This window comes from Marmota flaviventris, chromosome 19 (assembly GCF_047511675.1).
Source record: "Marmota flaviventris isolate mMarFla1 chromosome 19, mMarFla1.hap1, whole genome shotgun sequence".
In the NCBI taxonomy this organism is placed as follows: domain Eukaryota; kingdom Metazoa; phylum Chordata; class Mammalia; order Rodentia; family Sciuridae; genus Marmota; species Marmota flaviventris.
Window position 1 is genome coordinate 26,893,841 of NC_092516.1, and position 68,696 is coordinate 26,962,536.

The 68,696-nt window shown below is 61.3% G+C and overlaps 2 protein-coding genes across 5 annotated transcripts in view; one reads left to right on the forward strand and one right to left on the reverse strand.

Annotated features, from left to right (window-relative positions):
• The first annotated feature begins 12,454 nt into the window (after positions 1-12,454).
• Castor2 (cytosolic arginine sensor for mTORC1 subunit 2) lies at positions 12,455-57,847 on the forward strand. 2 transcript variants are annotated; one of them, XM_027948643.2, is made up of 9 exons: positions 12,455-12,653; positions 39,377-39,447; positions 48,254-48,447; positions 48,650-48,782; positions 49,243-49,366; positions 49,771-49,881; positions 50,179-50,261; positions 52,977-53,071; positions 53,157-57,847. In XM_027948643.2, the coding sequence occupies exons 1-9, from the start codon at positions 12,541-12,543 to the stop codon at positions 53,220-53,222; spliced, it is 990 nt and encodes a 329-aa protein (XP_027804444.1). In that variant the 5' UTR covers positions 12,455-12,540; the 3' UTR covers positions 53,223-57,847. The 2 variants fall into 2 exon arrangements, with proteins under 2 accessions (XP_027804444.1, XP_071461901.1); XM_071605800.1 differs by lacking the exon at positions 12,455-12,653 and adding an exon at positions 32,654-32,896.
• Positions 57,848-63,584: 5,737 nt separating this feature from the next.
• The window catches only part of Rcc1l (RCC1 like), a 15,641-nt gene continuing 10,529 nt past the window's right edge, over positions 63,585-68,696 (reverse strand). For 2 of the 3 annotated variants that reach the window (XM_027948537.2, XM_027948536.2), the window contains exons 8-11: positions 68,440-68,527; positions 67,129-67,302; positions 65,408-65,493; positions 63,585-64,299 (exon numbers count right to left, since the gene is read on the reverse strand). In XM_027948537.2, coding sequence (XP_027804338.1) covers positions 64,222-64,299; positions 65,408-65,493; positions 67,129-67,302; positions 68,440-68,527 — 426 coding nt within the window. In that variant the 3' untranslated portion in view covers positions 63,585-64,221. The remainder of the gene's footprint in view (positions 64,300-65,407; positions 65,494-67,128; positions 67,303-68,439; positions 68,528-68,696) is intronic. The other variant, XM_071605824.1, reaches the window with a different exon arrangement.

The window sequence follows — 68,696 nt, forward strand, 5'->3', positions numbered from 1 at the left end:
TTTTATCAGAAATACCAAAGCATTTTCCAAATTGTCTGGGCCCTGTAGGAGAGTGCTACTTGGCTTTGCATGTTCCCGAGCACTTGATATTGTCAAGTTTGTTTTTTAAGTCACTGTAGAGGGTATCTAGTGGCATCTGACTGTGGTTTCCATTTGCATTTCTCTAATAATAAAGTCACGATGCTGAGCAACCTTTCCTGTGTTCATTTGCTCCTTCCATGTGTCTTCTTAGTTATAGAGTTCTTCGGTCCGTTGGCCATTTCTAATTTAGGATTATTTGTTGTCTTATTATTAAGTTTTCCAGATTCTTCTTTATATTTTGGATACAAATCCTTTATCACATATGTGTTTTGCAAATATTTTCTCCCAATCTGTGGCTTGTCTTTCTATTTTCACAAGATGTTTTTCATTTTGACAAAATCTGATTTAGCATATTTTTTGCATTTATAGCTCATGGATATAGATGATGCTATATATAAGAAACTTTTGCCAGATCTAAAGTCACAAAGATTTTTCTCCTTTCCTTCTGGAAGTATTTTAATTTTAGGGTTTGCACTTAAGTCTGGATCCATTTTGAGGTAATTGTTTGTATAAATCGTGAGGATTAGGAGATCAACATTCTTTTTTCCTTATTTATTTCTTTTTTCCCCCTTTTTTTATGTCAGTCATTCCAGCACCATTTATTGCAATGGCTACCTTTCTCTATTGAGTTGCTTTTGCACTTTTGACCATGTAGGTGTGAATCTGTTCCTGGTTCACAAAGTTCCAAACCCTAAGAACACGATAGGACTTTGACTGCTGGGGAGAAAAAGAAGGAGAATCTAGACAGATGAAATTATTCAAGTTTTTTAAAAATATTTCAGCCATTCTAAGTTGATGTGATTGTCATAAACGCCTGTCCCCATAAAGCAGGGAGTGAGATGGATTCAGCACAGAGTATTTACCAAGAAGTGAAGCGATCATCAGAATAAAGAGAAAATAGCAGAATGGGAGAAATTATTTGAAAGCTATTATTCAGACAAGAGATTAATATCTAGAATATAAAAGGAACCCAACAGCAAAAAAATAGAAATAATAATAATAATAATAATATGATTTTTTTAATGAATAAAGAGAGGCTGGGAATGCAGCTCAATGGTAGAACAATTGCCTAGAATGCCCAAGGCCTTGGGTTCAATCCCCAGCACTGATGATGATGATGATGATGATGATGATGATGATATAATAATAATAATAAATGGGCAAATGATCTGACTATAAATTTCTCAAAAGAAGACATACAAATAGCCAAGAAATATGTTAGAAAAAAGTGCTCAATATTATTAGCCAGGGAAAATGTCAGTCAAGACTACAATGAGTTATCATCTCATCCCAGTCTGAGAGGCTGAGGCACGAGGATCCCAAGTTCAAGGCCAGCCTCAACAACTTACCAAAGTCCTAAGCAACTTAGCAAGGCCCTTTCTCAAGATAAAAAGAGCTGAGGATGTGGCAAAATGTCCCTGGGTTCAACCCCGAGGACCGACAAGAAAGAAAGAGATCCCATCGTTGAGACAACACAGGTAGGATTTGAGGACATCAAGTGAAATAATCCCAGCAGAGAAAGACGTATACTTCCTGTTCTCACGTGGAAGCTGGAAGCATCGCTCTGTGGCAGGACACGTGGAATCGTGGTCACCAGAGGCTGGGAGGGGGCAGAGAGGGAGGTGGGAGGACGGGCACGAGATCCAACCAGACGGTAAAGGCCACAGGGCGACTGCAGCCCACGACAAGCTATCAGGCATTTTATAAAAAAACCTAGAAGAGAGGCGTTCAAAGGTCTCCAGCATGCGCGCGCGCACACACACACACGTACACACACGCACACACATGCATATGCACACACGCACATGCACACATATGCACATGCACACACACGCACACAATCGTTAAGCCGACGGAAGGCTGATGACCCCGTTTTATCGCCACACATCGTCCACACACAGTGCGTTATCACAGCGTCCCCCATAAATATTCACACACATGAATCAATTAAGATGTTTTTAATTAGAAAAGAAGAAACAGGAGGTGGTGAGCAGGAGGGGGAGCGGGGACAGGGACGTGCTCCTGGGAGCAGCAGGACAGGAAGCGGAGCGAGCAGGGAGGTGGGTCTCCACTGACCCCAGAAGCAGAACTAGGGTGGGGACAGTCCCTTCAGGTGTCCTGAGTGGGCCAGGAGGGTGGACCTCTCACCCCTGCCTCGTGCTGCTGTGGCGGCCTGAGGCGGGTGTGACCTTGGGGAAGGAGGGCTCTGCCCTTGAGACCATTCCCGTTGTGGGCACTCCCGCTCCTGGCAGGGGCCACCCGTCCTTCCTGCAGGATGACCAGCCCAAAGCCCGTCCTCTGGTCCCCAGCATGCCATCCTGCGGACCAGCTGCCACCTGGATTTTGAGGGGTGGGGGGAGAAGCCAGAGCTGTGTCCTTCCCCACAGCGGTGTTCCTTTAAGGCCACACGCACAGGGAGACCGGCCCCTGGGGAGTGTCCTGGGGCTGAGAGTGGCCCAGATCAAAGCCACCCGAGGCCCCTCTCGGCAGTCTCTGAAGAGGAGCCTGGCTCGGGCATCTTTGGACACTGAAGAGTCTCCCTTGCTCTCTCTGAAGGACTTTTGTCTTCCCACCTGCTCCAGGCCTCGGGGAGAATTGCGGGGACCGGGACTCGAGGTGAGGGGCAAAAAGGAAGGGAAGGAGGTGGCCCCCACGAGGTGCCCCCAGGGTCAGTTTGCAAGGGTGACGGGCGAGCCAGTCAGGACGACAGGGCCACCTGAGCCTGACCCAGCCTTCCGACCCCAGGGCCTGGGGCGAGCACGTCACCGACTGGCTCCCTCGGTCTGGAAGTGGAACAGTGATGTCACTGGGGAGTGGAATAAGGAGCTCTGGGACGCCCGTGGTACTGACCGCCATCCCGTCCTGGAATGTTCCCCGTGGCCCGGAGGAACATCCCTCTTCACCATGAGGTGGTTTATGTCCCCTGAGCGATCCCACTGCGCCAGGCAGAGGTTGCCCACCTCATCACAAAGGATTTTGAGAGACTAGAAAAAAAAATCACCTTTTCAACATCCAAAAGATGCCCTGAGTCACATTCCTCTGCAGAGACCACCCCCCCCCCAGAAGGTCCCCGAGACGCGTTGACCTGGGGTTGTCGGAGCCTCAGGAGACTGCCCAGTGGCCGGTCACCATGGAAAGTCCTTCCACAAGCCTCCAGTGAGTAGCCTATGGGCTGGGAATGAGACTCAGGGGTACAGCGCTAACCAAGGCCCTGGGGCCCATCCCCAACACCACAAAAAAACTAAAAAACTATCATTTGGGGGGGAACCACAGCTTTGGTTTGAATATTATGCCCCCCTCAAAAAAAAACTCACATTGCAGCCTCTCCCCAAATAACAGTGCTGGGAGGTACGGGGCCTTTGAGAGAAATCAATACTTTTCTTGAAAGAGTGAATCCTCTGGACTAATCCAGAGGAGGGGCTAGACTGGGAGCCTTCAAGGTGGTTGTTATGAAGTGGGGCCTCTCCACACTCTCCCCGGCGGCTCTCACAGGTGTCAGGGTGCAGCACGAGCCCTCGCCAGAGGAGGCGACCTGCCCCTGGACTCCTCAGCCTCCCAAACCATGAGCCAACAGAAACCTGTTTTCTTTATAAGGTGCCAGCCTCACGCATTTTACTATAGTGACACAAAATGGACGGAGACCGTCATACGTCACCCCGGTCCTGCTCTCCCTGGCTGACAAGCTCACGGGACTCCTTTCTGATTCTCCTGTCCTGATGATTTCAATGACCTGCATCTAACCATCTTCCTGGTAAGCAGACATGCAGAGACCTGCGTGGTACTGACCACAAAATCACTCCCTTGGAGTCTCGGCCCTGCCCTCTCCAGGATTGGAGTCAGCCTCTGCCACAGGCAAAATAACTACAACAGCAGTCACCGCTGTGGGGCTCTTCCCACTGGCCAGGCCTGTACTTGGCCTATCACCTCAAATCCTTACGACAACCCCAGGACTGAGGCACAGGGTCCCACAGAGTGGCGTGGAGGCCCCACAGCCCCTGTCATCCACCGTGTCAACATTTTGGTCCTTAGAAGTTTTGCATTCTGACCCTCGGTTATAGATGATGACCCAAAAGGAAGGGGACAGGGCAGAAGGTCACAGGCTGAGGTCACAGCATGAGGCAGGGAAAGCCACAGGCAGAGAGGGCAAGAGGGAGGAAGGGAACATGGTGGCCTCTTGTCCTGCCACAGCCCAGCCCAGGGATGGCCCAAGAAGGAGGCTGGGGCTCCGGCGCTCACTGCACAGTGCTCAGGTTGGGATTCCTCCCCGTGCTCCTTCAGTACGTCCACAGCGTGGCTCTGGAGCGGGCCTTTTGGGAGACCCAAGGACAGACCTGTGTGCACCAGCCCCTCTTCCTCTAGCCCCCAGCCCTGGTTTCCACATATGTAGAAAGGGTGTGTGAATCCCCACCCTCCAGGGGATCAGATGTGACGTTGCATAAGTGGGCACCAAGGAGAAGCCCCTGGACACGCCTCTCTGGTGTGGATTAGGCTGGGCCTGTTGACACGAATCCAGTCCACTGCACTTTGAGAACCAGTAATCCTTCCCCGAGGGGGAAGCAAAGGGGTGTCATCAGAGAAATGACCTCTTCCTGCAGCCTTGGAGAAAAGTGTGGGGAGGGGAGGTGGCTGAGGCCTGGGCTCCCTCCGAGGGGGCAGTGGGACATATGGTCAGCTGGTCTCTCCTCTGCTGAAGACCAGGACTCCCATGGTGCTCAGCATTGACCAAACTCAGGGAAGGAGCTCGTCGGCAGACTAGAGAAGGATCCATAAAAACTGAGCCCCAGAAAAAGACACCCCTTGGCCACACAGAGTCCTCCTGACCCTCCTCTCCTCTTCTGTGCCCACCTGATCAGCCGATGCCTCCTCACCCAGCACCCAGCCCTTCCCAGGAGCCCAGGAATCTGGGGATCTTCAATCCCAGGCAAAGCCCAAACTAGACCCTAGGGACACACAACTTGGCTCCATCCCCCAACTTGGCGAATCCCCCTCCCGCTGGAGACCCGCTCTGCTTGCTGGGCACCATTCAGCTTCCATGGCATCCTCCGGGCCACGGGGAGCTCACTACCTCAGAAGGGGGTCCGGGGCTCACCACTCTGTCTACCCGAAGACTCTTCTTCTAGACCTCTGCAGGGGGTCTCAGCTCCAATGTGCCCTCCTCCGCCCACCTGACCTCACAGCAACCTGTGGATGTCTTCAGAGCCCACATCTGTCTTTACGGGCTTCTGGACCATCCCCGGCCCCAGCTGAATGTCAATCTTGCTCTCCTAGAGCCCCAACGGGACCTCTCCGCTCCAGCCCTTCCTCCTGCCTCCCAGAGCGACCTTCTCACCCAGGACGGCAGACACCATCCAAAAGGTGTCCACCTACACTTGTGTTTCACCAGGATGGCCACACACCTCCGCCCTGACCTGGTGCCACATGCTAACGCAGTCCAGCTCTCCCACACCAGCAGAACTTACCGGCCTTTCTGTTCTGTCTCTCTGTTTTGTAAATTTGCACAAGAGGTGAATAAAAGTCAAAATAAAGTATTTCTGATTCCAAAGGCAAATCCCCAGAATGGAGCTCAGATTAGTTTTGAGCAATAGGGATGCGAAACTCTAGACCTGGAAGGAGGGTTCAAGGTCATTCAGGGGTGGAGAAAATGGGTCTCAGAGAGGAGAGTTGTAGAGATGGGCGTCCTCCCCCTGCTCCACCCCTGCCGGCTCCTTCTGCCACCTCCAATCATCTCTGCATTCCATAAGCGTTCACTGAGGCCATATCTGTGAACTAGGCTCTGGGCTCCAGCTCCCCAGGCAAGTCAGACAAACCCAGCACCTCCCAGGCAGGTGACCCGGCCAGTCACTCACATTACATCGCTCTTCTGTGGCCATTGTGAAATCCTTAATAACTTTCCAAAGAGGTCCCTCAAGTTTCCTTTTGCAGCCAGTCCCGAATGTCCGGCCAAACTGACTGGGGAGGAAATCAGGCCCAGAGGAGCAGACAACCTAGAGTTCACTCAGCTTGCAAGCAGCGAGCCAGGACGGACACCTAAGCGATGGCTCCAGACATCAGAGCCTTCCTGCAACCCCATGGGCTCAGAGAACAGACTCCTAGAGATGTGTTGTCCTAACTGTCCCCAAAGAGAAAACCTAGCCTCTGAGGAAGCAAAGCTTCCCCAGCATGGGACTCTAAAAGAAGACCCTCATGTGGACCCAGGTGGCAGGAACTTATGAGAGATGGCAAGGGTGATCCACTTAGGAGACTGGAGCCCACTTGGACCGTCGGGTCAACTTCGAGAACCCAGAGATCAAGAGGAGGTGGCTCTGCCCCCTCCCGGAGCAAACCAGCGAGTGGAGATGAAGGGGCACTGTGGCGTCCCCTGGAGTCAGGCAACTCCAACCCCACAGAGGACGGCAGGTAAGGCTCCGGCGCAAGGCGATGGGAAGGTCTCAGCTGACGTGCCTCGGGCCTACTCCGGGTCCTGCATGGCCTGCGTGATTCCCAGGGTTATGTGCAGTCCCGCTGACAACCCACGATCGAGGAACTCTCCTGATCCTACTTTGCACAGAGGGCAACGGGCACCCAGAGACACCCAACAACCTGCCCCAGACCACACGGCTGGAAGGAGACGGAGCCAGAGCTCAGAGACCGCATTCTTCACGAGCAGTCACACAGCCCTGGCTTGCAGAGCACGGTCATGCAGAGGAGGGGCGCGCACCCCCGTCTGCCAGGAAGGACACAGAAGGCTTCCCTGGGGACACAGTGAAGTGCAAACGGGTCTTCCAGCCTGTGCAGGGGGTGGGGGGGAGCGAGGCAGAGGAGGGAGGGAGACCTTCTGGCTGGAGGGTGGAGAACGAGGCTGGGGGAGGGGACGGCAGATGGACAGAGTGTAAACAGAGCCCAGGCCACAGGCAAGCTCTGAATGCCAAGTGCTTCCATTACGGACCTTAGTTACAAGCAACAGACTCCACTCTCTTCCGTTTACACAGAAAAGGAATTTCTTTTTAAAATATTGAATTAACCATCACGGCCAAAGAGAAGCCTGAGGAGATGTGACAACGAAATGACACCGGGTGTCATGGGTGGGATCTGGGGACAGCCAAAGGATGTTAGATAAAAACTAAGGGACACGGATAAAGCATGCACTTCAGTTAATAACAATGTATCGATTTTAGCTCCTCAAATGGAACCCATCATGGAATAATGTAGGATGTTAATTATAGGGAAAACTGAGGGCAGGGTCTCTGGGACTCTTCACAATCTCTCTGTAAATGGAAAACTTCTCGAATGAAGAGCATATTTTTAAAACAGTGGAGGTAAATGGAGAAGAACTAAGCACGTACGAACTCACAATTACAGAATTGACAAAAATATGAAAAAGCTCAGTGAATTGTAACCCAAGAAAACATGCAGGTTGCAAGGTTAGACTCTGGTCTTACAAGTGGTCACCCCAGGAAAACTGGGCGCAGGATCCAGGGCTGGCTGCCTGGGAGCCACAGTCATCTCAAGATGAAAAGCTTCCTTTAAAAAGACTAAGTGGAGAGCAAATGTTGGGGAAGGCTGGAGGAACGGGTCCTGGCTTACACTTCCAGACCCTCACCCAGCACAGGGCAGCTCTGGTCTGATGAGAAAAGGAAGTTCCTCGGCTTCAACAGGCCCCACCTTCTAAGGCCCGCACATGACTTCCAGAGCTGGCTACAAGAGTCACTGCTCCCAACAGCTCCCAACAGTTCCAAAGGGGACTTTGCCACGCCTCTGTCAAGGATGGAGGCCATGACCCCACTCCTTGACACAAGCTGGGCACGTGACCACTCCCACCAAGAGATTACCATGGAAGCCACGCCCTTGTGATTTCTGAGGTTAGGTCATAAAAGGCCCTGCGGCTCGCAGCTGGCCCTCTTGGAACCCTTGCTCCTGGACCCTCCCTTGCGGTGCCCGCTCTGGAATCCAGCCACTGTGCTCTGAGAAGCCCAGGCCACATGGAGAGGCACTCCAGTCCCAGTCCCAGCTCAGTCCTACCAGGCTCTAGTCACACAAGCAGAGAAGCCTCCAGATGATTCCAGTCCCGGTGTTCAAACCTCCCCCAACCTTCACCTCTCACCAGGCAAAGGCCAGCCACCACAGGGCAAAGACAAACTGTCCCCACAGGCCCTCTCTGAACCCACGACCTGCAGAATTCATGAGTGATTTTTTTTTTAAATGTCACTTGACTCCTCTATGTGTGGGCTGCGTGTTACTTGGCAATAGTCACCAGAGCGAATTCTTGCTGCCTCCTCTGGAAGCCCAACACTCTGGGGCCACAAACACCCTGTGTTCACTCTTGACCCTGAGTCCTGCATCTCAGCCCCAGGGGGGCTGAGGAAGCTACCACCTTACAAAGACAGGTCTCACGCATGGGAATCACCACTGCAAGTGCTGGGTAACCACTGCGGACAGGTGGGACCCTGTCGATCCCAGGAAAACCAGGACATTTGGTGGCTTTCTTCCAAACACACTTGGACATTTTCTGGTACCTGAATTTTATATCAGGTTCTAAACATAACTTAATAAAAATGAAGCAAAGTTTAAATGTCAGTTGCTCATGGCACTAGCTGTATTTGAAGCACTCAGCAGCCTTATTTGTGTAATGGCTACCATATTGGAGGGGGTGAGTCTAGGAGCCAGGAAGCCCCTTCTTTTGACACAACCAACCTGGGAGGATCTGGGCTTGGGGTTAGTTTTTGTTCGTGGTGCTGGGGATTGAACCCTGTGGCACTCCACCACTGAGGTACATACATCCCCGGCACTTTTTAAAATTTTGAGCAGACAGGGTCTCACTAAGAGAGAGAGACCCAGGCTGGCCTCAAACTTGAAATCCTCCTGCCCCAGCCTCCTGAGTCAACGGGATTTCAGGCACATGCCACTGTGCTGTGTTGAGCTTGGTTTTCTTGAGATGATGTTTTGTCTCCTGGGGAAACAGGCAGAGAGTTGTGGGTAGGGCCACAGTATTCAAGAGCTACCCTGGTGACACAGAGGAGAGGGAGCAGGCATTTGGAGACCACTGTAACCATCTAGGACAGGAGAACTAGGCCCTGATATGGGACCGTGGTGGTCAAGGTGGAGAGACAGACCAGAGATGTACAGTGTATAAGTCATCAAGGCCTAAAGACTGAATAGACTCGGGGGCCCAGGAAGCAAGAGGTAGCAGGGGACTCCGGATACCCTCACTGCCACCACCAAGCTGCTCTGAAGGTGCTCAGTTTATTGACTGCTACTTAACTAAACACCCCAGAATGTGGTAGCTTAACACAGCAATAATTATTATTCTTTCCTGGGGCTCTGAGGTCTGTGAGGCTCCGGTGTCTCTTGCTCAGTGTCTGTGGTGAGATGAGCATGTCCCCACTCCTCATCTGGCGCTGCTGGCTCCCAGTTGGCACCTCAGGTGGTGAAGCCGTGGTAGGACTTCTAAGAGGTGGCCTCTGCTGGGTGGTTAACTCATTGGGGGCATCACCCTGGAAAGGGATTGATATCATTCTCTCTGGACCTTGGTCAGCTCCTGCCAGACCGAGTTGTTATAAAAGAGCAAGATGGTTCCTCCCTGTCTCTGGCTTCCTGTCTCACCATCTGATCTCTTCTATACCTACCCCTTCCATTGCAATGCCATCCCCCAAGAGGCCCTCAGCAGAGGCCAAACCAAGGGAGCTGCTCAATCTTGGACTTTCACCTTCCAAAACTGTGAGCTAAGTAAACCTCTTTTCTCTATACGTGACCTAGCTTCAGGTATTTTGATACAGCAACAGAAAATGGCCTAAGACAGAAGAGTGCATTCATGCAGTTGCCAGCTGGAAAGTCTAAGATGGCTTCGCTCACATGTCTGACAGTTGGTGCTAGCTGTTGGCAGGGGCTGGGTCCAGCTGGGTCCCTTTGACCTACTTCACTTCTCTACATGGCCTTTCAACCAGACTGCTTGACAGCATATGGGTCTCAGGACAGCATTTCAAGAGGGCATGTTCCAAGTCACTGGACTTCCAAGCACATATTCTGATATTTCATTGGCCAAACCCATGAAAGCCACAAGGTCAAAAGCAGAATCAGTGTGGGAGGACCGACCTGGAGCCATAACTATATACCATGGGAAGGAACACCAGGTGGGCTTTCATTCATGTTGGAGTTTGGCAGAGAAGAAACCAGTTAGGAATCCAGAAACCAGAGAAGGACCAGAAGAGGGGACCAAGAGAGAAGGGAATTCTAGGATGTCAGCTACCCAGCACTCACAGGGCCCAGGGCACCCCACATGCCTCGCCTAATCCCAGCCTGAACCCACCCTCAGGACTTAGGAACCTGAAAGACAGTTCCTTTAACATCTGAATATTAATTTCAGTGAAACCTTAACCACCCAATACAACTCCATGAGTGCAATTCTGCAAGTCACAGTAGTAGGGTCTAAATTCGCAAACTCTCTGAGGCACTGAGTTGCTACATACTGATAAAGCCCACAGTGTTTTCAAATATTTTTGACCCAGACTCATGAAATACCTTTATATCACCGAGTTCAGACATACACCCACATGCATGCGCACTCACTCCCCCATGGTCCAAACAAAAGTCTCTTGAGACACAGAAAAGAGAATAGTCCCATTTCCTTATATGCAATGCTCTGTGCTTTTGGCATTTGTTTTACTGCTGGTCCATTCATGGGTTGTAGCCTGCAGTCTGGAAAGTACTGACTTGGGCAGAGGTCAGAAAACTGGCCACTTTTTGCCTGTAGCCTTGTTTTTTGTTTCGTCACCTGGGTTTGACTTCTTCTTCTCCTTCTCCTTCAGGCCTCAAATGCTGTGACTTCAGACGGGCTTCTTTTCTCCTATAATATTCTGACTGGCTGACACCCAACTGCTTCACACATCTGTCTGTGACTGGTCTGGAGTTTCTATTTGGTCCTTCCAGAATCTATAGATTCTAAAGCATGGATGAATGCATTCCCCGATTATTGAACAAGTGCCTCTCGTGGAGGGTGGCTATAGCTGATACGGAGAACACAGCAGAGGGCCAAAATCACTGTCTTTATGGAGTTGAGATTTGGGGTAAGGGGGGAGCCAGACAAGTCAATAAATAAATCAGTAAACGGACAAATAAATGAATTTTGTATTAGGGATTGATAAATTCCTTAGTGAAAATAGACATGCCCAGAGATCTACCCCAGACCACAGGCTTGGTTCATACTTTTTGTGGAGTAGAAACCACCCGATATGTTCCTATCTAGCAGAAGAGGCTTGGGAGTGTGGAAGAGAAAAGCTCAGATTTTCCTCAAAAAGCTCCCAGCCTGCCCCAGCAAGTGGACCTGACCCATCATGTCCCGAAATTACTGTGCCAAAGGGCAAAGCACCAGTAACTTTAACCTAGGAAATTTCAAAATCGGCCATGCCGCGGGGAATGTTGCGGGATAGGGTCCAGCACACTGGCCCTGGGGTTGGAAGCACTTCCGATGTGGTTCATGTTTTTTTCCCCCACTCAGCCTTCGTGGTCGCCATCACCCCTTCTCCCGCGGGATAAATGGCCATCTCATTAGCTCTGCACACATGACCCTCCCGACCTGGTTACTGTGCCTGCCTTATCTCTCGCCTCTCCTGCCTCAGATTTTCCGCTGCAACAAAACCAAACACAGCGTCGTGGGGGCTTTCACGCTCCCGTGCCTTTGGACACGCTGTTCCTTCTGCCTGCAAGGCCGCTGCCCTCCACCCGCGCGCCCCCACCGGCTTCCTGCGCGCTCCCATTCACCCTTCAAAACCCAGCCTGGCTGTCCTCTGCCGGGGCTGCCCTCTGAGACCCCTCGACCACCTCTCTGTACTCCACACCCTCCTTCCGTTGGACTTCCCTGCACTGTAATTACCGATTTCTCTAAACCTCTCGCCTCCCAGACTCGGGCCTCCACTAGGCGCTGGAGTTGTTTGGGGGGGCACTCGCTGGGTACCCCAAAGCGCTTTAGCCCGGAGCCCGAGTGAGTGACAGAGCGTGCACCCAGGCTCGGGCGGGCTCCAAAAGCCGAGTGGCTCCCCTGCGGCCCTAGGGGACCCCGCGCTGCTGCATTTCCCGTGCACCGGTGGCGCAGCCGCCCAGCCCTAGACAGCCGCAGCCGCGACGCGAGGACTACAAGTCCCGGCAGGCCGCGCGCGGCGGCGCATGCGCAGCGGGCCGGCGTTTGAGTGGCAAGTTGTTTGTTACAGCGAGCACCAGCTGCTGCCTGCGCCGGGCGCCGCGCGCCGCTGCCCCGCCGCTCCGCCGCTCGGCCGCTCCGCCGGCGCTGCCTCCTTCGCCCGCCGCCGCCGCCGCTCGCGGCCCCTCGCAACTTGGCGGCCTCCCTGCCCGGGACGCGGCCGGGCCCGGCGCCGAGCTCGCGGTCCCCGGGCCGGCTGCCCGCGGCGGCTCGGTGCCGGCTGGGCGCGGAGGGGGCGGGGGCCGCGGCTCGCCCCCCGTCGATGAGCCGCCGCGGAGCGCGGGCGGACGATGGAACTCCACATCCTGGAGCACCGGCTGCAAGTTGCCAGCGTCGCCAAGGAGAGTATCCCGCTCTTCACCTACGGCCTCATCAAACTTGCCTTCCTGTCCTCCAAGACCAGGTGAGCGCGCGGGGACGCGGCGCCGGCCGGGGACAGACAAAGGGGCGCTCCCGGCGCTGTCCTCGCCGCCGCGCTGCAAAACAACTTCGGCCCCGAGCGCCCCCCCGCCGGCGCCCGCTCGCCGGCCCCGCAGGTCCCCGCGGGTCCCCGCCGCTGTCGTCCCCGGCCGCGGCCCCCTCTCCGAGACCCGGGCCCAGGGACGCAGGGACCGGGCGGAATGAATGAGCGAGCGCACGAACGAATGAATGGAAAACAGGTGTGGGGACGCGGCCGGGGGACCGGCTCGGCCCGGGCCCGGCCCCTGTCGCCGCGGCCGGGGAGGCGAGCGCCGAGCGCGGCCACCGGGGCAGAAAACCGAGAAATCCTTAGTGGACGCTCGTCCCCAGGTGCCGGCGAGGGTCGCGCGCCGGGGGCAGGGCTGGGGAGGGGCTGCCGGCGAGGGTCGCGGCGATCCTTTCTCCTTGGGGTCCAGGGAAGTGGGGGGGTCGAGCCGTGAAAGGGGAGGAGCTGGCGTGTTTATGGATCAGCCTCGAGGCTGGGCTTGGAGGCTGCAGGGGGAAGACAGTTGAAGGCCTGGGAGGTAAAAGGAGGAAACGGGAAGACCGATTCTCCAGGGCTGGCTGAGGGTTGGCTTGGTGAGCCCCCACAGGGCTTCGGATCAGGGTTTTTGTTTTTCTGTTGTTTTTTGTTTTTTGGTTTTTTTTCCCCCCTAGGAGTCTGAGCCCTGTGGAGTGCGACCTAGCTGCTGTAACTTAAGTCCCTTGTTTGCCTACCATTGTGACAGTTAAAAGGGATAATGAAGTTGTTGCTGTTTTGTTTGTTTGTTTGTTGTTTGGGCAGGGGAGGGGGTTGGGGGCAGAGATGGTTCTCCCTCTCTGCAAAATGAATGAATATGTTACAGGTCAAGGTTAAGTTAAAATGACAGCTTCCCCCCCCTGCACCCCCCCTCCCCCGGCTGTCCCCTTTGGCACTGAGCTCAGGGGACACAGGGAAATAATTCATTCCAAGCCTGTTATTTGCCTGTTAAAGTTCTTGCTTGAAAATCTCACTTTAATGTGACTGAGCCCGGAGCCCAGGCCGGCCATTGTTTGGGAGACAGAGCCAGATCTGCCCGGGGCCCTGTTTACTTTCTGCTGGGCTGCCTCCTTAGTGGGGTCTGAGGTTTGGGAGCCCTTTGCCTGTGGAGAGCGCTGGCTTCTTTGATTGCAAAAGGTAATCATTAAACAGGTCATTTGAAAACAAAAGCCTGCAGCTCAGACTCCACACACACCCCCCAGCACACAAAGCCCACTTTGGCTGTTTGGATCCCGCATCTACCTGCCCTGTGTCCCCCACTCCTGGCCAGTCTTGAAGGTCCAAGAAATCTTTGTTTTTTCAACTCCTTCCCCAAACTCGGAGTCCCCCTGCACCCCAGTAGCCTCCTGGCTGATTTCCTGGCCACCATTCTAAGGGGGGAATGGTATCCAGGCCTGGGTGCTGGGAGGATGGGCACTTGGGAGCAACAGAAGGTGGGGTGGGCTCCCTCTGTCCCTTTCCCTTTGTGGAGGGACTGGCCCGGTCCATCACTCCCCCACAAGGGGTCCAGTTTGGAGGACTCAAAAATAGGCCTTGCCCAGGGTGAGCCTCACTGGCCTGTCTGACCACAAGGAGACCTTCCCTCCCTGGGTCCCCCTTCTCCCTCTCCTTCCAGAGGCAGGCAGGCAGAGGAGGCCCAGGTGAAGGGTATGGTCTCTAGATGACTCAGAGGTCAAAGGTCATCTCCGGGTCTCCCAGGTCTGGCTCTAGAAGGTGCTGAGCACACTTGTCAAATGACTGAGGACCTGCCAACGCTCGCACTCTGAACCCAGGCGTGGCTTCAGCTTGTGGCCAGCCCTCACTGCCCGAGTGGCCGAGGCCAAGTCTTTCTCTTTCTTTGGCTCTCGCTTTGTCTCTCTGGGTCCACTAGTTTCCACACAGCTGCTCTGGAGGGCTCTTTAAATGGCTTCTTAGTGAGTGTAAAAGGGGTGCTGGGGTGTGGACCTATTAATTGAACTGTTTCCAGTGATCAGCCACCCAGGTAGTACTTTTGTTCCCTGTGAGTCTTCCCACAGTGCCTGTCCCCACATGGTGGCCCAGAACCCTGTCACCACCCCACTCCTCAAAACCTTTTTAGCCCAAATTAGTACAGCATCCACTGAGATCTCTGAGCTGCATGTTTAAAATTTTTCAAGCTAGGTGCCGTGGCACACACCTGTAATCCCACTACTGGAGACCCAAGCAGGAGGATAGCAAATTCGAGGCCAGCCTCAGCAACTTAGCAAGACCCTGTCTGAGAATAAAAAAAAAAAAAATGACAAGTGCTGGGATGTGTCTCAGTGGTAATCACCCATGGATTTGATCCCCAGTACTGCAAAAAAAAGAAAAAGAAAAGAAAAATTTTCAGTCACTCTCTATAGGATCAAACCCTCAGCGTGGCACTCAAGGCCTTTGGGAATCTGGATCTTCAATCCTTGACTTTAGCCACCCCCCAGCAAATACTCCAGTGACCCACAATTCACCTCCTTCCCTTCACACTTCCATGCTTCACACCTGAACATCTTTCTTCTCTTCCTGTTTCAACCCTTAAGATCTAGCACACTGTCACCTTCCTGAGCCCTCCCCCCTCTGGAGTCTGCCCAATGGGGAGGAAAATGGCATGGGGGACCTCACTTTGTGGGTCCTTGAGATGCTGAGCTATCCTGCCCCTGCCTCTGCAAGACCCAGAGCCTGGTTCAAAGAAAGAACTAGGCCCTGCAGTAGAGTGGGGTTGGGGGCGGGGCCTAGCAGGGTTGGGAGGAGCCTGGGAGGCTTCCTGGAGACAGCTGAGCCTGAATCTGGACCGAAGGGCTTTCATTGGGATTAGTCAGGTGGCAAAGGGTTTGGTCCAGCGTGCCCAGGGCAGGACAGTCGGTGAAAGAGGTGTGATACCTGCTTTTCAAAGAAGGGACCTGGGGCTCAAAGTTACGTAACTCACCCGAGGTCACATAACAAGCCATAGAGCCCGGGACTCAACCTGCATCCAGGTGGCTCAAGCGCAGAGTTTTCATAATTGAAAGTTGCAGGTGGCACCTGGGCAGTGACGGCCAGTCCCTCTGTTTGCAGTGCACAGTTTTGAAAGATTAAGGAGCGCAGACTTGAGGAGCCGGCCCTCCTCTGTTTCCTAGCCCTGGCACCCGCAGGGCTGGTCACTCGTCACCTGCAGGTAGACGCAGGACCTATCACTTGCCCCTGCCTCGCTCCCCAGCTCCGGCCCTCAGCATGTGTCGCCTGGTTGTCTTATCCTCCCCCTGAGATGATGACCCTGCATCCCAGAAAAGTGTCTCATTGTCCACTCCCCTCCGTGGTGGGCGATGATGGGGGCCACCCACTTTGCTGTGCCGTCCATGGAGGTGAGGACACTAGGTCGGGAGGAGAACCACTGTTCAAGGTCTCAGGGCTGGGGAGAAGCAGAGGTGGGATATGAACCCGGCCCTCCTCCACTGCCCAGGCACGGGGCTTTGTGGGCACATAGTGCCTGGGGGGTTCCAGCCCACACCGAGGGACCCAGGTCTCAGCCAAGTATTTGCCGGAGTCTCTTATGAGTGCCCAGGGCTGGAAGCCCCCTTGAGGCAGGTCACCTCGGGAGCACTCCCCGCCCTGCCCCACTCTGGACAGCTGGCCCACGGTCATGGTCGCTGGGTGCACTCACTCTTGGCCTGAAGTTAGGGGCGGAGACCAGGGGAGGGAAAGCAGAGCCGTCCCCAGATGGCCCCCTCGCCCTCCGTGGCCCTCCCTGCCAGGCTCTCCAGCCCCACGATTGTTTCTAGTCCCTCACGAGCCATGGATCCGCAGAGTCCAACCTCCGCGGCCTTCAGGCCTCCATTCCATCTGCCTCCTCTGCTGGGAACTGTGCTCCTCGCACACCCCCTCGGCCTGCCTGCTCGTCCTTCAGGTCCTGGGTAGCCCCCTCCTCCAGGAGGTCCCCTGCACACCACAGACCCGGCTCCGTCTCTGGAAGATGAAAGGCAGTCTCGGAACCTCAGTGGGAGGCCCTGGACTGCAGCAGGCCCTGACTGGACTGACCTAAAAAGAAGTTGGAACCTCGAGTGACAGATGAGACACCGAGAGCCAGGCTGTCCTGGGGGCTGTGGCTTGGATCTTCCCACCTCTCCACTTGGCCAACCTTGATATGGCAGCCGAGCTCTGGGGTCACAACTGGGGCAGCCTGTGGCGTCAGGGGCCATCGGGAGGAAGCCCCACCAGGGCAAGGGCTGCTGCCCCTGAGAAAACCTCTCCAGGGGCCCTGTCCTGCCCAGGCTTCCTTGCTCATTGGTTGGAACCAGGTCATGTGAACTCGCCTCAGCCAATCACTGGCACAGGGAATGAGACCACCATGGGCCAATCAGAGTTCCCTGCTGAAGGAGGGGCTGCCCCTGGGAACCTCTGTGGCTGTGGCTGAGGCGGGCTGTGTGTGCCCCCGTGACAGAGACCCCGTCCCATTGAGGCCGAGCCCGAGTGCTGGCACAGAGAAGCCTCCACACTCAGACAGCATGTGAGCTCCTGACCAAGGTGGGCCCACAGTGCCGCCCCTCTGCCTCGCTTCCTGGACCCCAGCCTCACCCAGGTCTGCAAGTCCAGCCACCACAGGGAGGGCCTCAGAGCCTGGGGACCCGCTGGAGGGACTGGAGATGTTCAGCCTAGATGCCAGGCCCACTCACTCTTCATGTGGAGTAAGGCTCTCTGGAGTTGGAGGTGCTCTCTGTACCCCGTGAGGCAGGTGTGGGGACAGGTGACAAGACACAGCAATGATAGGCACTTAGTTCAGCTGGGCGCTACTCTGTTGCTCCTTTAACCTTTACAGCAGCCCACAGAGTGGGGGCCCCACTTTACAGATGAGGAAACCGAGAGAGTCAAGGGCCCAAGGGCACCCAGATGTGGCAGGACTGGGACTTGAACCCGGGAAGGAAGCCTGGCTCAGGATTTGCCCCAGGACCATTCGGCCCAACGTCCAAGCAGAGTGGACTGGACTCCCGTCCAGGAGCCTCTTGACGGAGCGTTGTGGAGAAGCCACGGCAGTGCGGCTGGGGAGGCTGTCATCTCCAGTCTCATCCTAGAAAGTGTGTCACACTTGATTGGCAGGAAAGGCAGGTGGGCGGCTGTGCAGGGAGCTGTGCCCTCCGAGCCCCTCGCATGGGCTCCTGTCTGTTGCGGCCTGAGCCTGTGCCCCCTGTGGCTCCTGCGCCCCATTGTGCCCTCAAGCCAGAGTGAGCGCTGGCTACTAACGAGGCCTTTGTGGGAGAGAAGCTGAAAGCTGCGGAGAGTTTGCCCAGATGCTCCTTGCTTCCCCAGGTGCACAGGCCAAGGCCACCAGCCACCGTTTGATGGCTGTTGAGGGAAAGACGAGCTGACAGGGATTTAGGCTTCGGGGAGGCTTCCAGGGAACCAGCGCTGCTGCATCCCGGCACTGGACCTTGAGCAAGTTACCCGTCCTCTCTGTGTGTTCAGCTACCTGTAGCACAGCGATGGTGACCGTGCCCCGGGGACTTCATGAGGAGCAGCCCATCGACCGCATGGGGTGGCACTGCTGCTGTGTGCTCCAGTAAGAGATGGCCCAGAGAGAAACACCCCGGCTCAGCTGGCTGGCGCCAGTCTGGGGGGCAGAGCTGATGCCACGTTCTGATTCTACGAGGTAGACATTCTGCCGCTTCCCTGGGAGGACAGGCTCATTTTTAAGCAGGGGGGCACCAAAATGCTCTGGGACCTCAGCGCTGCCAGCAGGAAAGGCTTCCTAGAGGAGGTGGCGCCAACTGAGCCGAACTCGCGTTGGGATGGGAAGACGTCGGGGTGCTGGGGTGGAGGGAGACAGGCCTGCAGGGGGCTGGAGGGGAGGGCGGGAGGGCCCGGGCAGGTGGGAGAGCATGAGGCTGGTCCCACATGGGGCGGCTGTCTGGTCAACCCACCGGATCCCTGTGATGGGAAGAGCATCGTGAGCAAAGGTCTGGACGCTGGAAAGAAGGGACCCGTGGGGGACAGGTGGCCAGCCCAGGGTTGGTGCAGATGGAATATTCGTTCAGGAAGAGACCCCCAGGTGGCTGCTGTGTGCGGAATGAGTTCCTGTCCAGGGGGCAGAGAAGACGTGTGTTCCCACCAGGGGAGGGGAGCAGACACCCAGGGGAGGCACGCTGAGGGCAGGGCGGCCCACATGGAGGTGGTGCGGGACCGGGCTTCTGTCCTCTGTCCAGCTCCCTGGCCGCATCGCTGCCTTGCTGCAGTCCTCAGGCCGCCCCTGCTCCTGGCTTGCAGCCCGGCGTGGCATGTGAATGTTCTTGACATGATGTCTTCTATCCTCTCTGGCCTTATCCTGCCCCTCCCCCAGAATGTGCCTCATTTTAGGACAACCGTGGGAGTTTTAAAATACCCCAAATTCTGCCAATGTTCCCTTTAAAGCTAGACCCCTCCTTTTCCCCTCCCACCTTAAATGTCTGCCTCGGTGACTCTTATAACAGGAGAAGGTGGCAGAGTGATACCCACAGTCCCCGGTGGCTCCACCTGGTGCTTTCTGTCTCTCTGTCCCTTGTCCTGTGGGAAACGGCTGCCATGCTGTGAGGATGCTCAAGCAGCCCTGTGGAGAGGCCCAGGCTGCTGCCCCAGGCAGGCCCTCAAAGGATCACACAGCCCCGTCAGCCTGGACTGTAACCTCCAGAAGGATCCTAGACCAGAACTGCCCCACTGAGTCACGCCCAAACTCCTAAAGCCTAGGAATTGAGAGATTAAAAAACCTGTTGTTTCCAGCACTGAGATTCAGGATAGTTTGTTATGTCACAGTAGATAACTCAGGAAATGACTGTGTCATTCCTCTTTCAAATGGGGCCATTTCAAGAGCAGCAGACAATAACAATAACTGCCCCGGACAACAGGGCAAGCCAGAACGTGTCCTGGCCCCACCATCCATCCCCCTGGTCCCCTGGAGTCCTGACACTTAAAGAGTCACCTACTCTGGGGCTAGGGATGTGGCTCAAGCGGTAGCGTGCTCACCTGGCATGCGCAGGGCACTGGGTTCGATCCTCAGCACCACATAAAAAAATAAAAAATGAAGATGATGTATTCTCCAAGAACTAAAAAATAAATATTTTTTTTAAAAAAAGAGAGTCACCTACTCCAGGGAAGCCATCCTGGGGCGGGGACCACAATGCTCGGAATGTAGGCTGGGACAGCGGGTCCCATTCCATCCTCACCCCAGGTTCCTGTCCAGGCCCCAGGACTGGTGTTCCGTGGTATCATCTCCCAGGGGTCGAGAGCAGTCACCATAAAGGCTGCGAGGTCTCTTCCGCTGGTTTCTTTAGCACCAGAGCAGTCAGCTTCTTGATGTCCCCAGACCAACCTTCGGCGATGGCTCAGCACCACACCTTGGCACAGAAGATGGGCCGCCGAGGCCCACAGAAACTGCCCACCCATCTCTGTGGCCACTCAGTTTGTGTTGGAGGAGACACGGGCCTCGGGCGGTCACGCTCGTCCTCCGGCTGACACTGGGCTGCCTGAGCCCTGGGCTCACTGGCCCCGCGGGTCCTGTTCTGCAGCCACATTATCAGCATTACTTTAGTCACGGGGACCAAGAGACAGAATGGCCCTCGTGTCCAGCAACGTGTCCATGTGCCATGACTTGGGCACTGAGGGAGTCTGTTCTGGCACAGGGTGAGGAGGGGGCACCATGCAAAGTGAAGCCCACCTGACCCACGAGGGCCAGGACACGCCTGCACCTACCACACCTACCACGAGGGCCCGAGGAGTCCGCTTGCAGAGACGGGACTTCGGGGCCACCGTCCAGCTGCGTGGGCCTGCAGCAGTGCCTGGCAGGAGGGGCCTGGAGACAGCGGTAGTGACGTTCCTCGGCAGTGCAGACTTCTGGGTCCACAGCGCTGGACGCCTCAACAGCAAGGGGATTAGCGCCTGTGCGTTTTACCATCATTTTTTTTTTTAAATAAGAAATTAATTTTTTAAACGGGTGTTCATTGAACACCAGTTTTTGGGAAGTGGTACCAGGGATGAACCCAGGGGCCCTCGACCACTGAGCCCCACCCCCAGCCCTATTTTGAATTTTATTTAGAGACAGGGTCTCACTGAGCTGCTTAGGGCCTCGCATTTGCTGAGGCTGGCTTTGAACTTGGGGTCCTCCTGCCTCGGCCTCCTGAGCACTGGGTTCCAGGTGTACCCACTGTGCAGCTATTGAATGCCATTTCGCGGGTGCGTCCCAGGGCTGAGGTGCACGGGTTCCTCGCCACTGCACCGCTGGCCCCGGAGGACAGTGGTTCCTGCGTTTTCCTCCCCCGCTGTCAAGGGGCTGCCCTGGCTTCTGCTGCCGCATGGAAGGGGCTGCAACTTGCAGCTGTCAACACTTCGAGACCCACAAGAGCTCTGGGTCCAGACATGCTGAGGGGGGGACACCCTGGCCCTGCCAGCCTCGCCCTTCACCTGAGGTTTGCTGAGACCCAAGGATCTGTCCTGGCCCCAGGGGATACCAAACGGAACCAGGTCACAGTTCCTGAGTTTACAGGGCTGGTCGTCTTGCCCAAGTCAGTGGACAGATCAGGGAACCTCAGGCAGTGGCCAAGTGCTGTGACATCACTGCAGCAGCAGGTACCAGGGGTGGGAAGCAGCTGGTTACTGCTGGACCTGCGGGCCACCTGCAGTGGTCTGTGAACTTCCCAGGTGACAAGCAGGGGCTGGCCATGAAGATGCAGGGGAAAGGTAACAGCCAGCACAGAGACGGGAGCCTCCTCCCTGGTCAGGACAACTGCTGCCCAACACAGTAGCCTGTGCTGGTGGGGAGCCGGGTGGGAGCAGGGCCGGGGGCGTGACTGGCCCACCCACTGCGAGAACAGCACAATGGCTCCCCACGAAGCTGAGGGTAGACCGCCGTGGGGTCCAGCAGCTCCTTCCACGCGTGAACGTGACCCCAAACCAGGAGACGGCCTCGAGAGCCCCGGGCACACCCACGCCCTGGCAGGACACGCACAGTAGCCAGAGCTAACGCTCCCCGCCATCCCTCGGCGATGAGCGGATCCTCAGTGGGCGGTCCCCGCGCACCCGAGGATCATCCAGCCTTGAAGAGGACCCGCTGACCTGGGCCACGTCGGGACAATCCCTGAGGGCACTGTGCCAGACACCGAAGGACGCGGTGCCTGGTGCCATGGGTGTGGGGGCCTCGGAGTGGTCGGATCCACAGAAACGGAAGCAGGTGGCGGTGCCCGGGTCGCGGAGCCGTGTGGAGCTTCAGTTTCCTAAGACGGAAGAGCCCCGGAGACATGGCAGCCACAGCTGCCCAGCAGTGTGAAGGGCTTCGCATCCCTCAGGGTGATCACGATGGCGGTGTCCTCACGATGGCGGGTGTCTCTGCTCCGCACACTTTGCCTCGATTTTGAGAACAGCGGAAAAGGGAGCCTGGCAGGCGGGCAGAGCCAAAGGGCCGTGTGGCCACCGCAGATGGAGCCAGGGGTTGCCCGGTGAGGCCAGTGCCCTGGTGACTCACCCTGTGTCACCTCAGGGAAACCGAGGCACCGCATGCTTTAGCAACTTGTCCGAGATCCCAGAACCCAGTAAGAGGAGGAAAGACGTTCCTGTAACAGCTTTACGAGGTGCCACCGCAGCCCTGCCGCTCAGCCTTTTCAAGTCTGACTCGTGGCTCCCAGCAGTCAGAGCTGCACACCCAGCTCCATGTCTAATTCCAGAACATTCTCACCACCCAAAAGGGAACATACCCAGGGAGCAGCCATTCCCCGTCTCCTCTCCCTGATCCAGCAGCACCGATCCACTTCCTGTCTCTCTGGGCTCGCCCAGTCTGGAAACTTCACGTGGGTGGAACTTTATCAGATGTGGTCTTTCATGGCTGACCTCTTTCCCTTGGCAGGGTGTCCTCAAAGTTTGTCCATGTTGCTGGCAGTGCTTTTTATAGTTACATACTACTCCATTACGTGGATATACCACGTTCTGCTTATCCACTGGTGGACATTTAGATTGTTTCCACATGTGAGCTGTTGTGCTGTGAATGGCCATGTACAGGTTTTTGGGTGGACATACCTTGTCTTTCTCTTGCACACATGCACATGGCACAGCTGGGTCACGTGGTAATTCTGTTTAAATTTTGAGGAACTGAGCATCCTGTTTTCCACAGAGTCCCACATGCCCAAGGAGTGTGGATTTGAACCCACATCTCTGGCTCACAGCCCATGCACTAAGCCAGGACCACCAGGAACTCGGAAGCCCATGGAGCCTGGGGGCCTTCCCAACTGAGGCCCACAGTCTGGGGACTAGACTCCTGTGGGACCCCATGGCCCTGGCCTCCGCACTCAGCCTCCCTGGCCTTCTTGTTTCTGGCTCTTCTCCCCCTGCGGTGCCCTTACGCACTGGCAGTGTCACCCGCCACAACCCCTCCCCAGAGGGGGAACCCCCTAATGTAGCTCCCAGAGACACGAGACCCACTTACAGGGAAACCCTGTGGCCCTGCAGCTTGGGGACTGGTCCCCTCTAGGCACCTGCGCAGGTCTGGCACGCGGGACAGGCAACCCAGCCCTCATCCACAATGGACGTCCCGAGGACCAAGGAGGGTGCTGGAAGGGGACACGGACCCTCACACAGTGGGCCCTCGGGGCCCTCAGACTGGGCCCTCGCCCCGAGCCCATAGAAATGGGCGGGAGGGCGGCCGCCCCACTCCGAGACCCTGGAGCCTGGGGAGTGGCACGGTCCGAGGCCCTGTGAGGAGGTGGGTGAGGCCAGCAGGGTGAGTTGGCCATGCTGGGGAACCAGGTGGGGACGGGAGCCCAGGTCACCAGCCCCAGTAGGACCTGGGGCTCAGCCACGGTGTCCTGGGAGAACTGAAGTGCTGGTGACAGAGAATGGCAGGCTGGCCACCATCTCCCTGCTCAGGGAGGGCACCCCTGACTGCAGATCCCGGGAACAGAGCCTCAGTGTCCCTGAACCCCCCTGCCCTCCCTGGTCCTCGCTGTGACGGTGGCTCAGCCCACTCAGGCCACAGGCCAGCCTGTGCCAGGCGCTTCAGACAGGTTCTCAGCTGGGGTGCCACGTCACCTCCCCAATGCACAGACGGGAGCTGGGGCCCCAAGGGGAGGGACCGGCCGTGCACCTGGCAAGCGGAGGAGCAGTCTGACTTAGGAGCCCCGTGCCCCTCCCGCCCTACAGGGGGACAGAGACCATAGCCAGCCAGAAGAGCTAGCCGTCATAGCCCCCTGGTCACCACCTGGAGGAGCACTGTTCTCAAGAGGTGGGACCTTGACTCCTGACTGGGACAAAGGTCCCCAAGTCCCTCCAGGCCTGCTACACACATCCACATCAGCCTTGTCCCCTCTCCCACAGAGGGTGGGGACAGGTCAGGGAGAGCCCAGGGTTCAGGCCCAGGGTTCAGGCCCCGGCATGGCCTGGCCTACCGGGCTGGTCCATCACCTGGGCTGGGCTGGGCCGGGCCTGTGGTCAGTGACTGGGCAGGCTGGCTGCCTGGGGCGGAGCTCTGTCTTTCTGTCTGACCTTTCCCTGGTGCAGGCCTGTCTGGATGCCCACCCTGTGCTGGGCGCTGGTGTCCGTGGGGCCTGGACCCTGCTGCCTGAGAGGAGGGCAGCTCCCCAGGCCTCAGGATGTGGCAGGAGGTGTAGAGGGTTCTGGGAGGAGGTGTAGGTGGTGCGGGGTCGGTGTCCAGGGCCAAGGAGGTAGAGCCCGGCTTGAAGCCAGATAGGAGGGCAGTGTCAGTTCAGAGGAGGGACAGGTGCAGCACCAGGGAAGCCCCTGTGGCCACCAGGGGCTGGACATAGGCGCGAGAGGAGGAGACTGGTGACTGCGTGGCTCCCAGCTCAGGTCACAGCGGGCTGGGGGGTACTGTGGCCTCCACTCCACCCGGCCTCCTGTCCGCTCTGACCCAGTGCTGCCAAGGGTACCTTGCCCTGAGGTCCCCCACCTCCCGTGGGGGGTGAGAAGAACACTCTCGCCCGCCCAGCAGGGGCCAGGAGGTTCACTGACCCTTCCGCTGGCCAGTCACATGAGGCACATCCTTCCTGCCAGGCAGCTTGTGGCCTTTCACAGAGAGTTGGGCTCTCAGGCCTCGGTTTCTTCATCTGTAAAAGGGACAGTGACACCGGCTTGGCCGGGCTGGCAGAATCTCATCTGTGGTTCTAGGCTGGTGACTTCATCTGCCCCTGCGTTTCCCTTACTCTCACCTTTCCTGTCTAGGGAACTTGGGTGGCCCTGGGTGAGGCCTGGGGTGCTGGCCATGGGCAGGGGACACTTCATAAGACGGACTTGCTGTCTGGCCTCCTGGGCCTCCTCCCTGCGGGCTCCTCAGCCGCTGGAGCTCCACCAGGCTGCTCGGGCAGCTCCCAGGGGACGACAGGTGTAAGCCAGCTGGGAGGCACTGGAGGGGACACTGGGTCATGAGACGCCGACTCAGCCAGCAGGCGGCCGTGTTGACTTTAGGTGTGAGTCCCCTATTCCAGGCAGCTGAGGCCACCGTGGCCGGGAGTCCTGGGCCGGCCACAGGACGGTGGGTCTCGGCCATAGCTTCACCCCAGGCCAGCGGGTGACCTCCCCCTGGCCAGTAAGCAGAGCCCTGCTGCCAGGAGCCCACTGTGGCCTGTGAGGCAGGGGCAGCTGGGGCCCAGCCCCGGGGACTTGAGGAGGAGGAGGAGGCACCAGGCCAGCGGTGGCAGGAGGCCCGGCACTGAGGCCTGTAACAGGACCTTGGTCACTGGGGGCGAGCGAGCCTCGCCCACCCCGTCGCCAACACCGCGTGCTTGGGCCGGGTGCCACCACACTGGCTCAGGGGCAGGGCCCTCGCCTGGTGTGCACAAGGCCCTGGATTTCGTCCCCAGCACCAGTACCTCAAAATTAAATAAATGCCCAGTACTTGTCCACTGCAGGCTGGACCGAGCCCGAAATAAAAACCAGCATTTTTCTTTCATGGATTAGGATCAAAAGAGGAAGAGACTCTCCAAGGCCCTGGGCTGGGCCCTGGTCCATGTGGGCCCTGGGGCCTGGCGGTGGTGTCTGGTGGTGGGGACTTTGTTCTGTGAGGAGGGACCTGTGGCCATGGCAAGGGATCTGGAGCTGCTGGCGATGGCTTGGGACGGGACCCGGCTTCTCTTGTCACCTGTGCTCTCCTGACGCCACAATGGTGGGGGTGGGGACATCTGGGCTTCGACTCAGACGGAGGCTGCCTAGGCTGGAACCATGGGTTGGAAAGTTCTAGAACTGCACTGCCCACCCTGGCAGCCTCGAGTCACAGGCCGCTGTTCGTATTTGACTTAATCAAGATTTCAGACCCGCTTCCTTGGCCACGCTGGCTCCGCCTCAGCAGCCAGCACTCGTACTGGACAGTGTGAGTGCACACATGACCTTCCAGAAGGTTCACTTGAGCTGTCCGGGCTCAGGGATGGGTGGGGCAGGGGCCCATGGGTGCACCTGGGCTCCTCTGGGCAGAGCCGTCAGGCGCGGGGTGGCGAGGTGGCCTGTGCCCACAGGAGTTGCCAGCAGGCCGCCGTGTGAAGCCCTGGCCCTCGGGCTGGCTGTCCACCCCCGCCCAGCGCCCCACCTCCAGGTGCCTTCCCATCCCCACCTCCTCTCATTGCCACACCTGTGTCCCCAGCCAGCCCAGAGCTGGACACTGTCCTACTACAGGAGTGGCCCGGAGCGCAGGACAGGCCCCGGCTTGCTGGGAGTGGCAGGGACACTCGCCCTCTTCCCAGGCTCCTGAGAAGCTGCTTCCAGGAAGGGCCTGGGGGGCGGCTTGCCCGGGCATGGACACTGCTGAGCGGCTGGGCGCTGCTGCCCAGGCTTCGGGCTTGCCTGCTGGAGGGTTCCGGAAGGAGCCCCGCAGGTCCCGGCTGGCGGCTGGCCTTGACAACCTGCGGTACAGACAGACGGATGCGGGCCATTGAAGTCTTCCGGCCAGCCCCTTCCTGACCCCCACCAGCAGGCAACACAGGACCCTGGGGTTCTGCAGGCCGTGGCTTAGGTCCCCTGGTGCCGCTGACACTGTCCCCTAAGCAGTCACACATCTACTTTGCCCTCAGGAAGTTGCTCCTAAAACCAACGGAGCCCCTCTGGGGTCCAGGGAAGGAAAGCGGGGCACAGGAGGCCGCGTGTCCCCGGGTCCACCCAGTGGGTTCAAAACCTCATCAGCATTTGAACATGAGGGCGGCCACAGAACTGGCCTCCATCTTTCGTGAAACATCATGGGACGGTCCTGCGGTCCAGGCCCACACGGTGGCTGTCCTGGCTGGGACGGGGGCTCCCCAGGCACCGCAGTCCCTTCCCCTCCCAGTGTCCCCCAGCTGAGGCTGGTACTGGCCGACTTCTCGGGTGTAGGAAAACGTGTCCCTGCTACAGTGTCCCAAGAGGGCAGGGAGGGAAGGGACTGGAGGCCCGGGTTCCCTGGTGGAGGGGAAGAGTCTTCCCGGTGTTTGGGGGACAGAGTGGGTCGTGGGCCTGGAGTGTCCCTTATCCCTCTGTGCCTGCAGTGAGCACTACGCCCTGCTCTGACCATCCCCAAGTTCTTCCTGGACTGGGGTCCTTCCAGGAAGGACACATTCGCGTCCCGACTCCAGCAGACCCTGGGACTACGAGAAGTGATGGTGACAGCTCCTCGTGGTGCTCCTGAGGTCCTTTCAGGAGGGGCCGCTCTGTCGTGACCAGACGTAGGCCTCCGTTGCTGGTCCTGCGAGGCCGTGGGTGGAGCCCGTGGTGGGCATCTTGGGTGTTGGGTTAGCCCCGTTTTTCGGGCGTGTCAGTGAGGGCGTTCCCATCAGCAGACGGTGCAGGAATGTCCATCTCAACATGGCCAGCCCCCATCCAGTCAGCCGAGGCCTGGAGGGAGCAGAGAACAGGTGCAGCCACAGCCCCTCTGTCCTGGAGTGGGGCTCTCCGCCCTTGGTGACGAAGCTCCAGGCTGCCTGGCCCTTGGACTTCAGGACTCACGCCAGTGACCCGAGGTCCTCAGCCTTCAGCCTGGACTGAAGTTCCACCCCCAGCTTCCCTGGGTCCTCATCCTGCAGAAGCTCGCGTGGGAACCCTCGGGGCCACCGACCCGTGAGCCAGTTCCCCTCACAAACCCTCTCAGCTCAGTCAGCAGCTCTGTTGATCATCCATCCTGTGGGCTCTGGCCTGGAGAGCCCTGACCAGTGCCCAGCCTGAGAGAAGACGGGCCCAGGCAGGAGCGGAGAGGGCTGCCCAGAGACGGAACAGCGTGTCCTCCGCGGCCAGGGGCAGCTCCTCCACGCAGCCAGGGCAAGCTGTTTACAAGGTACAGGTCAGGCCGGGCGCCGAGGCACACGCCCGAAATCCCAGCGCTCGGAGGCTGAGGCAGGAGGATGACAGGCAAGGTAGCCAGGCCTTACCTCAAACTAAGACAATAAAAAGGGCAGGGTGTGGCTCTGTGGCTCAGTGCCCCTGGCTCAGTCCCTGGTACCAGGGAATAAATGTAATGAGACGTATTTACATATGTAAACGAGCACATATGACCCACCCCCAGGGCTGGGTGGAGCTCAGGGTGAGGCCCTGGGTTCAGTCCCTGGGTTCGGTCCCCAGCAGCACCAGCCACACACACGCAGGTCTCATCCCGTGCTCCAGCCGTGCTCAGGTGCACAGTGACGCGCTTGCCACTGTGATCCGTGGCAGTTGTTAATCCTGCTCTGACTCTATTTGTTGGAGTGACAGTGTCCCCGGTGGTCCCCTTGACGGGACAGTAATCGCTTGTCCCTGGATGTTTGTGAATGGTTTTGTCCCACGGAGACTCTCCACTCTACATCACAGGACACAGCGTAGCCCACGCTCCATGTCCACGGGGCCCAACGCCCTGTCACCATAGCAGAGGAGTCCTCGTCCTTGGCTCAGGGACCCTCTTCTACCAGGTGCCGCTCTGGGGGCCTCTTGGTTTGGGCCTGAGCTTCTAGCCCCTCCTCTGAGCCCTTCCCTGGACACTGTCCCAGGGTGGCCGGCCATCCCCCCCCAGCCCTCTGTCTTCACGCCTCAGATGGGGAGTGTACGCACCGAGGGAGTTTCTTGGGCTCAGGGCTGGAGGCTGGGAGGCTGGGAGGCTGGGAGGCCCCAGGGCTGGAGGCTGGGAGGCCCCGGGGCTGGAGGCTGGGGAGGCCCGAGGGCAGTCACAGGCGCTGCCTGAGAATGTGGCCAGCTCTGGTCTGCCACAGGGGAAGCTGGACCGCTCACCCCTTTTGTCAGGAACAGCCCCCTGAGGTAAAGGCATTAATCCGTGCATGGGACAGAGCCCTAGTGACTTGTCACCTCGTGACCTGTCACCTCATGAAGGTCCCCCACTTCAGCGTCTCTCTTGGAGGGGACACTGGAACCACAGCTCTCTCCCCAGCTTGTTGGCCCAGCCCAGCCCAAGGGCTGCTTCCCGGCTCCCCTGGAATCCAGCGTCCGCACAGGGGGACGGGGCTCTGGTGGCCTGCGAAGCCCTGGGCGGCACACAGTTCTGCAGTGAGCGTGGGCCACTCCGGTGGAATTACGGGAATTGGGGGCAAAGGAAACAGCCAGGGCGTTTAAGGTCATCGCAGTGGTTTTCCTCATGATGGTCCCAAACTGCAGGCCACCAAAGGAAGGACAAACAGGTGCACCTATGGTGACGATGTGGAGGGGCGTGTCCAGCAGCGAGGACAGCGGCAAGTGGCACGGAATGAGAGGAGCGCTCAGAAACAGCGCACTGAGCAGGAGAGGCCAGAAACAGGGCAGCTCACCTGTGTGACGCCGTGGAGGTCAACAAATACGTGAAAAAATGCCCATCACCACTAGCGATCAGAGAAAAGCCAATCCGAACCACTCTATCATCTCACTCCAGTCAGAATGGCAGCTATCATGAAGACAAACAATAATAAGTGTTGGCGAGGATGTGGGGTAAAGGTACACCATACACTGCTGGTGGGACTGAAAATTGGTGCAGCCAATATGGAAGGCAGTACGGAGATTCCTTGGAAACCTGGGAATGGAACCACTATTTGACCCAGCTATCCCTCTCCTCGGTCTATACCCAAAGGATTGTGGAGCCAACCTAGGTGGGTGAATGGATATATTACACACACACACACACACACACACACACACAGAGGAATATTACTCAGCCTTAAAGAAGAATGAAGTGCTAGGAATTGCTGGTAAATGGTTGGAGCTGGAGAACATCATGCTAAACAAAGTAACTAAAAAACCAAAGGCCAAATGTTTTCTCTGATATGAGGACGCTAATTCACAATGGGGGAGGGCACTAGGGAAGAATAGAGCTGCTCTGGATCAGGCCGAGGGGAGTGAAGGGCTTCCACACTCTGCGCTGGTGACTGCACAACTGGCGGGATTCTATATCATGTGCGACCAGAAGAAGGGGAGGCCCTGCTCCACCTGTGTGGTAGCCAAGTGCCTTCTGCCGTCACGTACAACCAATCAGAACAAAGTTTAAAAATTTTAAAAAAGAGAAAAAGAGAATCTGTGGAGACAGCAGAGCAGCGGTCACCTCCTGTCGACAGGAGAGGGGTTAGAGGCCGGCCCCCTGCAATGGTGGCTGCGCCCCACATCTTCCCAGGCTGGGGGTGATGTTGGCATGTTTCTGCACCAGGACTCCAGGTCGTCCTCCCAGACCCTGTCCTCTTTATTCTAATAAGTTATGGCCCAGTTTTTAAAGATGAATTTTGGATTTTAAAAAAATCATAGACCTTCCTAGTGTCCTTGGGGAGTTGGTCCCAGGACCCGCAGAATACTAGATCCCGGGGTGCTGAAGTCCCTGTAAGAGGGAGTCCACATGGAACCCGGGTTGGTTCTGGTCCCCTACAGTGCAGTGTCACACCAGGACTTGCAGGATGCGTCACATAGGGAAGACGACTCCGTGTCAGTGCAGGGGACCACGGGTACCCAGGACCCAGGCTTGGGTGCCAGCACCTTAGAAATGTTTCTCACCTGCACGAAGAGCACAACCTGGGGTCAGTGCCAGGCATGGCGTGGTGATGGTGCAGTCCTTCCTTCTCCAGCTCGGGTCACCTCCAGGCCCCTCTCCCCTCAGCCTTGGCTTCTGGGGACCCTCAAGGCCCACCCTGGAGCCCAAGCCACATGGCCACCTGCAGGGGACTGCTCGACGTGTCTGGCTGAGGCCCAGAGGAGCCCCGAGAGAAGGAGGAAGACCTGGGGACCGTGACCCTGCAGACTTCATCTTCATTCCCAGGGGCAGGCAGGTGACGTGGTGGGTGGTCCAGGGCTCAGCACGAGGAGCCAGCACACAGACAAGACCTGCCAGAGAACGAGGCCCGTCTCCCCGCCCCCACCCTGACCTGTGTGTGATTCCACCTGAGTCCTTTCCCCAGGTTTAATGTGGCTCCCAGCCACACCTTGGTGACTCGCACCCTCACCCAGGTCTGCCTTGACCACCAACAAGACCTCACCAGGCTTGCTGAGTTGGAGGTGGTGCAACCCACAGGCCCCGGGGGCCCAGGAAGGGACCTGCCTGACTCTGCCAAATCCTCCACACCACAGCCCCGACATGTCCTTGGGGGGCGAGTTCCAGGCCCCCCCAGTGGATGCTTGAAACCATGGAGAGAACCAGTTTAAATAGACACAGTTTTCGTACATATGATAAAGTTTTATTTATAAGTTAGCAACAGACAACAATAACCACTAATAAAAGTAAACAAATATAGTAATATACTGTGATAAAATTGCCAGCATCGCTCCTGTAGTTCTTCAAAACCATTAGTAAGTAACATAGGGGTTACTTGAACCGTAACAAGGACAACAGTGTATCTGAAACACAGACTGCCACTAAGACTAGCCAGGTGACTAACGGGCAGGTAGTATATACAGCATGGATACACTGGACGGGATGATTCACATCCAGGGTAAGGCACAGGGGGACAGCGTGAGATAGCGTCATGCTACTCAGAATGTCGTGCAACCTAAGATTTACAAGCTTTTCGATTCTGCCCTCCTCACGTGGCGGACTCAGTCGGATGTTGCCGCACCCCACTGGACACTTGGAGCTGTGAGTGGGGGTTGCAGTGGTGAAGCAGCCTTGGTCCCCACCCATGTAAGCACCCAGTATCGGGGCAGGGGCAGTAAACTCAGCGGAATGGGCTCTGGCTCTGCGCATCCCTCTTACTGAGCAGGCGCTGGCCGTCAAGAGGGAAGGTATGGGTGGCACTGAGAGGGCTTCTCATGGAACAGAGGGTGGCCCACGGCAGGGTCCACCTGAAGCATGAAGTTTGAGGAGCGCAGGGTGGAATGTCCCAGGCGGGGAGCAGAGTGAGGGGCTATCCCAGAAGTGGCCCTGCCGGGCTCCCCGCCACCCTCCCAGCTGGGACACCCACGTTCAGGTGAGCATCGGGGGCCCCGAAGGACAGAGTGAAGATGAGCCAGGTGTCCCCTTACAGGAGGCCTCGTTGGTAGAGCCTCTAGAATCAGCTGCCCCGGGAAGGAAGGGTCGCCTCACAGAGGGGGCGCTGGCCTCCGGGGTCTGGAAGATGGCACAGCTGGCCTCCCAGCCCTGCCCTCAGCACCCTCTCCCTGTGCCCTGCTGATTTTATCTGGTCCATAAACCCCAAGTCTCAGCCGTGGGCCTCGCCTGACCAGCTCCCCTCCAGCTGCCCTCTGCTCCGCCTCCTGGCGAAGGGCTGTTGCTGGCCAGGGCTTGGGCTGGAAGGGGCTCATGGCCCGGGTGCCCAGGGCAGGCCGCCGAGGGCCTGCCCTGCAGAGTCGGGAACTCGGAGTAAACAGATCGGGTTTCTGGTGCCGCCCAGTGGCCAGCGCGCCTGCAGATGGCACTGTGCTTCTTGGAGGTGACTCAGCTTCCAGGCCTGCACAGGGCAGCCCCAGGCCTTGGCTCTGCCCTGGCCGTGGGCCCTGGTCCAACCCCGGGGAGGCAACGGGATCCCAGGGTGGTAGCAGGCATGTGGCTCCACCTCATCCTCGGGGGACAGGGACAGGCCACCCCTGGGGCCTGCTGCAGCTGGGCCTGTCTGGTCACTCAGTCTCCCTGGGCCTCGGTGTCCTCGTCTAGGGAATGGGGAGCAGCAGTTCCCATCTCGGAGCAGGGCTGTGAGGAAGGGGAGGCTCGGGGAGGCTGGACCTGGAGGGAGAGTGGAGGCCATGGGGCCAGGCAGGCCTGGGTGCCCTCGAGAGCGGCCACCGCTGGAAGAGTCCCTGCAGGAAGCAGAGCAATGGCAGCAAGGACCAGCCGCCGGCCAGGGTCCTGCCCCCAGGTCTGGCTGGTGGAGCGGCCAGGGCAGTGCTGGGCCGGTAGAGGGCCACGGAGGGGGAGGGGGTGCGGGGGGGAGGAAACTTGAGGCTGTGAGAGAAGCTGAGGTGACAGTGGCCTCAGAGAGGCGAGGGCAGGACAGGAAGGAAGGCCCTGTGAGGACCCGGCTTCCTGAGGCCAGGCTGGGGCGGAGACGTGGCCCATGGATGTCTGGGAACGGCCCTCACCGGCTCCTTAGGGAGCTCGGGGCCCTGGGCCAGCCAGCCGGGGACAGGAGAGGCCCGGGGGGAGGGTGGCCAGAGTCGGGTCCAGGACGTTGCCAGGCTGGAGGTCATTTCTTCAGGGGCATCTGAGGATAGGGTTAGCCATGGGGCTGCCAAGGACACCCTGTTCCATAGACGAAGGGGTTGGGGTGGCCAGGGTGGCCGGGGCCCTGGATCGCCAGGCAACAGGACACCACCTCCAGGCGATGCCCCCACTGGGCCCTGAGGCCTTGTAGTGACACGCTTAGGGGACTTTGGGGACTTGGGCACAGGAGGCTTTAGACCAGGTGTCCAGCTTACGTGTTCTGGTTACAGGACTTGGGCAGTGGATGGGCTCGCAGTGTTGGGAGGAGACCAGAGGTGGCTGCCACGGCCACCTGGTGGTCCTGTTGACAGGACCAGCTCCCCTGAGGGAGCGACATGCCCCTCTTGGAGAATGGGCACAGGCTGGGCTGGCACCAGGACTGAGGCCCTCCACCAGAGCCAGGTCAGGGGACCAAGTTAGGGGCTGGAGGTCCATCTGGAGCCACAGTGAACGCCCACGTCGCTGCCCAGCCCCAGCTGGACAGAGTGACCCAGACCCCGCGGGCCTGGGTGGGGGCTGTGGCCTTGTCCGCCCGGGGTCCTCCTGACTCTGTCCCTCTGGCCTGCCCTCTGGTGGCCGGTGCCTTGTCTCTTCTGCAGCCGGCAGCAGCCCTGGTTCTGTGGCCCAGCCCTCCCCACCCTCTGCCAGACCCCAGGGCCACCGCCTGCCCCTCCAGGCTCCCCAGGGGACCAGGCAGGCCGTGGTTCCAGCTGGGGTCCTCGCATGGCCTCTGGTCCTTCACCTAAGGGCAGGTGTTAGGGGTACGATCATTGGCTGCGGGGTCGAGAGGAGGGAGGGTCCACTTGGCAGCCTGCCCATCACCGGCCAGTGTCCAGGGCCCTGTGGTCACCTCCGGCCCAGGGTGACTGTGTTCTCGATCCCTCAGGGACAGCGATTAGAGGGACCCTCGGGCCTTTTTCAGCTGCCTTAACCTCTGCAGGCTCCGTGTGCACAGAACCCTGGGGACGGTCCCCTGTCCTCGCGGGATGCTGCTGAGACGGCCGCCCGGTCACCTGGGGAGTGACGTCCCTCTGCCGTCGTTCACCTCTCCTGCCGTGGGCCTCTAGCCTGTAGCCGGGTGGTCGTCACTGAGAACAGGCCGTTGGGACATTCTCCTCCTGCCTCCCGTTACGTCAGCGAGAGGGTGGACGCCCCTGGGCAGAGGCTCGCGGAGCCCCCATCGGAGGCAAGGTCGGGGTTGGCCGCCGAAGCTGCTGTCAGTGTGCCCATCTGTGGCAGGAACGGGGTGGGGGGGACCCAGAAGTCCCCAGAGCAAGACTTGAACCTGCTATACACCTAGTGCTGCGGGTGTCGTGCGAGTGAGGAGGCCACCGTGGGCCACTGTGCACCCAGGGGTGTCCTCGGGTGTCCAGAGATGGCATGAAGCGAGATAGGTGCAGAAACTCAGCACGGGTGCCAAGCCACTCTGTGGAGGGCTCTTGAGCGTCAGAAGACTTGGGTGTCCGCAAGGGTCCCCAGGGGATGGCCATTCTACGCCTTCATTCTGTAACGGATCCTGTGCCAGGTGCTGTGTGGTGTCGGGGCACTGGGGACCTGGCTGAGAGAGGAAAGGCCGTCTCCCAGGAGCAGGTGGCCGTGGCAAAGGCAGCCCTGGAACTGTGACCTCAGCACAGTGACGGAGCTCCTCGCGGGGAGGTGACCACTGGCATGCGCAGGCACTCATGGGGAGGGGAATGGCGCGTGGCCTGGGAGCCCCCAAGTCAGCGAGCACCTGGCACCAGAGACGCCACCAGAGACCTGGGGCCCCCGGGGGTGGGAGTGGGGCAGCTGGGTCCCCGGGCGTTTCCAGATCTTCCTGTCCCTTCTGCCATCCCCGGTCCTGCCCTTGCAGGTGGCCACGTGCCTTCATGTGGAGTTTGATCCCCCAATGGCCCCTGTGACACAGCAGGGTCTATCTTCCGTCTTACAGAAAAGGCAGTGCCCGTCGGGTCCACCCTTTGGCTGGCAAAAGCCGAGCAGGGCTTGGCCACGGCTCGAGCTGCGCCCCCCCGCGGCCAGGTGCTGAGATGAGGCGTCAGGGATGCAGGAGGCGGTGGGGAGGGGCTGCGCCCGCCTAGAGCAGAGCCCGCCTGCCACCCGCCAGACTCTGCCTGGCACAGGAGGCCCTGTGGTCATGGCTGGTCAGGGCCTCTCTGCAACCTGGCGGCCTGAGTGGCCAGCAGGGCAGTGTGTCCCTGGAGCAAGCTCAACTGGTCCCTCCCTGGTGGCTGCAGAGATGTGGCTGAAGCCCTTCCTCCAGACTGCAGGGGCCACGCTTGGTAAGAAGCCCCGACTCTGCACCGGGCCCTGTACCAGGCCGTGACCCCCCCAGGGGCACAGGGACACTCAGCGGCCCCAGGGGACCTGCTGACAGAGGAACGGGACCAGCCTATGGCCGGCGCCTAGGAGGGAGGGGCTGTCTGGGGCCCTCCTGCAGCCCTCTGTCCACGGCGGGTCGTTGGCCGAGCCGCGTCCAGGCCCTGGGCTCCGCACAGCCACCCTCCCTGAGCCCTGCTGTTTGCAGCATTGGGTGGTGGGGGGCATCAAGCCCTGCGGTGCTCTCAGGCCACCTGCCTAGCCCCGCTCAGTCCTGCTGAGAGGCTGGCGACTTCCTGAGGTCTCGGCCGCAGCTGTCGGGAGCTGGGTACCAGCCGGGGTCGTGCTCCGGACTGCGGGTTTGGCTCGCTTCCTGTTCTGTTGTAAAGGGGCGTCCCTGTCCTATCCCCGACCAACTGGGGGCAGCTGGAAGGTGGACAGACACCTTGCAGCTGAGGGGTGTGCTCAGGGCAGCTCAGGACAGCTCGGGAGAGGCCGGTGTTTGAGGAATAGAGGGCGGTGGGTGCTCGGTGGTGTAGTGTTTCATCACGTCCGCGAGGCCCTGGGTTCCATCCCTAGCATTAAAAAGAAGAGAATTAAAAACCCATGTCCACCAGGCATGGAGGTGGCTTAACCCATCCGTCCTCCCTGGAATCTGCAGCTCGCCTACCCAGGGCGGAGAGTGGACGACTCCACCTCCAAGCCAGCTGTGGGGTCAGCCTCTGTTACTGTTATGAAACACCTGAGACCATCGGCTTAAAAAGAGGGAAGGTCTGTTGGGACTTGTGTTTTCAGAGGTTCGGTCCATGGTCCTTTGGGCCTGTTGCTCCTGGCCCGTGGTCAGGCAGGAGCATGTGGCACAGCCCTCACCCCCTGGAGCCAAGGAGAGGGCAGGAAACGTGCCTGAAGTCACACAGCTGACGAGCCTGACGGTTCTGCCTCACTGGGCAAGCTGGCGTCCCATGGTCCCTCAGAGAGTCCACGGTGTGACTGGAGCCTCCCCCAGGCTGGTGGGGACACAGTGTGGGGTCCCTTCAGCCCCCCGGGCATGCTCTGTGTTGACTGTGACGCCCTGAACAGACCTGGGCTTCCTCTAGCTACCTGCCCTCCCCCAGGACCCGTGTTCTCTTCCTAGAACCCCGGGGTGCTGTGGTGCTCCTGAGCAGGGGACCCTGATTCTTGGGGTGTGCCCTGAACCACAGTGAGCCACAGCTGCTGTCACCGTGGTCTCCCTCCTCATTGCTCGGAGATCTTGGGTTCTGTGTCGACCTGACTGCTTCTGCAGAACCTGCCAAGTGACCATCACACACAGTTGCACAGGGTGTGTACTGCCCAACAGCAAGGACACTCTCCACTGAGACACGAAAGTGCCCTCCCCTCCAGAGTCGGGCTGTGCCACCTGTCCAGTTGTGTGGGAACAGATCTGTCACTAGTCCAGTCCAGTTTCTTGGGACTGGATCAGCACTGGTTGGGGCATTTCCTGTTCTTGAGAGTTTTCTGGACAGACTGGCTGGTTCTGGGATGACCTGTCTGGCTCCCCCTGTTGGCCAGGGCTGGAGGTCTGCCTGCTGGGGGGCTGGCGGGGTCCCTGAAGGCTGGGCACTGCCCAGGCTGGAGCTGGACAGCAGCTGGGCCACCCTGGGCTTGTCCCTCGGGGTGCAGGATGAGGCGGGTCTCCTGCAGCACCAAGCACCAGGCCTGGTGACAGGTCTTGCCCCTCAGCTCTCTGTAGTCAGGGACAGGTGGCCACCCACACTGGGGTGTGCGTCCAGCTGTGGCTTGAGAGAAGGCAGAGCAGGGACTGGAGACCGTGGCCTCCCCCAGAGGAGAGGGGTCCATGCAGACAGTGCCACCCGGGGGCGGGCAGAGCTGGTGCAGGCCACAGCTTCTCTGGTTGCCAAAGTAGGTGTGGGCCGGGCACGCCTGTGATCCCCGCAGCTCGGGAGGCTGAGGCAGGAGGATCACGAGTTCAAAGCCAGCCTCAGCAATGATGAGATGCTAAGCAACTCAGTGAGACCCTGTCTCTAAATAAAACCCAAAATAGGGCTGGGGATGGGGCTCAGTGGTCGAGGGACCCTGGGTTCAGTCCCCAGTGCCAAAAAAAAAAAAAAAAAACAGCAGTGTGTGACCCTTAGCTTAGCAGTCACCGAGTGCTGATTTTAGATCCAGCCAGGGGTGGGTTCTGAATGTGCCTCCAGAGGACCCACTGCCCTAGCCTCTGAGAGCTTACGGCCTCGTGGGAGAAGCAGACCCCCCTTCTCCTACAAAGTGTCTGTAGTAAGTTGTGGACGGCACTCGGGACTGTTATGTGCAGTTGCCCGGGTTGTGTACTGCCCAGCTGTAAGGGCGTGTTTCGTATAGACCGTGAGGAGAATGAACTCCCTTAGAGTTGGGAAGCAACTCTAAGCCATCCACAGTGGCCTGGACGTTCCCTCCAGGACAGGGGCGAGAGCCTGAGGCTTTGGCCTCCAGGAGGACCACTCTGGGGTAGCTGAGGGAGAGAGTGGCTGGAGCTGACTGGGAAGGGATTTTCCTGAGGAGAGGCTGGGGCTGTTCCCGGAGGCTGGGCAGGAAGTTGGCAGCCAAGGAGGAGAGGACGTGCTGGTCAGTGGAAGGAGCCCTTGCCAACCCTGGAGGCGGGCGGAGCATGGACGGCAGGCCAGGAGCCAGGGCAGGACGGGGCAGGAGGCCGACGCAGCCTCCAGCCAGAGCCGCACCGTGGGAGGCGCCAGGGGAGCAGAGCTCGGGGACCCAGGGTCACGGGGACGTGGAGAGCCCGTCCGAGAGCCGAGTCTGGTCACCCGGGTGAGGCGAGCAGGTCCCTCCACTGCTCAGCCCTCCGGGGCTGCCACCTGTCCCTGAGGTGGGTGTCCCACAGCAGGCAGGCCGCGGCACCACCCGGGACGGGTCATCCAACGACTTCTGTATTCAACCCTGAGTGCAGGGGCCGCGGTGGCCTTCTGCCGCAGTCTGTGTCCCGCGGGGCCATCTGCATGGTCTCTTTCTGAAGTGTCCCTCAGTCACGAGGGTGACAGGAGCAACCACTGTGTCCCTTCTCCTTCTTGGGGCTCTGGGACGGCGGGAGGCTCCTCGGAGCATGTGGGGTCCCTGGGAGGCGCCAGGCCGGGCCCCTGGTGGCCACTTACAACCGTGACCCGTGGCTGTTGACCAGGAGCCGTGAGGGCTGCCACCTGTCCAGGCAGCCACAGCGGTTGGCCTGGACCTGGGGGAGGCTGCGTCAGGGGAGTGGAGGCTCCGCCCGGCCTCCCCGGGGTCGGGTTCCCGGGCGTGGCTCAGGGCGCTCCTTTGACCTGATGGTCGACAGGGTCTTACCAGCGGCCTCCTGTCCGGCCCCACAAAGGCTCGCTGGCCTGTCCTCTTCCAGAGGTCACGAGGACAGACTCCCAGTGTGTGACCTCACAGGGGCGCAGGGGTCACTCGCCCCCCTTTATGCTGCGTGGAAGGAGGGACGCGGGGCCTCTGCAGTTCGGGCCACGACCGGTGGGCGGTCAGGAGTCACACGCGCACGTCCTGGTGCGGAGCTTCTGTCCTGAGCAGGTGGCAGCCTGGCGGCTGGACCGCTGGCCTCCGGGAGCCACCAGAGGACCACAGGGTCTGGCTCAGGTCCCCAAGGACCGGGGATTCCAGGGGACATTCAGCATCTTTAGGCCTCTCTGTGACCTCGTCAGCCAGGACTGCGGGTCGGTGGGGACACGGAGGGGGCGAGTCCCCACAGCCCAGGGTCAGGGCTCTGGGGAAACGGAGTCACGCCCCACTGGGTCCAGCCAGGACTGACCACCGTGTCCCTGTCTGTCCCCAGGTGCAAGTTCTTCAGCCTGACGGAGACGCCGGAGGACTACACCATCATCGTGGATGAGGAGGGCTTCCTGGGTGAGTGGCCGCCCACCCCCTGTCCCCTGCCCCTGTGGCCAGCAGGAGGCCCTGAGGGGCCCTGAGGTCGGGGGCCTGGGGGGAGGAGCAGCGTGGCCCTGGTGAGCGTGGCCTGGCTCCGTGGGGGACGCCCTCCGTCCCCCGTCATTCTCATTTCCGTCCTTTAAGAGGGGTGTCACTGTGCCCTGAAGCCCCCCGGCAGGCACCTCGCCCTGAGTGGCACCCCAGCCCCGGGGTCACCGTTGTGCGGTGTGTGCCTGTCCCTTGATCTGATTCCAGGGCTCGCCCCCTCCCCAGGACGCCCGGTCCCCACCCCCGTCCCCAGGTCCCTCGAGCTGTGCTCTGAAAGCCCAGGCTGCGCCCAGCTCCCGGCTGCAGGCCGGGCGCCGACGGACGGGTTCACTTTGTCACTTTCCACCCTGCAGTGACAGGCAGAGGGCAGCTTGTGCCTTCCCACGGGCGGGGGCTGGACCCCTGCAGGGACCCCCCCCTACTCACCCCCACGCTGCGGAGGGGCCAGTGCAGCCCAGCAGCAAGGTGAGGGCCTGGTCCCCCAGGCCCGTGGATGCAGCAGGATACGTGGCCAGTGGACGTCCGAGAGTCCGCAGGCTGGCCCAGAGGGACGAGTGGCCTCGCCCCCCGTGTCCGGGCCCAGGTGGCTGCTCTCAGACTGGAGAGAAGCTGCCTCTGGCGCCGGGCCCTGTGGTCAGTCCCTGCTGACCCCCGGGTGGACTGAGGAACCCACCTCAGCACACGAAGCCACTCAGCCGGGCCCCAGAACGGCACCGGGAAGGGCGCCCGTGGGAAGCTGGCTGCGTGGCCATCTGGTGGGGCCTCGGGGCAGCAGTGCAACCTCGCGCCACTGATGAGAGGGTGACGGTCACAGGAGGGGACAGGCCATTCCCCCCCCCCCCCCTGGGTCCTTCAGAGGCTGGAAGCCAGGGCAGGGAACCCGGCCCACTTCCCCATCTCAGGCGCAGTGTCCCTGTCCACCTGCAGGGGGCAGCGCGTGGCCAGGGCAGGGCCAGGGCCTCCTGCTCCGCAGGGAGGGGCGTGTGTGTGCAGAGGGCACGTCGGGCACCCGCCGCCCACTCACGCGGTCGTTGTTTCCGAGCAGAGGAAACAGGAGCTCCCAGGTTGACCACAGAGCGCGCCCTGGAGACCCACGCCCTGGGGACCCCGTGCCCTGGGGACCCCGTGCCCGGCAGCTCAGACACGGTCTCATTTGTTTAATTTATTCACGTGACATGACCGTGGAGTGTGCCTAACGTATTGTGCACATGTGTAGTGTGACATATTCTAATCAGGATCCCACCCTGTGGTTGTAGTGACGTGGAGTGTCACCGGTCACGTGTTCATGTGTGAACACAGGAAAGTGGTGTCCAGTTCATCCACCGTCTTTCCCAGTCCCACCCCCCTCCCCTTTGTCTAATCCAGTGAACTTCTATCCCCTTCACCCCCGGTTGTGGATTAGCACCCGCATATCAGAGAGAACGTTTGGCCTTTGGTTTGGGGGGTCTTGGCTTATTCACCTAGCATGACAAAATGAACCTGTCCATCAGCACTACACCTGCGTGGTCATCTCCAGATCCATCCATTTTCCAGCAAATGCCATGATTTCATTCTTCTTCATGACCGAGTAATGTTCCATTGTTTACGTGGACCCCAACAGTCCCATTTCTTCCTCCGCTCACGGACCTTTCTACCCAGAGCTGCAGCTCGCAGCACCCCAGAGGCAGAGGGAAGTGGCGGGGCCTCGGCTCCCTGGAGTAGATGGTCTTTTTAGTCCACCCCCAAGATGGGACCAAGCAGTGGGGGTGAGAGGCCAGAGGAGCAGGGAGACAGGGAGGCTCTTCCCCCAGGGCCACATTCCAGGGACCATCTGTGGCCGAAAAGATGTCCTGAGGCCAAGGCGCTGCTCACCCGGGGCCACTGGCCTCACAAGATAGAGGCAGCGTTTACTGACAGCTGCTGCGCCCAGCCCTGGACCAGACCAGGGAGGGGAAGGTCCAGCCCAGCTCCACAGGCCGCTGGCCAAGTGCACAGAGTCCCTGAGCCACAAGAACTCCCCACAGGGGTCCCTGTGCAGGGGACCACAGGAGGGGCCCAGGATCTGGAGGAGGAAAGTCACACCCGGGTTCTCGTCCCCTCCGAAGGGGCCGCCCAGAACCCCGTCGTAAGTGGACACAGCGCACGTCCCCAGCGGGGCAGCCAGCAGGGCCCACGGTCCCCAAGACCAGGGTGACTGGGCCAGCCTGCCACTGGGCAGAGTCCCCAACCCAAGCCCGTTTTGCGCTAAGCATCGAGCGCCTTGGCGTCCAGTGGACACAGTGCTGACCTGAGCAACCGGGGAGGTGCTTCCCGCCTCGGTGGAGTCTGAACCGGGAGTGACATCCCCAGGCGGGCGCCTCCCGGGCCAGACCTGTCCGCCTCTCTCCAGCCTGGCACGCTGCCCTCTGCAGACGCCGGGAATGGCTGCGTGGAGGAGGGTACCGAGGCCCGGAATGTCACAGCTTGCCCAGGGCCTCACGGCTGAGTCTGGATGCTTCCGTGCGCCAAGCCCTGGGCAGAGAGGAGAGGTGAGGGGTCCAGCCTCGGCCTCTAAGAGACCTAGGAACAGCCAACCGATTATTGCGTCAGAGGGCTTCCTGGAGGGAGCAGTCCACAGTGAGCCCTGCAGGGGTGCCACTCGGAGGGGCTCTCCAGACAGAATCCTGGGCTTCCAGAGACGGGGGCTAGCCGGCAGCCCCAGGGAACCTGGCAGGAAGAAGAGAGGGACAGCTGAGGCCAGGAAGGCTGGGGCTGGGGGAGTGGGGGGCCTTTATTCTGAGCCCTCAGAGGATTCCCTGGCTCTAGGCGCTGGGTACTGAACCCCAGGGCGCTTGACCACTGAGCCACGTCCCAGCCCTTTTTATTTTTTATTTTGAGACAGGCTCTTGCTGAGTTGCTTAGGGCCTCACTGAGTTGCTGAGGCTGGCCTTGAACTTGAGATCCTCCAGTCTCGGCCTCCCGAATAGCTGGGATTACAGGTGTGCGCCCCTGTGCCCGGGAAAGGGTCCTCGTGATGCTGGCGGCCTGTGTGGAGGAGGAGAGGGTGTCTGGGTCTGCGTTCGCCTGGAGGCTTTTCCTGACCTCTCCGCCTGGCCAGCAGGAGCCCCCGCCCAAGCTCACTGGGGTCTGGGAGAGCAGGGTCTTCCCCAGCATGGCCCTTTCTGGGGGCTAGAAAGGCTGCTTCCAGTGGACCCACACGGTCAGGGAGGACGTCTGGAGGAGGTGGCACTTTTGCTGGCCCTAGAGGGCTGGGAGGCCGGGGAAGGGGAGGGGGGAGTCGTGTGAGTAGGTGGGACCCTGCAGCTGGCCGAGTGCTCCAGTCACCCCTGGGGCTGCACTGAGAGGCCTCCTGCAGGTGTCCAGAGGGCTGTGTCCACACTGAGGCCTTCAGGCCTCTGAGGCTCCTCACTGCCCGAGGAGGGAGCCCCGCAGCTCCTCCACCACGGCCTCTCCCCAGAGCCATGAGGGTGCCCCGAAGACCCGGGCGCAGGTCCTGTAGGTCCTGGCCTCACTCCTCTGCGGCCCTGGGTTCGACCCCAGAACTGACCCAGGGGCTCCCTGAGCAGCCTTGCTGGGCCCCAGGCCCATCCCGGTGGCCAGAGCAGAGTAGGGACGACATGGGGCCTGGGCTCAGTCCTCTCCCAGAGAAGGCAGGACAGAGGGCAAGCAGGCGAGGGTGCCCCGCAGGGGCCAGGAAGGGCCAGCCCTGCGTCCCCAGCTGAGTTCTGGGTGATGGCCTCCTGTCCAGGCCACAATTGCTAGGCCGCGAGGGTGTCCGTGACCACCTGAGAAGACACTGGGTACGTTTAAGTCATAAATGTCCCTGGCACCGTCACCAAGGAGCCACAGGTGGGGAAGGTATGAGGAACAGGCACCCAGTGACCGTCACCGAGAGAGCTGGGAAGCCACCCGGGCCAGCCCATCGCTCAGGTGAGCTTCCCTGGGGTCCCGGGGGTGCAGCCATGGGGCAGTGTGGCACCTACAGACCGAGGCTCCAGAGCACCTGGGGGCAGGGGTAGCCAATGTTCCTGGGTGCGGCTGGAAGGTTCTGGAAGGACTGGGGGGAGTGCCTGTGGATGAGGGTTCTGGCCTGGTAGCCGCCCCATGGGACCAGGGGCAGGGGTGGCCCTGCTGTGCTGCCGAGAGCCAGAGCGGGGCACCCCCAGCTCCAAGAGCTTTGCTTGTCACCCAGGGCCACCTTGGCCCCTCTTGCCGTTGGCCAGGGCATCTGGTGACCGACAGCTGTCTCGGCAGAAGCCAGCCGCCGTCTGCAGGTCACAGTACGCAGGTCGCTGAGCCCCCGGGAGAGGCTCAGATGGTGGCAGCGGGAACCAACGGGGTTCTTTGTGACCTGGAAGTCACTAGGGGCTCCTGGCTCAGGTGGGCGTGTGTGGGCTGGGTGGCAAACGGCGGGTGAGCTGTGCGCACCGTGATCTTCTCTGTGTCCAGCAGGCGCTGGCCACGTGCTGCGCGTCCTTAGGGACCACTAGAGCAGAAGCAGCCCCCGGCTGGGGACACCCCTAGGCCGGGTGCTGTGGGGCCGGGTGCCGAGCTGGCCTCACCCATCACCGAGCAGTGGTGTCCACGTGACCCGTAGCACTCATGGCCAGGGAGTGGTCAGTGGGTGGAGGTCAGACAAAAGTAGGAGGAAGGAGGACACTGACTTGAACTCCTGCCGGACACGGTGGCACACAACCGTAATCCCAGCTACTCGGGAGGCGGAGTCAAGAGGATGGCTTGAGCCTCAGGAGTTTGAGGCCAGCCTGGGCAGCAGAGGGAGACCCTGGCTCAAGGAGTCACCCGCGGGTCGGGTGCGGCCTCGTGGGAGGGTGCTGCTTAGCGGGAGCGAGACCTTGGGTTCCACCCCAGCACCTCAAAAATCAACGGCAGCCGTGACTCCTGCCTCCCACCCAGCCGGGCTCGCCCAGGCTCTGCCGTGCTCCTGATCCGGGGCAAGCTGCCCAGCAGCCTGGAGCCGGTGACCGCCCCCTAGCCCGCGGTCCGCAGGGTCCCTGGGCGCTGTCTGTTGTGCACCTGCTCAGTTAGCAGCAGAGCCTTGGCTCCTGCCGTCTCCTTCCCGGCTCAGCGCGCAGCTTGCCGTCTCCGTGAGCCAAGGGGCAGAGGAGTCCCCCAGCGGGGAGTCACCTTCGCCCCCCGTCCAGCACAGGGGAGGAGCTGGCGTCCTGGTGAAGGTAGAGGCCCAGCCTCGGGGCACGTTCTTCCCGCTGTCCCTGCAGGTGTCCCTGCACGGCAGGCGGCCCAGGCACCATGCACCCCCACACGCATCCCGTACCCCAGCCTTTAACAGAGCAGCTTGGCCCGGAGCTGAGGCTGTACTGCTCAGAGTGGGCAGCGGCTGGAGGGCAGTGAGGGATGGGAGGGGTGGACCCGAGGACTGTGACACCCGGCTCCCACCTACCCGCTCCCCTGCAGGCCTCCCCAGGGTGGCTTTATGGACGGCTGTCCCTGAGCCGCCCACACCCTCACTCGTCCTCTGTCACCATGCGGTGCTGGCTGGAGTGGCCCCAGGGTCAGGGCTCAGACTTGCAGAAAGGTCAGGCCCGCCGTGGGGACAGCCGCGCAGCCTCCCCGAGGTGGGACTCGCTGCTCACCTCTGGGGACAGGTCCTCTCTCTCCTCCATAAACACTGAGCCCTAGGACACCAGGCAGGTCACCCTGAGCACAGGGCTAGGGTCCCCCACCAAGAAGTCAGAACGTCACCTCTGACATGAATGTGACACTCCGGTTTTCTCTGTTGTCTAAAGAGACGTTTGGTAGCCGAAAAATACATGTTTTGACCCACGCGTGGTGCTCTGCCCGGGTGTGCGTTGGAAGCCCTCTGGGTCGTGTGCTCCTGCCCGCGATCCGCACCCCACACAGAACGAGCCCTCCAGACCCTGAAGGCACCCGGGCACCGGAACCAGCAAGGCGGGCAGAAGCCACGAGGTCACAGAAGCTCTGTGGCGCTGGCTGAGCCCTGGGGTGGCGGCACTTAGATCAGCTGAGGGACTCTCAGTGCCCTCTGCCCTCAGCCCCGAGTTCAGGGCCCCACGTTGAACACAAAGGAACCCAGGGCGGGGACTGGCCATGTCACACAGCTGGATTCAGCCCACCCACTGACCTCAGGGTGCACCCTACACTCCGAGCCGCGGTCCCAGGGCCAGTGCAAGACGGGGAGAGGCCTCGGCCCCGGGAGGTCACTTTGGGGTCCTGGATGACGGGCAGCGGCAGGAAGAATGCACTTGGCCTTGGAGTGGTCTGCTCCCCTCGGGAGGCCGGGCTGGCTGTGCCCCACCTTCCTGAGGCTTATCCCCAAGGCCCCCGAGTGACACCGTGGGCGCCCTGAGGCTTGGCCCGGGGTGAGGAGGGGGCCCAGGAGGACCTGCCCCTCCCCAGCGCCAGGCAGTGTTCAGGTGGGGGCAGCGAAGCCCAGGGTCTCTGTGCCTGTCACCTGAAGGAGCTCGGTGGGTGTCACCTGGGCCGAGGCCGAGAGCAGGTGGCAGTGCCCGCCCGTTGGCAGGCCTCCCAGATGGCAGCTGCTGGCTTGGTCTGAGCTCTTCTGGGCAGTGTCGCCCTGTGGGCTGCCGGACGTCGCCCGAACCCTGTGCCCCCATTTCTAGCTGTCTCGGTCTTGGGCTTCCCCCAGAGACCCCCCGCGACTCCTCCAGACCCAGGAAACTAGTGGCACCTCAGTGACAGCAGCATCCCCACAGATGACATGTCCCTCCCCGTCTAGGAAGCAGCAGCCCCTGGGGGCCTCTGCGGGAGGGCAGCCAGGGCCACACCGTCCAAGCCCATGTCCTGGGTCGTCCTGCCCTCGGCACCCTGGGGTACGGGGAGACAGCTGTGATGGTCGCCGGCTGAGCGTGGACGGGCCGTGCGGGCCTGGGGAGGGTCCATCCACAGGTGTCAGAGCTGACCTCCCCCTCAGTTCTGGAGCTCAGCCCCCACCGCAGGCTGGCAGCCATGGTGGGCAGGGAGGGCTGTCCTCGGTGCCTGGGGGACCCCCTCACCTGTGCCGTGACCTGCGGCCGGTCAGCCTGCCTCTGGCCTGTTCTGTGATACCGGGAAGAAGCGGCTTCTCGGGGCCCTCAGCTCACCCGTAAGCAGAGGGTGACATTCCCCCTGCCCTCCCTGTGGGTGGAGAATTCAGAGAAGGTGGCCTGGGTCAACTGCCAGACCCAGAGTGGTGTGGCCTTGGACGTCACCCCTGCCCCTGACCCCAGCCTGCCAGGCTCAGGAGGTATGGCCACAGAAAGCTCCCCGGGCAGCCCTGGGCAGCACTCCTGAGGACCTTGGTTTCCACCTGGAAGGAGACGGAGCAGCTGGTCAGTCTGGGGCTTGGAACTGACAGGGCAACCATAGAGGGACTGGCCAGCATGGACGTGGCCTTGAGGTGTGAAGAGCCACACCAGGATTGTCCCAGGAAGGCCCTGAGTGCTCTGTGCTCGCGGAGAGGGGCACTTTTTGACTCCATCAAATACATTGACATGGCATCTGTCGGTGACTCCCCCCAGCAGGAGAGTCGGGGTTGGCCCCAGGATCAGAGGGCCAGCTGTGGGCCAGCGTCAGGGCAGCCCAGGTCCTAGGCCTTTGTCCCTGTGCACGGCTGAGATGGCAAGGGGCCCCCAGTACCCACACCAAGCGCCTCCGTGGCCAGGTTCAGGCCCCTTAGGGTCCCACCCTTAGATGAGGCTCCGGCTCTGGTCCTGGAGAGCAGGTGAGGTGTCCCTCACCAGGACAGAGGGCCCTGTAGGCCACCGCCAAGCCCCTGCACTCCTCCCCACGGAGGCTGGCCGCTGGCCCTTCCCAGCCAGCAGGACCAGGGCGCTCCCGGGCTGCAGTCACCATAGCAACCAGAGCTGGGCTGACGGGCCTCTTGCCTGAGGCCAGCACAGCCCCCTTCGCTGGCCAGTCTCTGAGCCCCATCTTCCTGGGGACCTGGTCCTTCTTCCCACAGGTGCCCAGGCCCAAGTGTGAGGCCTGGTGCTGTTCGTCCCCACCTCGTGACCTTGGACAAGTCCCCGACCCTCACAGAGCTTCTGCATTGGGGGATGTCCAGTGAGAATGACCTGCCCCCACTGCAGGGCCTTGCAGGGCACAGAGGCCACCTCCAGGTGCCTGTCCCCCCTCTGATCCCAGGGCCTGTGAGTCTGTCCTGGAGACAACACCTGTGCCCACACCCCATGTAGAAGGTCCCTGGGTGCTGTCTGCAGGACCAGCAGGTGGCCCTGGCATCTGGATTCCAGGTCTCCGCAGGCTAGACACACGGACATGGTGACTCCTGTTGTCAGAGCTGTCCCCCCACCTATGCCAGAGCCACCCTGAGCCCTCCCGGGGCTGCGTGCTCTTCCCGGGGAGCCCAGGGGAGGCCTGGCAGCAGGGGTAGCCTGCAGGACCCTGCCCGCCCTGCGCCAGGCCCCCACCTGCCCAGGGTCCATTGCAAGGGCCCCTGGAACCCAGTTTGAAAATCTGGGCGAGTTACCCTGGGGACAGGGAAGATGGTGTGACAGCACCTGGCAGGACAGAGAACTGGGGGAAGGCCGAGGTGTCCCTGCCCACGTGACAGCCAAGGAAACCAGGGTGCCCACAGATGACCTCTTGCCCGCAGAGCTGCCCGGTCCTCCCTGGAGGGACCTCAGAGGCACAACCCGTTCTGTTGACAAGTGGGGAGGCCCAGAGGGGGGCAGAGCTGGCCAAGGCCCAGAGTGGGGTGCGGAGGCGCAGGGTCACAGGCTGCCCTCTGTCCCCACAGAGCTGCCCTCCTCGGAGCACCTGAGTGTGGCAGATGCCACCTGGCTGGCTCTGAATGTGGTGTCCGGTGGCGGCAGCTTCTCCAGCTCCCAGCCCATCGGAGTGACCAAGATCGCCAAGTCCGTCATCGCCCCGCTGGCCGACCAGAACATCTCCGTGTTCATGCTGTCCACCTACCAGACGGACTTCATCCTGGTGAGCCGCGGCCAGGCCTCCCAGGCAGCTACAGGCAGCTGCCCATGCCCCAGCGCCTGGTGCAGCCCCCCCCCCCGTCCCCTCCAGGTGCCCCCCCAGAGGCCACCCAGAGAGGGAGGGAGCTGGCTCTGGGGCAGGGTCTCGGCCCCAGGCCCACCACCCAGAGCTTCCAGGGACTCAGGGCCCCGCCTCCCATCCCCAGGTGCGCGAGCGAGACCTGCCCTTCGTCACCCACACCCTGTCCACCGAGTTCACTATCCTGCGGGTGGTCAATGGCGAGACCGTGGCCGCCGAGGACCTCGGCATCACCAATGGCTTCGTGAAGCCCAAGATGGGTGAGTCCGGCTGGGGCTGTGCCTGGGGATGTCCCAGTCCTACTTCCCACCAGCCCCACTCAGAGCACTGGGCTTCCGTGGGCGCCAGGCGTGACGTGGGCCGGTCCTGGTCAGACCTTGCTGCTGAGGTCTAGCAGAGGTGGTGGCCCTGGATGCAGGCGAGGTGGCCAAAGGCCACTTCTACCCTGGCCTAGGGTATCAGAGGGACCTCCCTGGGGCCAGGACTGTGGGGCAGAGGCCTGGGCACAAAGGAAAGCTAAGCCAGCGTGAAGGTTGGAACAGCCATTCCACAGCTGGAGAAGCATGTGCAAAGGCCCTGGGGCTGGGGTCAAGCATGGAGAATTGGCAGCTCGGGTGGTGGTGGAGGCTGGAGAGGCTGCAGGGCCTCCCAGAGCAGCTGCCCTCTCCCTGGTTCCCCACCGTCCATACGCCTTAGCGTCATGTCTTGGTGTCCTCACAGTCCAGAGGCCGGTCATCCACCCGCTGACCAGCCCAAGCAACAGGTTCTGCGTCACCAGCCTGGACCCCGACACGCTGCCCACCGTGGCCACCCTCCTCATGGATGTCATGTTCTACTCCAACGGGTAGGCCTCCCAGGGCCGCGCTGCTGGCAGACCACGGGGTTGTCCAAGGTGCCCAGTGGGGGGCGCCACAGCAGGGCAGGCGAGACTCTGCGTCCTTCCTCAGAGTGTTTTGCTCAGGTCAAGGCAGGTGGGGCGGGGTCTGGTGAGTTGGCAGTGCCCCTGGCCTGTGCCCGGGGCAGCCTGTGACACGGGCAGGGAAGCCTACGCAGGGCACCGTTGCCCGTGTCGAGGGCCGGCTGGGCCTCCAGCACTGTGAAGTGAGGTGCCGCCTCTGTGAATGCAGCAGGCCCTCCCAGGCCCTGGCAGATGTGAGGGAGGATGGGAGCCGAGCTCCTCCCACCTGGGCGGGGGCTGCTGGGTAGGTGGGGGTAGCAGGACCCCCTCACAGCTCCCCGTCTCCCCAGAATGAAGGACCCCATGGCTGCCGGCGACGACGGGGGCCACATCCGCTTCTTCTCCTTCTCCCTCATCGAGGGCTACATCTCCCTCGTGATGGACGTGCAGACCCAGCAGAGGTGAGCAGGCCGGGGCAGACGGTCAGCGCGGGGGCTCCCGCTGTCCCTGCTGCAGCCTCCCGGGGCAGCCCCTCGTCCCAGGTGCCTGGCAGGCGCCACAGTGGGGACCTGAGCCGCGGCGGTGCCTCTGCTCCACCATCGTCCACCCTGCACGGCCCTCCCCAAGAGGAGGAGGGCACGAGCAACAGGTCGAGGACCCTGGGGGGACTGTCCCCGCCTGCCCTGCCCCTTCCTTATGGCTGCCAGTGGGCAGGGAAGGGCTGAGCCGGTGACGCCAGCCGGCCTCCTGTCCCCTAGGTTTCCTAGTAACCTGCTCTTCACAAGCGCCTCCGGGGAGCTCTGGAAGATGGTGCGCATCGGAGGGCAGCCCCTGGGATTCGGTGAGCCTCCCGGGTGGCATGGGGCGGAGCTGGCACTGCCGGGCTTACACAGGGTCCTGGGGGGGGGTGGGGGTGGGGGGTGGGAGGCCGGGAACTGCCCCTGCTCCGGCCAGTCCCCAGCCACCACCTTCTGGGAATGTCACCTGTTCTGTCCTGGAGGCGCCTCTCTCCCAAGTCCCTGCTGCCCCCGGAGGCTATCTGGCCTCAGTGTCTACTCTCCTGGGGCGAGGCCCGGCATTTAGAAGGAGCAGAGGTCAGCTGTGGGGCATCCCCTGACCGCCCGTGCTCCCTGGGCCATGTGTCCAGCCGGGAGCAGCAGCAGGGGACCCGTGCCAAGGCAGCTCTGCCCCCGTTGGAAACTCTTTCTTTGCTAAACGTGGTGGACCGAAGGCCTGGTGCCAGGGCCTGTGGAGCGCAGGGTGGCCTCCCTCCGGCAGCCGGGAAGCCTGGGCCGCAGCGGCCCTTAGCAAGCACTGGGGCCCAGGAAGCCCCACTTCCTCATAGAGGCAGAACATTCCAGAAAGAGCTCAGAATGCTCCAGGGTCCGTGGTGGCAGCCCTGGGGGCCGGGCTCCCGGTCTTGGAGGCAGCAGGCCACGTGGAGTCGGAAGTGAGGGAACTCTAGGAGCCGGGCTCTGCGCCCCGCCAAGCCTTTGTCCTAGAAAGCTCACAGACCCCTCATTGCACACGCTTTGGGGACAAATCCAGAGCCTTCCTGGGGCAGGACAGGACAGTTGTCAGGAGCACTGGGATGTGTATTCTGAAGGCTCCTGGTCAGTCCCCTGGCCCAGCCTGTCCCTTGGGGCCTGTGTACACTGAGGGCCCCTGGTCTGACTCTTGGGCCCAGCCTGTCTCGGGGTCTCCTTCACAGACCCAGCATTTCTCAGCCCACATTGGCCACACAGTGCAGGGTCCTGGGGACTGGACGCTAAGCAGCCTGAGGAGCTGGCCAGTGAAGGGCAGGAGGGAGTCCACCCGAGCGATGGAGACCTCCCTCTGAGACCTCCGTCACCTGAGTGGGGACTGTCTCACAGGAGATTATGAACAGCCCAAGGCACCAAGGACTGGGCCGTAAGCAGGGCGAGAGCCGGCCCTCGGGAGCTCAGCAGCCACCGTCCCCTCTGAGGACAGGTGGCTTTGAGGAGGTTCTGGAAGGGAGGGATTCCCAGAGGTGATTCCTAACTGACGGCAGGTCCCCCAGGAGCAGGGCAGAGCCAGGGAGCTGCAGGGCAGCCATGTGGAGGGGGGACGGGGCCTGCCTAGCTATGTGATGGTGACCACGGCTCCAGATGGCTCCTGCAGCTGGGCCAGAGCACAGAGACCACAGGTGGGGGCACCGCCAGCTCATGGCCGCAGGGGACCAGCCTTGACACCAGACCAAGGGCCCCCACAGCTTGCCCTCCATAGGGGCAGCAGCAGCACACGGGTGGGGAGGTGGCCAGCGTCCTGGAGGAGCCCCGTCAGGGGGCAGGTCAGGGTGCTGTGCCAGAGGCTCTCCACACCCTGCCTGCGGCTCGGGAAGCGCAGAGCCAGGAAGTCGGTGGAGGGCGAGGAGGAGGGCGGCTGGCAGAGCCGGAGCCGGGCCTCACGGCCCTGTGGCCCCGTCCACACTTGGCTGTTCCTTTGGGTGGCCCAGGGCGGGGCGAGGAGAGGGCCACAAGGAACCCCAGCTCTGGCCCTCACGTCACATCACCACCCAGCAGCCACACCACGGCTCGGACCAGAGCTCCACAGACCACGCTCCTCCTGCCTCCAGAGCCTCGGCCTCTCCCTGGTCTGTGCCACGTGTACACGCTGGTCACCAGCCCTGCCGGCTACGTCACGGCCCACAGTTCAGAAGAAGCTAAGCCTAGGGTGGTGGCACACGCCCGTGATCCCAGCAACTTGGGAGGCTGAGGCAGGAGGTTGACACGTTCAAGGCCAGCCTCAGCCACTTAGCCAGGCCCTGTCTAGGGACGTGGCTCGGTGGCAAAGCACTCCTGGGTTCAGTCCCCAGCACCAAAAAGAACCCTCCTGGGCCTTAATCCACTGCCCACTGTTGACAGGAGGCACTGTGTCCGTGGCTGGAGGTGTCTCAGAACCCAGCCAGGCTGCACCGCAGCGAGGAGTGGACGGTCACCAGACACACGGGCCGAGGCCTGCACGGGGGCCAGGGCTCTGGGTTTAGCAGGAGCCCCCACCTGCGCACATCAAGCAGAACGCGGGGGACTTGCCCAGCCCTTCCTGCCCCAGTCAGGCATGAGTCAAGGACGCAGAGTCAGGGACATGGCCAGGGGCACAGGAGTGGGTCCCAGGTCTGTTCCCAGACGGGGACTTCAGGATCCGTGGGGCCTTGTGGCCAGACCTGCCCCCACCTGCTGAAGAAGGCAGGCTGCCCCGGTTGCCACAGCGGGGCCCTCGGGGATCTTCCGGGAGAGCGGCCCCGGGTCCTGGAGGCCTCCTCTAGGGGGTTCTCTGGTGGGATCCTCACATCATGGTGGGAACAGAGTCGAGAAGACGGTCGAGGCCGTGGTCGCCCCAGGGTGTCAGCAGAGAGCTCGCGGCCTGCCTGGGAAGACGGTGGCGGGGGCGGCTCAGCATGGGCTGGGTGGTCAGAGCAGGCAGAATCGGCCACGGGGAGCCCCTTGGCGGAGGCGCTCGGAGCCTGGCCCCAGGGCGCGGGCCAGAGCCTCCCTGCAGTGGCCTCCCGGAGACTGAGCACGGGCCTTCTCCCCAGATGAATGTGGCATCGTGGCCCAGATCTCCGAGCCCCTGGCCGCGGCGGACATCCCTGCCTACTACATCAGCACCTTCAAGTTCGACCACGCGCTGGTGAGTGGGGGCCCAGGACTGGGCAGGGCCAGGGGGGAGGGGGGGCAGGTTCCTGGAACTTCACGCCTTGGCTTGTGGCCTGCAGGTTCCAGAAGAGAACATCACCGGGGTCATCAGCGCCCTGAAGGTCAGTCAGGCGGAGAAGCACTAAGGGCTCCTGCCCTGCGGCCGCCGGGCCAGCCAGCCCCTCCCTGAAGATTGTTCTGCAGTATTTCTCCACGGACTGGAAAGGCGGCCTGGACCCTGAGCACGGGGCCTCTGGACACCCCCATTGCCAACCCCTCCTGCCTCCCGGAGCCCCCAGCCCTGCCAGGAATGACCGGTCTCCTGCCCTCAGCCCCACCCCAGAAAATGGTTTCTGAGGCCCAGGGACCTGGACGTGACCCACTGCGCGTGTGGCCTCACAGGGCGTGGGGCAGGCGCCCGAGGAAGCCGGCGTGTCCTGGGGGGTGCGGGTGTCCCATCCCCAGAGTCACCGTGGGGCGGGGGAGCGCGGCTGAGTGTGCGCAGCTTGGGGAGACCCCAGGGGACGGGGACAGGTGCCCTGGCCGCTGGTCCCTGGTCGTGAGCTCAGGGCTGGTTCCCTCAGATGGACGCCTGTGGCCCAGCGGCCGGAGAGGCTCGGGCAGGAGCAGGCCGAGCCTGGGAGGACCTGAGCCGCCCGGACCCGCCTGCCAACACAGGGCCTGTGCCCAATGCCCAGCGCGACTGCCAAGAGGGGCCCCGGCCCCACAAGCACTCCCTTCTGAGGAGGAGGGGTCCCCGAGACCACCAGCCGCTGCCCCTGCCCTCCCTGCACCCGGCCTGGCAGGTGGGGCCTGGGGCTCCCGGAGTCAGCCACCTCCCCAGCAGCCGACTAGACCAGCACAGGGCTCCCGGTGTCCTCCCTGCTCCCCTGCCCACTCCTGGGGGCCTGGCTGCCCGCCTGCCCCCGGGTAGATGGTGGCGCCCTAAGTACTTGACCCGGGAGGCAACGCAACTGAGCCTTAATAGAGAAGCCGTGCTTTGTTTTAGTTTTATTTAATGTATTTGCACCCAGGCTCTGTCGTGCAGTGTCCGTCCAGAGACGGGGCCTGTGTGCGTCCTGTCGGGTCCGAGGCCAGGGACAGGGTGAATGCCAGGCGCTGCCTGCTGAGCTGGGCTCTGGGACAAGACACCGCGCCCCATGGCGCCCACCAGGGCCTCCAGCCAGCGCGGTTCTGTCTGGGCATCCAGGGGGCAGGGGGACCCGAGGGCCCCTGGGAGGTGGGAGGCCGTGGAGGCAGCCGCGTCCCAGGGGCAGGGCCAGCAGGACCCTGGGCTCGCTGGGGCTTGGCTGTCAGTGCTGTTCCCAAACAGGCCAGGAGTGGGGACGTCGGCGTGTCCTGACGAGGGGTTGTGTGGACCCTGCTCCCTGCTTCTGTGATCCCAGAACCCACCCCCACCTATGGAGGAAGTTCTGGAACCCGGGTGGACGCCCGGGGCGGGGCCAGCACACTGTTTTTTGAAGTTAAGTCATTTTGCACAAAACAACCAAATCTTGTAAATGGCTGGTCCCAAGAGGGAGGCGGCCAGGCAGCAGGGCCCTGGTCAAGGCCTGAGTCCCCTCCTGTCCCTGGAAGGCCTGGTTCTCCATGGTGCACTCCCCTGCCCGTCTGCTTCCTGGGTCCTCTCCTCGGCCCCTCCTGCGTGCGGGTGTGTGGCCCGGCCCATCCGTGTTCCCCCTATAGACACCTGTGTTCTGTCGGTAGAGGTCCGGACTGTACATGGCACATAGACTGCAGCAATATCATGTAACAGATTCTCTGTGCGGCCGTGGGCACGTACACGAGGGCCCCACCCTGCCCGCCTGAGCCTCCGTATATTTTAACCCCAGTACATAGGGCAGCGCGACAGGGAGACACCATCAGCAGAAGACAGAACCAGCAGCCGGCAGAGCCAGGGACGGCTGCGGGGGTGGCTGTGGTCACTAGTGGTCCCTGACCCAAATCCCACAGCCAAGGGCCCTGGACACCCTGATTGACTCCTGGGACACAGGTCCAGAGACAGGAGGAGGAGCTGGATTCCTTGCTTTTTAAGAGAATGGCCCCTCCCCAGTGTCACCCTGAAGACGGAGGCCAGTGGACGGGTCACACCGCGCCTTCCTGGGTCCCCTCTCTGGACGGCTCTCGTGCAGGCGGCTGCCTGATTCCTCTCTTTCTGTTTTAAACCTGCAAGCTTAGCAATCTCAGGTTCTTCTCCCAGGTATCCTCCTGGGAACTGGCCCCTCTGTCCCAGAGAAGCACGGACGGCCTTGTGTCCAGGGAGGGGTGAAGGCAGTATCCTCCAGCTGCCTCCCCAGGAGCTGCCCAGGAGCCCCGCTGCCTGGCCGCAGTGGCCCCTTGTCCCCCACCGTCCTGCTTGTGTCCGTGTGTGACAAGGGTGTGAAGTGGTCTCTTGCTCTGGTGGATGGGTGCCATTCCCGGTGACCGTCTGTCCCGTCTGCCCTTGTTCTTTCCCATGGCCACCACTGTCTCCTGGTCTGCTGGTGTGAGGTCTCTCCAGACCCCACCTGGAGGGCCACGCGTTTCTGTGGGGCCCACATGCCCGGGCTCCCTGCCCACTGCCAGCCTCCTCCAGCCCAGCCTCGGGCAGCCTGAGGAGCCTGCTGGTCAGCACCAGGTCCGCTTAGCTCCAGCCGATGGGGCTGTAGGAACGCAGCCCGACCACCTGGGCAAGGCAGCCACGCAGCAGGTGAACAGGCCCAGACCCACCATCCGAGCCCCACGAGTGTCCGTGTCTCAGGAAGCTGCCTAGTACCCAGTGCTGCCCAGTGCCGCTGGCCAGGGACCACCTCCCCTGGGGACAGAACGCCCTCCAGCTCAGTCCCCAACATGGGGCTGCCCCACTTCCCACGAAACCCCTTGCCCCCCCTCCATGGGGGTCTCCAGCCCCCTGAGAGGCGCTGCCTGCCCACTGTCCTGCCCTCTGCTCGCCTCTGCAGAACTGGAAAGGTGACCCTGTAACAGCCCTGTCCCAAATTCAGGGACCCAGGGCTTCCCGAACTCCTAACTCCAGGCAGGCGACCCTGGTGGGAAGGGAAAGAGCTGACCCCACACTGCCATGTTGGGGGCATCAGAGGACACCTGGGGGTCAGGAGAGAGGACTCGGGGAAGGTAGGGAGGGCCAGGGCACTGAGCCACCAGCCCCTGCTGACCGCGTTCCCCAGGCAACCGTTAGGAGTCCCAGGGCCACCTGGGTCCTTCTGAGCCTCTAGATTGGACATGGGGACAAGGTCTGAAGGACTCTTGGGGAGCATGGAGCACCCTTGCCCAGTGGCCAGGGGTGGAGGGCCCTTGCATGGTGAGGCCCAGAGGGGGGTGGGAAGAGGGGCCACACGCAGCAGTGCCCACGGTGGGCAGGTGGGCAGACAGGGCACCCGGCGCCCACGGAGAGGCTGCCCTGGGGCCCCTGAAGGTGTCAGGGTGCTGTGGCGAGAGTAGGCTCAGCCTGGAGGGACAGCGGGTTCCATCCAAAGGGGCAGCCTGGAGGGGAGCTAGCCAGGGTGGCTGCCAGTGGCCTGAGGTGGCCCGAGGACAGGAGTGGGGAGCGGGCCCCTGGCTGCTGGATGACCTCTCCTGCCTCGGAGGCTCACCCAGCTCTTCTTCCACTTTCAAGTTAGAAGTGACGTCCCTGTGACCTCTTTCCACCGGTGGGGAGGAGGCCGAGGGGTGGCCTTCCTACGAGGGCTGCTGTCCTTGGGAAGGCGAAGGCGGAGTCACTGGCCGAGGCCGTGGCTTGTCCTGGGCCAGGGCACCAGGTGTGCCTGCACTGGTGTCCCCTGAGCAGCCTGGCGGGGCAGCTGGTGGCTTGTGGGGACTGTCCTGTGTGTGACCCTTCGTGCATGTGTGTGGGCGTGTCGCGTGGGAGCCCTGTGCGCCCGTGGGTGGGGCCCAGGTCCCGGCCAGGCTCTGGCTCGGTCAGTACCGGGCCCCGGAGCGTCCCTGCCCAGGGCCGCGTGTGCAGAGGCGGGAGGGCAGCAGCCCCCCACGGGCCCGGGCTCCGGGCGGGAGCAGAAGCAGGACTCTCTGGCCCTGGTATTGAGACCACTCTGCAGGGGACCGGGGTCCCTCTGGCCATCCATGCAGCTGGCCTGAACTGGACCCTGTGTCATCGGGACCTGCAGACGGTGTCCACAGGGAGGCGGGGGTGTTGCCCCTCACCGTGGGGCTCGTCCTAGGAGAGGGTCCAGTGAGGTTCGAGACCCGATGGGGACAGGGGTGTGGGCAGGCCACACGGATACTCTGGGACAGTGGCCTCCTCCCCGCCTTGGTTTCCCTGCGTTCAGAAGATGCCCAGGAAGAGCGGGCATCACATGGCAGGGGCTGCTTGCAGAGGACCCGGCCCTCCTGCGCTATGCCAAACCATTTCCGTTACCTTGAGGCGGGCGAGTGGGTGTGGGGGGGCGCTGCCGGCCTCCTCCCTGGGCCTCTGCCCTGGGCCTCCACCCTGGGCCTCACTGGGGAGCCTCGCTGGGGGGCTGGGTGTCCTGCCCACAGCCCCTTCTGGGCTGCACCTGGCCTGCTGTGCCCAGGTCACCAGCAGCGGCACTTTGTCCACCCCAAGGCCTGGGCGGAGGGGAGAACTGGAAACCCCACCCCAACCCCGGGGCCTCACGCTTACTTTCTTTGTCAAAGAAACACAAAACCCTCGAGATTCATGTACTGTATGGCGGAGAGAAAAGAGTACCTAATGTTCCCCAAAAGACAGTATATTTTGTACTTTGTAAAGTGTTAATTAAATGAAGGGAAAAAACGACGTCCAGGGCCATGTCTCTTCTCTTCCCCTTTCTCCATATTGGATCAGGGGACACAGTCGGGCTAGAGGGCAGAACAACCCTTTGGGTATTACACCCCAACTGATAAACTGCCCCCAGCGTGTATTAGTTACCTGATGACCATGACAAGTTGTCCCAAAACAGATGAAGATACATCATGGTTTCTGGGTCAGGAATCTGAAGGCACTTGGCTCAGCAGTGCTGGCTGAGTCCCTGTGAGACAGCAGTTACCTCCAGTCTTGGTGTCTTAGTCAGTTTTCTGTTGCTGTAACAAAATACCTGAGGCTAAGTGATTTACAAATAAAAGGGTTATGACTCAACAATTTTGAAGACTGCAAGCCTAAGAATGGACAACCCATCTGCTTGGCTCTGGTGAGGGCCTTCTGGCTACATCACCACATGGCACATGCAAGCGGGAGCAATCATATGGCAGGACAGGAAGCCAGAGGGACTCAAGGGCCAGGCAGAGGCAAAGTGGCTAAACTAACAAGGGTCCTGAGAAGTGCACCTTATCGGGACAGCGCCTGTGACCCAACCTCCTTCCGCTGGGGCTCCACCTGCTGCAGCCTCCCCACATCACCACACTGGGGACCCCTCCACTGAGGGGGGCGCTGCTTCCACGGGGTTTATCCCGGGCCTGGCTGTTGGCAGGGCCTCGGTTCAGCACGTGGGCTCCCGGGGCTGCTCGAGTGGCCTCAGCAGGGCGCCTGGCCCCTTCCAAGCAGGAGAGTCCAGGGCCACACAGAGGCGACACACCCTGCCTTCACCACGCTGTGGCCACAGTCCAGCTCTGAGTCAAGGGAGGAAATGCACAGGAGCTGGAGGCCCGGGGCTGGGGACTCCTGGGGCCATCCTGCAGGCCAGCCAGGTGCCCGCCGTTCCCTCCTGGCCACGGAGCTTCTGCCCCGAGCATGGAGCCTGCTCTGGGCTCGGCTCCAGGACGGGTGCCTGCAGAGCTGCCCAGGCACCCCTCCCACAGGCTCGCAGGCCTTTGGCTCCTGCCCTCCTAGGTTGGCGCCATAGGGCTGCCAGGGCAAGAAGCAGGGCTGGAGCCAGTGTGGTGGCCGGCACCCGTAGTCCTAGCTCCTGTGGAGGCTGAGGCAGGACGATCGTGTGAGCCAGGAGATGGAGGCCAGCCTGGGCAACACAGCAAGACCTTGTCCAAAAAAGGAAAAAAGAAGAGAAGATGGGTTTGGCTGCAGGTTCTGACCTTGAGCGCCCTTGGCCCTGCTCCTCTCTGCTCTCCTCCATGGGGACAGGTGGAGCCAGGCCAGGGCTCACTCCAGGCCCCCTCGCCCCTGAGCTGCAGGAGATGGGGGCAGAGCACCATCCAGCCCACACCAGGCACGCCCGGCTCCACGGGGAGCTTCTCTTCTGGGGTCTGCAGACAAGGTCCTTCCCCACAGCCCTGGAGGGGGCCCAGTGAGGACAGACACCCATGGGGACTCAATCGCTTCAAAGCCTTCTGAACAGCCCCAAGGCCCCCAGAGCTTGGCTCCCACTTCCCACCGCACACTCAGCCTACCATGCTGGGTTCTGGGGACCCAGGGACCCACCGGCCTCCACACCTGGGCCTGAAGCCATGGCACCAGCCACCAGAGGGAGTGCAGAGCCAGGACAGACCACAAGGGGGTGCTCTGCACCTACCCAGCAGTGGGGGACAGACCTCAAGAAACCAGGGCATGGGGAGGAGCCTGGTTGGACCAGAGGGACCCAGGAAGATGGACCAGAGGGACCCAGGAAGATGGACCAGAGGGACCCAGGAAGATGGACCAGAGGGACCCAGGAAGATGGACCAGAGTGCAGAGGCTCAGAAGCAGAGGGAGCCAGGGCTGGGGGAAGAAGTGGGGGGTGGGGAGACGGAGAGGCTGGGCGAGGCCGAGACTGGAATCCAGGGGGTAACCCAGCCAGCTGACCACCTCAGGCTTCTGTGAAGAACAGTGGGTTCCAGGTTGCTGAGACGGATGAGGGGGAAAATGGGATGTCCAGGTCCGGCGTCCTGCCTCATTTCTCAGGAGACAGGACCCGACTGGCTCAAGGTCACCTCCTGGCCCTTCCCAATGCAGGTCAGGGGTGGCAAGGCCTGTTCTGGAGGCAGAAGACCAGCAGGCGTCCAGCCAACTGCTCAGAACCATTATTTGTGCTTCCCTCCCTCAGTGGGGTGAACTCCGGGATGGTGCCTTGGCTGCTCCTTGGCAGGGGCTCAGCCACAGCTCACATCAGAATTCCTGGGGAGGCCAGGCACGGTGGCCCACGCCTGTCATCCCAGGGGCTCGGAGGCTGAGGCAGGAGGATGGCGAGTTCAAAGCCAGTCTCAGCAAAAGCTAGATGCTAAGCAGCTCAGTGAGACCCTGTCTCTAAGTAAAATACAAAACAGGGCTGGGGACGTGGCTCAGTGGTCAAGAGACCCTGCGCTGGAACCAACCAGAGACCGGATCGGCCGGCCTTGGTTTCAACACAGTGTTTAAAGCTCCCCAACTTCTCTCAGAAACAGGAAGCCGAGGCCACAGCAGGAGGGCGTCGTCTGGATCTTTTGCTGTTACATGGTCTTGTGTGGCCGCATCTCAGCATCTCAACAAAGGGCTGTGTAGGGAGAGCAACAGGCCTGGACACGCGGCTTGGGGGCGGTCTAGAAAGCAGGGTTGTCCTGGCAGGGACACAGCGAGGGGAGGGCAGCGCAGAACGGGACAGAAAGATGGAGGAGGAACCTCACAGCGGTTGGTGGAGGGACATCACGTCTTAGACGGTCCCCAGGACTCCACCGACTGCAGGGGACACAGCCAGCAGCTGTCCAGGGGCATCTCCGCCCACGGGAAGCCCTGCCGGGAGCTCCCACGTGTCCTGGGCACCTCCTGGTCACCACAGGGCCTGGCGTGGAGGCAGGGGCAGGCAGTCTCCAGCCAGCCATCGGGACAGCCGGGGCTGCAGTCGGGGGGCCGGAGCGCTGTGGACCCCAGAGGCAGGTGTCAAAACTTCAGGGACAGACGAGGGGCCCAGCAGTTGCCCTCTCGGGGCACCAGAGTGGGAAACAGGTCACACGAAACCTGTGATGTTCCCAAGGGCTGGGGGTGGGGGGTGGCTGAGTGGCAGGTCCCCTGCCAGGCAGGCACAAGGCCCTGGGTGCCATCCCTGGCACTGGGAAAAAATATGCCCAAAACAGGTGCTGAGCACTCAGCCAGTGTGAGACAGACAGGGGCGCGTGGCACTGTCCATGTCACCACATCTGGGACAGACCCAACTCTCCTCTAAGGGACGAACAACAGAGGAGCTCCCAGACATTCTGTCACCAGATGGTTCTGGTGCCAGCGTGCGGCAGGGGTGAGCACCCAGGGTTCATGGGCACACTCTGCCCAGGGCGTCCCAGGGCACCGCTGTGCACACCGTTCCCGTGGCTGCTCCCAGGGCAGGAGGCCGGCTGGTCAGAGGCCGGCCACCCAGCACGTGGGCTCCCAAGACAGGCGGCCGCCCACTCCCTGGGCAGGCGCTCAGGATCACGCGGGGCATCCGTCCACTTCACCTTCGGGGTCCTCCTGCTGGGTTGAGGTCTGGATGCTGCAGCTCTGGAACCATCTTGTGACCATCAACCTCACCCTGTCCAGTTGTCCCCAAAGGGGGACGCAATGAGGGCCCTTTCAAGATGGGCGAGGTTGCAGGTGAGCTCCACTGGATTCCTGGCATTGGCTGCCACACTCCCTACCAGAGCCCCAGCAGGACCCTCGATGGTCACCAGGAGTGTCCCCCACCAGGGACACCTGGACTGTGCTTCATCAGCAGGATGGCCAAGGCCTGGTGGGAAGCAACCAAGGGTCTGGGCTCACCCTTTTAAACCTGACTACTGAGCCAGGTGCCGTGGAGCACCCCATAATCCCAGCAACTCAGGAGGCTAAGGCAAGAGGATGCCGAATTGAAGGCCAGCCTCTGCAACGTAGCAAGACCCTGTCTCAAGATTACAAAAATAAAATAAAAAGGGCTGTGGACATGCTGGTGGTGAAGCAGCCCGGGGTCAGTCTCCAGGCCGAAAACATCACCTCAACCTGACAGCTGAGCGGGCACGTTGGTGCACCCAGACCAAGAGGGGTGTGGCCAGGGAGCTCCAGTGCCATCCCCAACCGAGTCCACTGCTGCTGATCCCGTTAAGCCAGCTTGTAAGGAGTCTGGGATCTTTGTGCAGGGGCGGGACTGGGGACTGAACCCAGGGACACTTTGCCACTGAGCTACACCCAGCCCTTTTTAAGCACCCCTGCCAGCCCCTAAGCAGCAGGGCCCAGATTGGAGTTCCTTCACAGGTGCAGCACAAGTCACCAAGGGGGCCGGGAAACGCACCCCGAGAGGAGAGGGCAACATGGGGTCCTGGGCAGGGCACGCTCCTGGCACAGAGGGCCGCCTCAGGGCCATGCCAGTGCTGGATGGTCCCCAAGGCCATCCAAACGGGCCTGTCACATGGGGCTGCGGGGGGAAGCTGGAACCTGGGGACCCAAAGCAGAGCATGGCCAGCGACACTCCAGACACGAGAGCCTTGGTGGCTGGCCCCTGGCCCTGCGGGAGGGGCTCTGTGAGCTGATTTCAGTGTTGCCCGGGAACCCCATGGAGCAGGGCTAGCACAGCGCTGGCCTGAGGGGGACACCAGACGCCCGGGAGCCACTCTGCCCAGGAGGGGTGACAGTGGCCCTCAGCAGCTGAAGCAGGACACACTGCAGCCCCCATTCCAGCTCCTCCCTGGCTGCTGGCCACAAAGGAAGGACAGTCTGGCCCTAGAGTGGCCAGAGGGCACAGGGCCGGCACGTGGCCGGGTCCCCCAGGTGTCCTTCCCTTGCTCACTGACAGGAGGTTGTAGCAGGAAGAAAGGAGATCACAGCAACCGCCCAGGGGAACAGCGGGCTGGTGCCTCCAGTGTGGGAGGGGCTGGGAGGGAGGGCAATGCCAGAGCCGGGCAGACGACAGCCGGGCAGGGCCCGGCTCCTGGCAGAGGAGCCCCAACCCACCAGGGCAGCGCTGCCTGCAGAGGCCCTGAGACCGTGGGCTCAGGAGACCCAGGGGCCACCGCACACTGGGGCTGCAGCCGAGGTCACGCCCAGGAGCCTTCCTGACTCTAGCGCTCACCTGGCCACCCTTGGGACCCTCCGGGCCCTGCCCTCAAGATGTGCCACCGGCATGTGTCACCACCGGGCGCCTGTCCATCACTGCAAGACTTGAGCCAGCCCAGCCGGGCGTCAGCATGGTAAGTCACGCCACCACCACGGGCTTCCTAGTCCCCAGACGGCAGGGGCAGCTCGGCCGAGGAGGTCCCTGCAGCTGCACTGGGCCCTCTCCACACACCGGCCAGCTGGTTCTCACAGCCCTGGGTGACGCCAGGACAAGGCTGCCCAGTGACAGTGACACTCTTCTTCCGCCTGCAACCCTCCCACCCGTCCCCTCCTCCCCACTGCTCCCCTCTCAAGGCAGGGCTCCCGTCGTCGGCACATGCCCCAGAGCACCATGGCCTGGTCACAGGGGACTCGCCACAAGTATCTGCGCAGCGAGTTACGGCAGCAGCCGGACGTCGCGGGCGGTGGTGGGTCCCCACCTGACCACGGCCCCAGGACCTGGGAGCAGGACTGGCTCGGAATGTCCCAGGCAGGGCCATCCACAGGGCCATCCACTGGCTTCCATCTGCCTCTTGACCCAAGTCCTGCTCATCACCGCTGACCTCTTGGTGGTAAGAGAGACCCCTAGGAGACCTCAGGAGGCAGAAAATAGACTTTATTCCAAAAATATCTGTAAATACTGTTCTGAGGAAAAAGGCCAGCAGTGACCATGGCGGACGTGGCCGTGACTTCTGATCCTCGTCCGCTGGCCCCCAGCCAGGCTGAGCCCCCTGAGCCTCCTCCAGCAGGCGGTGAGCGTGGTGGCAGGACAGGGTGGCGGGAGGGCTGGCCACTCAGCGAGGAGCCCGCGGGGTCTTGGGGACTGCCACTATCCTCGGGCTCAGCGTGGCAGCGGGCAGGTGGCTGTGTGCACGGGGTCATCCAGCACAGTTCCACAGGAGCCCGTCTGGTTCACGGCCCAATGGAGGTTCACGTGGGTCACTAGGACACACCCAGAGCCCCCCGGTCGCTGTGTCCTGGCAGGCCACCGCCTGAGACCAGACACATCCTGAGGCTGAGCCTCCCTGGACAGCTGTCCTGGGCCAGCCGGGCCCTGGAGCCCTGAACAGGTGGGTGTGCCAACAGTCGTCCCACGCCCTGGCCAGGACCCCTCGGGAGCGTGGCCTACAGAGGGCAGTGGTCCTGTCCCTCAACACCATCCGAGAGCCCCGCCAGGCACTGTGTCCCCGTCCTGCTGGGCTTCCCTGGCCAGCCCTGGGTCAAGCAGGAGGTCAGATGAACGACTTGGCCAGGGTCACCATGTGGTCCACACCACAGGCCATGTCCACGGGCTCACCGGGCATCGTCACCTGAAGGAACGAGAGCAAGACATCCTTCACTGCGGGCAGCGGCCGCAGGGCCACCAGCCTGGCCAGCCTCTCGGGAGGCCACTCCCTCGCTGCACCCGGCTCCCACAGGAGAGGCGCTCACAGCACCAGCAGGCCCTTGGGCACAGTGAAGAGCGACCCAGGGACAAGGCACCCCAGCCCCTGCCCTCAAGGGCGGCCATCGCGGCTCACGTCCACACCTGGGACACCTCTGGGGAAGCAGAGGCGTGTCCTGCATGTGCGTATCCCAGAGGCCGCCGCCTTCAGGCGGGTGTCATGTCTGTCCTATCAGAGCAGCTCAAGAGGCCCTCGCTCCTACCCTGTGGGTCTAGTCTGGGGCAACCCCGCCTGCCACTCCACCCAGCGACCCCACTACAGACACAGGCTGTCCTACTCACAGGTACCCTCAGGGTACACACGCAACACACGCACATACATGCACACACGCACGCACACATGCACACACATATGCACATGCACACACACAGCTCTGCAGAGACTCCCAGAGGGAACGGGAGACACCAGCACCGGCCGCTGCCCAGGGAGGAGGTGGCGCAGGAGGCCACCCTCCACAGCACAGCTGTAGTGACTTTCGAGGACATCTCCTGAGCTGGCGGTGAGCCACAATGAGACGAGCTACAACTGAAGAAGGACCCCCCGCCCCTTAAGCTTTGAAAATGACTCCTGCCTGCTGCGTCCCCACTACAGAGCCTGGATGCCCCCTGAACCTCTGGCCGCTGAACCTCTCGGGCCACTGGAGCGCACTCCCGGAGCCACGGGTGAGGACCTGCTCCAGGCCTGGCAGACCCCATGCCCAGAACAGGCTTTGACGGGGATTCTTGCAGGGACAGGAACACCTGCAGGGCCACTCCCTCCAGCCGCGCCCTCACCAGGCCCCCACAGGGAGCTGACCTCAAGGGAGTCCAGGACAGCAAGCCCCAAAATCCGGGAGCCTGGCCTGGCCCCAGCCACCCCTTCACTGTGGCAGGGGGGACAGTCCCAGGCCCCGCCCTGCCCCAGGCCCAGCCCCTCTGCATGCTGGGCAGGCACCGAGGCTGCTCCCCGGGTCCCAGCGTCCGCCCGGCCTTACCCTCCAGGGGAAGTACTGGTCCTCCAGGCGGCCGATCCCCAGGCACCCGCGGAGGTTCTTGCCCCACACGAACAGCTCGCCCTTGTCTGGGGGAAGAGGACAGCGGCTTGGCGGGAGCTGGCAAAGAGCCCGTCCCAGAAGCCCAACCGCGAGGACAGACCTTCTGCGATCAGGCACAGACGGCCCGTCCCCACCCCGTTCCCCCAGTGCTTCCTGGGAAGGGAGAAGCCAGTGTCTTAGGCACCATCCCCACCCTGCTGTCCGACCCCCGGGAGGCGAGTCTGAGGAGCGTGTGGCCCGGCCCAGCCCTGCCCGCCCCGGCCCTGGTGACCCTATCACACACCAGGCCACTCCTGGCTTCCTAAGCCACAGAGAGGCTGCTCTTTCTGTGTCCCCCATGGCCTGCCTGAGCCAGGCCTGGGCCCATGTGCTGTGAGCTGGGGACAGGGCAGTGACAGGACAGACACAGTGATGCGACCTGACCTAGATGAAGAGATAGAACTAAACAGCCCAACCCACCCATGACTGCAAACCACAGAGGCCACAAAGGACAAGGACGCAGTCCATGGAAGGGACCCGTGTACTGCTCAAATACAGTCTGTCCCCCAAATCCATGCGGTGGGCACTGGTCCCCAGGGTAATGGTGAGGACAGTGGAGGGGCCCAGAAGGAGCAGGCGGTCACCAGGGCCTGGCCTCATGAGGAGTTGGTGGAGCTCCCGAGAGGGCTGCCACAGACGGGCTCGGGCCGTTCCCTGCTTGTGCCCGGCCAGGGTCTCAGGGACCTGCCTTCTGCCAAGTGGCAGTGCCAAGCCAGGGAAAGCCCCCAGGTCTGGCTCTGCGTGGCACTGGGAGCCACCTGTCCTGCCCAGCACTCATGCTCACGGCCACTCACAGGTCATGCTGCCACTGGGGGCAAAGAAAGAAAGACAAAGGAAACTGCCCAGGCCTGGGGTCCTGTGGCTCGGGAGGCTGAGCAGGGAGAGCATGAGTCCAAGGCCAGCCTCAGCCACTTAGCGAGGCCGCAATGACTTAGTGAGACCCCGCCTCTAAATAAAGACCCAAAGGACAGGGTGCAGCTCAGCGTGAAGCACCCCGATGGCTCCTCCCTGAGGAAAAGGGACCTTTCCCAGGAGAGGACTGAACACAGGGGTCATCGACAAGTGAGCCGCCTGTGCAGTCGTACTGCCCAGGGAAACCCACAACCGGGGTACCCAGAGGCCACGGGCCGTGCCAGCCCAGAGGCCGGTGGGACAACTCGTCTCCGACAGCTTGTCATCTGGCCAGGCCGTCCTGTGATGGCCCCCAGCACTTTGGAGCAAGGAGCGCTCCACCTCCAGAAACCACAGGGGTCTCCAAACTGCCTCTGGCCACCGCGTGCCCGAGGCCGAGCGGGGTCTTGGCCTGCGGGGTAGCCCACCCACACTCTCCATGGACTCGCCCACCTCTGCCAGGGCTTCTCGCATGGCCAACTGGTGCCCTCGAGAGTCACCCAAACATCAGCCTCACCATAAACCACAGGAACCGAGCCCAGTTCCAGGGGAGGAAGCGACGAGGTTGTTCACCCGCAAGCCACGGACGGCTGCTGGCCGCCCCCGGTCAGCCCGTGCTGGTCAGCCCACCCCAGTCAGCCCGTCCCGGTCAGCCCACCAAGGCACCACAGGCACACAGAGGGAAGGGAGCATGCGGGGGAGCACCTGGGTCCTGCCAGCCGGCCACTTACTAGAAAGGGCTGCAAAGTGGCTGAGCCCACAGCGGATAAGGGAGACCTGGACGTCCGGGTTGAACTCGGTCAGGCCAAAGAGCGTGGGCGGGATCCTCTCCGGAAGGGCAGTTTCCACGAGGCTGGGTCCTTTGCCAAGGATTCCGTAGCCCCAGACAAACACGTGTCCTTCCCCTGCGCACAGCAGGACGGGGTCAGCGGGCCACCCAGCCGAGGCTCCAAAGAACATGCTGAAAACACTCCTCCTGTTCCAGCTTCAGTTCCCGCCTCAGCGTCCGCCCAGCCGCTGGCCACCCTCGGAGCCCAGAGCCCACGTCATGCGGCAACCTGGGTGGGGACAGCCCCTAAATGACCCAGGAAGCCCACTCGGCCTCCTGAAGCTTGGAGACAGCTGTCCCTATTAACAGACCCAGGTCCTCACTGAGCAGATGACACAACACAGACAATTCCTGGCCAGACCTTTAAACTTTAAGGAAAAAACGTTTTTGTTGGTACCAGGAATCAAACCCAGGGGTGCGCTCCCGCCGAGCCACGACCCCTGAGACGGGCACTCTCCAGGTCCCCTGCGGTCTTGCAAAGTTGCTGAGGCCACCTTGAGCCTGGGGTGCTCCTGCTTCTGCCTGGATATAGTTTTCTGACACCAAGTTCTTGCTTTTCTCCCCAGACACTGGGAACCGATGGCTCAGGCCAGGCAAGCGCCCCTCAGGCCTGCAGCTGGGGCGCAGCTCGGGGAGTGCACGGCACAAGCAAGGCCCCAGATTCCAGCCCTGATACCCATGCCAAGGTTTGTGCTCCTCGGTGTGCCACACACTCTCAGGGCACAGACCTCGGTGTGCGACACACTTGCAGGGCATGGACCTCGGTGTGCCACACACTCGCAGGGCATGGACACGGTGTGCCACACGCTCACTCTCAGGGCACGGACCTTGTGTGCCACACGCTCACTCGCAGGGCACAGACCCTGGTGTGCCACATGCTCACTCGCAGGGCACGGACCCTGGTGTGCCACATGCTCACTCGCAGGGCAGGGACCTCAGTGTGCCACACACTCTTTCACAGGGCACACAGTGGCAGTGCCCACTCTTTCATTTACTTCCTGGCTGGAGAAGGGATCTGGCTGGGCTGAGGGAACAGGGACCCTGCACCCTGCACCCTCGAGGTCTGCTGGAGTGACAGGATGAGCAGCTCTCTGGCCACATGTGTCATGAAATTCACCAGGCTCGGTCCAGCAGATCATCCCATGGCCACGTGAACCTGACAGCCTAGTGAACATGCCCACCAGTCCCCAATGACTACCCAAGGGGGTCTCACCGTTCAGTAAGGCACAGCCGGTGCCCCCGCAGGCCGCCTGCTTCACAGTCCCCACTCCTGAGAAGGGCAGGCACCGAGGGACGTTCACCTGAAGTGAGAAAGGGCTCCAGGTAGGACAGGCTACGTGGGGGGTGGGCCGTGGGCAGGGCCACACCAGCTCTCTGTCCACTCCAGGGCCATCTCCTGAGCACCACACAGGCACGAAGCCGGGACCTAGGGACCTGGATGCACAGGGGCTACAGGACCAGCCCACCCTC

Coding starts and splice junctions, on each gene's coding strand:
- Castor2 (XM_027948643.2), top strand. CDS start 12,541: ATGGAACTCCACATCCTGGAGCACCGGCTGCAAGTTGCCAGCGTCGCC. Junction 48,783..49,242: donor CTTCGTGAAGCCCAAGATGG/GTGAGTCCGGCT, acceptor GTGTCCTCACAG/TCCAGAGGCCGGTCATCCAC. Junction 49,882..50,178: donor GACGTGCAGACCCAGCAGAG/GTGAGCAGGCCG, acceptor CCTGTCCCCTAG/GTTTCCTAGTAACCTGCTCT.